The sequence below is a fragment of the Convolutriloba macropyga genome, chromosome 1, assembly GCF_964194025.1.
Source record: "Convolutriloba macropyga chromosome 1, txConMacr16.3, whole genome shotgun sequence".
Classification (NCBI taxonomy): Eukaryota; Metazoa; Xenacoelomorpha; order Acoela; family Convolutidae; genus Convolutriloba; species Convolutriloba macropyga.
The window spans coordinates 81,798,492-81,870,580 of NC_134468.1; the positions used below are offsets into that span (position 1 = coordinate 81,798,492).

The following is a 72,089-nucleotide window of genomic DNA, read 5'->3' on the forward strand; positions in this document are numbered from 1 at the left end:
TTTCATTCGACTGATCAGATTCTGTGATTGATGAGGATGATCTCTTTTGTTTGCCGGGCTGCTTTTGGTGAGTGTCTGGTTGTCTTCATTTAGCTTGTTTGGTGATCGGGGTAGTGTTTGCAGTGCGTTGTCTTTAGCTGAATCTTTTGTTAGGTTTTGCGGCGCGAAGTTAGGTTTGGTCGGCATCGCGGGCGTTCACACATTCAATGCTCTAGGAACGTTGGAATGAGTTGACGATACTCAGCTGGCTTTGTCTCTGGGTTTCTTGTATTTGACCTTCAATCCACCTTCAAGTTTATTCCGTTCATCTTTGGCACGTTTGTCAATCATTTTTTCAGTTGTCTTGCCTGTTAAGGTAGGGGTTGTCTTGTTGCATATCTGGCCAGTGAAATATTGCGATACTCTTTCGTTCCAAAATTAGAAATATCAGAATTGCGGCTCATAACCTCATGGTTCTTAAATTATAGAAGTGTGCTTTTTCGTCTTATTTATTTTTTATCCAGGAGCCAGAACTTCATGGATTTCTTCAAGACTCTTTTTTATCTCTGTTCCTGGATCTTCTTTTTGACCAAATGTAATTCAACAGATTCCTCACTCCAGGCAATGAAGGAGCTTTTAACGCTCGCGATTCAACTTGCCAATCCTCATCCATTCTCTTGTTGGCTTTTCGCGTTTCTCTGATTCTGTTTTGTTCCACTTCCACGTAACTTTGTTCTTTTTCTTCCCGTTTTGTCTTCAGGAATCTGCTTGTCCAATGTGACTGTTTTAAGATCTATATTTCTGTCAAAAAGTTTGTAGGATAATTTTTTTCGGGTCAGGTTCATTATTTTTATTACTTTGATGTGTGTGTTGGGTTTTCTGCCAAAATGAGCTTCAAACGGAGATATATTAATCGTCTTTTAACAACATATTTTTAAATGACAATGATGAAATGTTATTGTGCTGCTTCTTAAATACAAGCTAAACAGCGTTTAATAGTTTGCGTTAGACGTACTACCAGTCCAATCGCTCTGTGACTGTGCATTTGTGCCTCTTTACTTCAATTTGATGTTTTTCAAAATGTTTTTATTTGGTGATCGATCTGAAATCCCGCTAGATCTATTCTTATTGAACGCCATGCACGGCATATATTTTTTGAAAAAGCTGATGTACTTCTTTCCGTTAGCATTATTAAGTACTTCTGTCGTACGGTACTTAGAGAAGCAATCAATACATGCAAGAAAACATACTTCTTGAGTCTTTTCGTTGTACAGTGGCCCTCTGAAGTCTATTTGATTTTCTTCATTAGTTACTTTAAAGAATTTTAAAGTTGCCCATTTTGACAAAGGTCTTATAGGTATTAAATTTTTATCTATTATTGTGCAAGGGTTGCACTTTGCGATTTTGAGGAACGGCCACTGCGGACTATATCAAGGCGCATGTACTACCACCAAGCATATCACTGCCCCAGCTTCCAGGATGAGTGACGTGAACTGCTTCTACGTAAGCTTCTTTTTATCGATTTCGATATGGCAATCCAATCGTCTACGCAGACACCCCCTGAATTTAGATGCAAGTCCCTCCGTAATTTATGAATGTATGGTGATAACGGACTCCATCGCTCTTTTTTTGGGGTGAGGATACAATCCCTAATCTCTTTCAACACTGCAACTGTGGTTGTGAGGCTTGCCAGGAATTTTTCGTATAACAATTCGGACAAAGCGAAACTAAGCGCGTCGTCATACAAATTGGGGGTTAATGGTGTGGCATTTGCACTGCTAGTGTTGGTTTCTGGTGTTGGTTGCGAACTGCGGTTTGAAAAAACTGCTTCGTCTGAGAAGCACACTTTGCTTCGAGTATTGACTCCGATAGTGTCTAGAGTTCAGTTATCCAGGTTTGAATTTGTTATAACAGAGATTAAGCAATTGTCTATATTTAGAGTATAGGAGGAAGTATATTCAACTGATTTTGAGGAGCAAATATGGCAAATTAGATTTTCTAATTAGTGAACGCTGCTTATTTTGAGAATGAAATGAATCCAAGTCATGGCTATGGGCCTTACTTTGTGGTAATAATATTTGCGGCTTCGTTTCGTGCGTGAAATCCGTCATTAATTGAACTATTCAAGTTCGCGTCACTTTTAGGCTGATTTAGCTGTGCGAAATCCATGTAAATCTTTGCGTTTAGTAGAAAGCGTTTCTAGCCGCATTTTTTGCATTCAATATAGATAAAAAACTGTTCATCATAGTTTGAAATCTTAGCAGCATCCTGTTGTGGTTCACGAGAAATGTAATCTACAAACCCCATTTTTGAGGCCGGTAGATTGTCTATTGTGAAGTCCAAAGGTAACAGTCTATCACTCCAGTGTGCCAATCTGCTATTATGAAGCATATTTGATCGGTGTTCAAGCAAAATTGATAATTGTACTCTATGGTCTGTGATAAATGGAAATAGTCTGCCATAAAAGAAGTTTTTTTTAGTGTTCAACTGCTGAAACGACTCCTAATAAATCCTGCTTGTTAGTTCTATAGCGCTCCTCTAATTTTTTAAGAAATCGCGATGCAATTGCTATAGTTTGCCAACCTTCACGTGTTTGCTGCTCTAATGCTGCTCCTAGACCTTGATTTGATGCATCGCCTTTGATACAATTTTCTAGACCCCGATTGAAATGTCTCCTATTAGGGGCGTTTGATACTCTAGTTTTTCTAGTTTTCTAATTTCTATAAAATGTTCTTCCTAATTTTCAGTCACTTCAATTTGGACTTTTTTCTTTTAAAAAGGTCTTAGTGGGCGACATACTTGTGATAGTGTTGGTACCAATTTTCCAAGCTGCGGACTGATTCAAGAAAGGAGCTTAATTTTTTTTCAAATTTCCAGGTGATTTCTTTACTTGAATTGTTTCTACGTTATTGTAGAGAGGTATCATTCCCATTGAAGTGATTTTGTAGCCAAACTACTTAGTTTCGTGTTTGGCAAATTGACATTCTCCCAAGTTAGGTCGCAGATTTTCTTCATCAAGTTTTTGGAGAAATTTTTTGATTTTCGATTAATTTGATATGACCGTCATATGTTCTTTTACAGACTAAGAGAGTGTCGTCGAGGAAGCAGAAGGTGTTATCTTGTGCGTCTATTGTGTCAATTCCGTTTTAAAGTGGTATATGTCTTTCATATCACCGCCTACAATACTAAAGTTAAAATTGCGGGTCGTATCCGGGTTGAGATTTAGTTAGCTGTGGGCGTATTGCAGATCTATTAATGTAAAATAAGCCATGTCGTTTGGAGTAAGTAAGTAATTGGGAAAACATTTCTAGTAGTGAGTCAATATTAGGAATTTTTTATATCTATTTTTTGGTATTGAATTATTCAGAATTTTTTAATCAAGGGCCAGTTTTTTTGATTGATCCTTCTTAACGGTAATGGCAATTGGAGATACGAAGTTTTGGTCTAAATAGCATTAAAAGTTTTCATTATGACCCCTTTTTACAATTTTTCCAGTTAAATTTTGACTTTTGGTTTTAGATGAATTGGAAACTGTCGTCCTATTTGACGGTCGGCTCTATTTTTTTTGTGGAATTTTGATTTGACAACATAATTTTCTAATGCAGCTCGTTAGTCTCGGAAAATCTTTGACTTTTTAATTGGATATTGATTGTTGACACAATTGACTTTGTTTGTGGTTAGTGGTTGTTGGGAGATACAAACTCTATTTTGTCAAAAAAATCTCTAATAAAAAATGAACGTTGACCATTTGCTACTACAACACATTTGACTTCTTTGACAGTCCAGTCGTTATACTTGACCAGAGTTCACAATCATCTGAGCGTTTCGACATTCATTTGAAAAAATTCGTAACTCAACAATCTTTTTCTCGGACCATTTTGCCGTTATGTAATCGTACATGATTTGTTTTGCTACTATCAATTTTATAATGAAACAAGCGCTGCCGAATGTAAGAGTAGCGAACAATCAGTGTTTCCTATGATCGAAATTAAATCCATAGGTGCTTTTCAACTTTTCTCACTTGTTCATTGTTGGCGTATTTTGAAGAGCTTTAAAACGTTTTCAACATACCTTTGCAAAATGATTCTCAATCTCAAAATTGTAGCATTTCTTACTTATTGCAGGGAAATTTTTTTATGTGTAGAATTCCAATTTTGACAAAAGATATGGCAATAATTGTTACCTCTGTCGTTATTGAAAATTTTTCCCCCACATTATTGGATTTTTCTTCCACGTTGATTTTGGTAAGGGTTTGCCAAGCTAAATTACTGTTGTTGTTGAACTGTGTTCACGCTCTGAAAAATGTTTGCAGCAATTTGTTGTGTGTTCATGTGACCATCTCCAGGTTGACTGCAATGCTCAGAGCCCTTTAGGGTGCTACAGTGTATCTTAGTAGTTCTGGATTCGCTGTCATTTACTGCCAAACATCGGTGCAAGTATTTAAAATTAAAAAGTCAGTGATTTCAGGCTATGCTATACTGTAGTTCCCTTATAACGAGCACGACATTTTTCATCAACTAATGAAAAGAAGAATTATCAACGTTAAAGCAACGAAAAAAGTTATACACAAAAGGAAACAGAAAGACACGAGGCACCTGAAGTAGTACCTTGAAATACATCAGGAGGAATAACTAGAACTGCATATTTGGAAGAACAGAACGAACCCCTTCTGCCTGCTGAATGGAGGAAAAGATACACCAAAACGTGATAAAAGGCAATTAACAGCACAAGAAAAGGAGATCTTCGGAGAGGTGAACCTGTTACAGGCAGACGTTGCTCTTCCCGGGTCAAAAAAAGTCTTAAAAAATGTAAAATAAGCGGTGAAAAAGGTATTTTTTTCACCTCAAAATATCTGTACAAAATTTTGAGGTGAAATGCGGTCAATGCGGTGAAAGTAGGTAAGCTCACCGCGAGATTAAGAAGTGAACTTACAAAAATTCACTACATTTCATCGCTTACTACAGTTGCCATCCTTGCACGGATTCGAACCTCTCAGCGCCTGTATGTCAGCAACTTCTTCTTTGCACTGCACCACTTCTCACTAAAATCTAGCATACTTGTTTCAAATAAAATCCACTCTACTTTTTTGTAAAACATGCATGTATGATTAATCGTGGGTATTTTTCCATGCATTTTAATAAATGTATCTTAGCTTCTTTGAACAAAAGACAATTCGAAGCGTTTTCTAAGCGGTGAAAATTATGGTAGTTCATCATTAAATAAACGGTGATTTTAGGTACTTTCACCGCATTCACCGCATATCTTACATAAATCGGACACTTTTTCAAATCGGTCAATTTATTTAATTTCACCGCTAAGTTCAGCGGTGAAATTATGTAATTTCACCGCTACCAGGCGATGAAGGTTTTTTCACCGCACTCACCGCCTGATTTAATTAATTTCAGCGAATTCACCGCTTATCTTACAAAGTTTTCCGCATTCACCGCTTATCTTACATATTTTTGCGTTGAACCGCGATGACACCTCGACCCGGGTTGTTAGTTCTTATAAACCGATCCACGATGTTTTTCTCAGATTTTGAGGTGATGCAACTGGTTTGGCTACACCGAATTCCCTTCAATTATGATTGCTAGAAGAGTTTGTTTGACCACTGAAAAAATTGCAAAGGTTCGAGAACGGGAAAAACAAACGAAATATGTTTAGGTAACGATCTTCTTTAAGTCCTTGTCAATTGTGTGTTCCGCAAAGGAACTTTTCTCCTGATAAATGATGCCTAATTTTCCGATGAGGCCTCCAAAGTACTAGTTAGGACAAACACAGGACGCATTGACAAACCTACCAGTGAATACTGCAAAAGCAGTATTATCTTGATCAAAGGTCAAACCAAGTTAGTCATTGTGGGTATTCTTTAACACTCGCAAGTAAATTCAGAGACATCTAACCAAACAAAAAAGTTTTAATGAGAAATTGATCGGGAAAAAGTTATCAGGGAGAAAAGGCAAAGCTTAATATGGCAAAGTTTTTGCTTTGAAAACTTCGGAGCCGGTATCAACACTTCCACATTAGAAATTGTTGAGAAATTATAGATTTTGAGATTTGATAGCCAGAAAGTTCGAGAAAAAAATTTGAGGTGAAAGGATACCTATAGACCCAGTGAAGGCAATAAGTACAACACTCACAAAGAATGTCGTGATTTTGAGGAAATTTTTGTACCTAGACGACTCCTCGAGAAGTATGAAGCTCGTGAAGAAAGATTTTCAAGTAAAGTATAAAAAGTTATGTAATAGATGACTGATAAAATTTATGATCTGGTTTGGTTCTGCAGACTTAAGCTGACAATATGCTCTGCAACGTGGAAATAACACCCGATACAATATTGAAGGAGAGAATCATTTGCATCAGAAAAGACAAAAAAAGGCGGCCCAAAATTGGAGACTCATGCGTTTTTTATCTGTATTATTCCATAATCTGAATTTGAGGCTGATGGAAAAAAACAAATTTTTCCTGCTACAAAAGTTTTGCAACCTGAAAACTCAAATTGTGTTTTACTGCTTTACTGTGAAAAAAAAGGAGGCAGGAAGTTTTCAAAATGGCAAAGTTGAATTCATTATCAAAACAGAAAGTGTAGAAAGCTATGTTGCAAAAAATTAAAAGAAATTGGAGGACAACTTTACAAAAAAACTAAATTACTAAAAAGACGCGTTTGTCAACTTTATTTTTTAATTGATAAAAAAACGAAAGTTTCTAAAACTGATGGATTTCAAATTACTGTTTTATTATAAAAATTTGAGTTAGATAAAGTAGCTAGCAAAAGAAGACGCTTCTGAAGATGCTGTCAAAAGCAAAAACATTTCAGAAGAAGAATTTTGACTTATTTTTAACTGGTGATGTCAAATATGCTGTTGTTCTTACTTATGTGGATTGATTCTTTTCGACAAAAAAACTCCATTATTGTTTTTAACTTTTGCTGCTCTTTTTTTTTAGAACAAGATTGTTTTTGATCTCCATCTTTGCATGCTTTTCAACTACATTTAAGCTACCCTATTAAAATCCGAGAAAAACTCATCGCAATTTTTTTTGTTGGTAATGTGTCTGCCATTGTACATATTCACGTTATACACTTGTTTGCAAAAACTGTCCTACTCACACAGGAACCTATGAAGTGGCATTTTCACGAATCCACGAGAGAAAAAGACAGAAAAATTTATCTTTGTATTCGGATAGTTGACGCTAAGTATACAATAAGTGGTAGTTATTGATGCAAACAAATAATTTGTTTTTTTGAACTTCAACCGGAATAAGTTATATGAAGCGGAAATCATGCCATATGGTAGCTTGTTGAAAAAAAAACTTCACGATCTCGGCTATCATATATTTTCAATAAACTTTTAAATACCTTTATTTTTCTCGCAGGAGTCATTGTTATCAGTTCGATTTCAACGATACAATATTAAAGAATGAAATAAAAGAGGATAAAACAGAGGAAATATTTCCCACAAAATAATGTGTTGTACGTGTGTTAATGTTATCAAAAAAATAATAAAAATTAAGGCATATTCACATTGTACATAATTGAAATGCACCTTAATCATTAGGCAGGAAACTATTTTGTTGGTAAAAGGTTGTAATAAATTTATTAAATAGAAATCTTTTCCCGTTTACAAACTGTTTGAATTTAGATTTGTGCGCTAGAGGTTGATCAAAATTTTATATTACACTCTAAAGACTTAAAAACTCTAGTGTAGGCAGTTGACGACTAATGGTGGATTTTGTTGAAGCCAATTTTCTCATCTTTGCAATAACATGTGCAACCCACAAGCTCAGCAGAAAGCATTAAAAATACCAACGGTCTTTCCCAGGACTTAGCCTAAACCCATCAAACGAGAATCCGAACAAACTTCTGCATAACCTTCCAAGTGTAATGGAGACTTTACAAAAAAACTAAATTACTAAAAAGACGCGTTTGTCAACTTTATTTTTTAATTGACAAAAAAACGAAAGTTTCTAAAACTGATGGATTTCAAATTTAAAAAATTACTGTTTTATTATAACAATTTGAGTTAGATAAAGTAGCTAGCAAAAGAAGACGCTTCTGAAGATACTGTCAAAAGCAAAAACCTTTCAGAAGAAGAATTTTGACTTATTTTTAACTGGTGATGTCAAATATGCTGTTGTTCTTACTTATGTGGATTGATTCTTTTCGACAAAAAACTCCATTATTGTTTTTAACTTTTGCTGCTCTTTTTTTTGAGAACAAGATTGTTTTTGATCTCCATCTTTGCATGCTTTTCAACTACATTTAAGCTACCCTATTAAAATCCGAGAAAAACTCATCGCAATTTTTTTTGTTGGTAATGTGTCTGCCATTGTACATATTCACGTTATACACTTGTTTGCAAAAACTGTCCTACTCACACAGGAACCTATGAAGAGGCATTTTCACGAATCCACGAGAGAAAAAGACAGAAAATTTATCTTCGTATTCGGATAGTTGACGCTAAGTATACAATAAGTGGTAGTTATTGATGCAAACAAATAATTTGTTTTTTTGAACTTCAACCGGAATAAGTTATATGAAGCGGAAATCATGCCATATGGTAGCTTGTTGAAAAAAAAACTTCACGATCTCGGCTATCATATATTTTCAATAAACTTTTAAATACATTTATTTTTCTCGCAGGAGTCATTGTTATCAGTTCGATTTCAACGATACAATATTAAAGAATGAAATAAAAGAGGATAAAACAGAGGAAATATTTCCCACAAAATAGTGTGTTGTACGTGTGTTAATGTTATCAAAAAAATAATAAAAATTAAGGCATATTCACATTGTACATAATTGAAATGCACCTTAATCATTAAGCAGGAAACTATTTTGTTGGTAAAAGGTTGTAATAAAGTTATTAAATAGAAATCTATTCCCGTTTACAAACTGTTTGAATTTAGATTTGTGCGCTAGAGGTTGATCAAAATTTTATATTACACTCTAAAGACTTAAAAACTCTAGTGTAGGCAGTTGACGACTAATCGTGGATTTTGTTGAAGCCAATTTTCTCAATTTTGCAATAACATGTGCAACCCACAAGCTCAGCAGAAAGCACGTCTTTCCCAGGACTTAGCCTAAACCCATCAAACGAGAATCTGAACAAACTTCTGCATAACCTTCCAAGTGTAATGGAAACTTTACAAAAAAACTAAATTACTAAAAAGACGCGTTTGTCAACTTTATTTTTTAATTGACAAAAAAAACGAAAGTTTCTAAAACTGATGGATTTCAAATTTAAAAAATTACTGTTTTATTATAAAAATTTGTGTTAGATAAAGTAGCTAGCAAAAGAAGACGCTTCTGAAGATGCTGTCAAAAGCAAAAACCTTTCAGAAGAAGAATTTTGACTTTTATTTAACTGGTGATGTCAAATATGCTGTTGTTCTTACTTATGTGGATTGATTCTTTTCGACAAAAAAACTCCATTATTGTTTTTAAATTTGCTGCTCTTTTTTTTGAGAACAAGATTGTTTTTGATCTCCATCTTTGCATGCTTTTCAACTACATTTAAGCTACCCTATTAAAATCCGATAAAAACTCATCGCAATTTTTTTGTTGGTAATGTGTCTGCCATTGTACATATTCACGTTATACACTTGTTTGCAAAAACTGTCCTACTCACACAGGAACCTATGAAGAGGCATTTTCACGAATCCACGAGAGAAAAAGACAGAAAAATTTATCTTTGTATTCGGATAGTTGAAGCTAAGTATACAATAAGTGGTAGTTATTGATGCAAACAAATAATTTGTTTTTTTGAACTTCAACCGGAATAAGATATATGAAGCGGAAATCATGCCATATGGTAGCTTGTTGAAAAAAAAACTTCACGATCTCGGCTATCATATATTTTCAATAAACTTTTAAATACATTTATTTTTCTCGCAGGAGTCATTGTTATCAGTTCGATTTCAACGATACAATATTAAAGAATGAAATAGAAGAGGATAAAACAGAGGAAATATTTTCCACAAAATAATGTGTTGTACGTGTGTTAATGTTATCAAAAAAATAATAAAAATTAATGCATATTCACATTGTACATAATTGAAATGCACCTTAATCATTAGGCAGGAAACTATTTTGTTGGTAAAAAGTTGTAATAAACTTATTAAATAGAAATCTATTCCCGTTTACAAACTGTTTGAATTTAGATTTGTGCGCTAGAGGTTGATCAAAATTTTATATTACACTCTAAAGACTTAAAAACTCTAGTGTAGGCAGTTGACGACTAATGGTGGATTTTGTTGAAGCCAATTTTCTCAATTTTGCAATAACATGTGCAACCCACAAGCTCAGCAGAAAGCATTAAAAATACCAAACGTCTTTCCCAGGACTTAGCCTAAACCCATCAAACGAGAATCGAACAAACTTCTGCATAACCTTCCAAGTGTATTGGAAACTGTTACTGACAAAAAGAAGAACAGGCCGACGGGGCGTTTTTAGCAGTTGTCTCTAGCAATATTTAGAAACAGTCCTCCGAACTTTTTTTGAGGTCAACGCATCTGTGTAGACTTAGTTGAGGCAATACGGACTACACTCGCAAAAAATGTTCAAATTTTAAGAAAATTTTTATACCTAAAAAACTCATCGTTGGTTATGAAGGTTGCAAAAAAAGATTTTCACGAAAATTTTGAAAACTTATTTAATAGATGCTTGACAAAAGTTATGATCTGGTTTGGTGCTTCAGATTTAAGCTGACGATATAATCTGCAACGTGGAAATGACTCCCAATACAATGCTAAAGGAGACTAAGGGGCGTCATCAGATTGTTGAATTGGAACTTGAAATATCGGACAAAAGCCGGCACCTTATTTTTTCCTAACAAGGGTGAGAATGTGGTCCAGGAAAAAAAACTTAGTTGATGATGTTACAAAAAAAAAACAAACTAGACAAGCGCCATTTTAGTTTTTTGCAGCTGTGCTCCAAATCAACACAAGAAACTTTTTTAAAGGACTCTAAACACCCTGTTCCCATGCATCACCAGTCGGACACAATTTTATGATGATTTTACAATTCAGTCAATAAACTTGGGAAGAAGAACAAATTCCCAGGAAAATTTATGGGAGTGACTGCCAACAAAACTATTGAAGAAAGCTTTTTGGTTTACAAGAAAAAAGCGCTATCGAGTCCATCACAATCAGGCGGCAAAATTTTAAAAATTCATATGTTTTTTTCTTTAGTGTTGCATAACAAGAATTTGGAGCTGATAGGAAAAGTACAAATTTTTTCGCGCTACAGATGATTTGCAACCTGAAAAATTAAACTGTGCTTTTCAGCTATTAAACTAACTTTCAATTAGATTTCATATTCCAACGTTGTTCATGAAATTAGGCGTAATGAATGTGAATCCCATTATGTTGGGCAGACGTGCATACATGTAACCATTAAAATAAAAAGAAAAGCTTGACCTACCCCTCGGTTGCCACAGAAGTAATAGTTGCGGTTTTTGAAAACCTTCCAAAGAAAAACAGTTGATCATTTCTGCAATGAAGCTAATTTATAGACGTTTGAAGCGCTCCACATGATGTAAAGGAGGTAGGAAATTATGTTAATGGAAGTATAAAAAGGAAATATAAAGTCAAAATGAAGTGCGATAGAAGTAACAATAAAGTTTTAGTTTAGCATATGCTAACTTTTTTTGAAGCTTTCAATTTGGCAGATTTGAATTCTTTATCGAATTAGGAAATGTAGTTACCTATTTTGCAAAAAAAGCAAATTATTAAAATTGGTGGAGAACTTTACAAAAAAACCAAAATACTAAAAATACGTGTTTTGTAACTTTGTTTGAATTGACAAAAAACAAAAATTCTCAAAACTGATGGATTTCAATTTCAAAAAAAACTATGGTAATCTAAAAAAATAATTTAGATTGAAAGTAAAACCTGAAGAAGCTAGCAAATCCAAATACTTTTCAGATGAGAAATTTTGTTTTATTTTTAATCGGTGATGTTAAATATGCCATTGTTGTTACTTATGTGAATTGAAACTTTTCGACAATAAAACTTCATCTTTGTTTTAAGGTTTTTCTTTTACTTTTTGAGGATAGAATTGTTTCTGATCACAGTCTTTTCATGCTTTTCAGCTACATTCAAAAGGATTTATCAAAATCCGTGAATTTCTCATCGCAATTTTCTTAGTCATTACTCTGTCTGCAGTTGTACATATTTTTTTATAAACTTGTTTTGCGAATACTGTTGTTCTCACAAAACAAGCCAAGTACTAGGCAAATTCGCCACTAACATATTCACGGAACCATCAGGGAGAATACACAATGTTATTGTCATTTGGTAGCTGATGCTAAATATACATTAAGTTTAAATTATTTGAGCTAACCAAAAATTGGTTTATTTAATGCTTAACTGGAATAGGTTATGTAAAACGGAAATCACGCCATGTTGTAGCTTGCTGAACGGAAACTGCCCATTCTCGGCTATCATATTTTTTTCAATAAACCTTTTAGTTCATGTAATTTTCTCACAGTAAAAATTGTTGTCAGTTCGACTTCATCGATGGAAGACTAAAGAAAGAATAGAAGAATATGAAACAGAAGAATATTTCCCCACAAAAAGTTCAGTTTTTAAAAGTGCTAATCCTAACAAAACTGTAATAAGGAAATAAGGCATATTCACATTGTACATAAATAAAATGCAACTTAATTGTTAGACAAGAAACTATTTGTTGCCAAATTGTTCTGATAAACATATAAAATTCTTTCCCGTTTACAAACTGTTGGAATTCAGATATTTGCAGTAGATGCTGACCAAAATATTATGTTACACTCTGAAGTCCTGCCAAATAGTGTGGGCAGTTGACGAATGATAGTAGATTTTATTGGCGCCCATTTTCTCACTTTTGCAATAACATGAGCAACCCCAAACTCAGCAGAAAGTTTCAACATCACCAAACGTCTTTCCCAGAACTTAGCCTAAACCCATCAAATAAGAATCCCAACAAATTTCTGAACAACCTTCCTAGTGTAATGGAAACTCTTAAACTCTTACCGATAAAAAACGGACAGGCTGACGGGGCGTCTTTAGCAGTTGTCTTTACCAAAATATTGTGTTACACTCTGAAGCCCTGCCAACTAGTGCAGGCAGTTGACGAATAATAGTAGATTTTATTGGCGCCATTTTTCTCACTTTTGAAATAACATGAGCAACCCCAAATTCAGCAGAAAGTTTCAACATCACCAAACGTCTTTCCCAGGACTTAGCCTAAGCCCATCAAACAAGAATCCCAACAAATTTCTGCAGAACTTTCCTAGTGTAATGGAAACTGTTACTGACAAAAAACGGACAAGCCGGCGGGGCGTCTTCAGCAGTTGTCTGGAACAATAATTGAAAACTGTCCTCTGAAACAATTTTTGAGGTCAACGCATCTGTATAGACCCAGTCGACGCAAATTCTGCGACACCTTCTGCAATACAGCTTTATTTTTAAAAAATATTACCGAGGCACGACGTTATTAATAACTCCTTAGCCCCTCATCATAGCTACAGATTCAGACCTTCCAAAACCGAGGAAGAAAAAATGGCTGCCGCAGTAAATTGTCAAGTATTTATTCGGAACCAAGAATATAATTAAAAACTGAAAAGGGCCCGTTTCTTCACTATTCGAAACAACTGCAATCGTCAAGTAAACGAAAAGAAACATGTATTATTAGAGCGTTCGGAAAAGTACATCCATCAGCAAAGCCTGAGCTAAACTCAACAAGAACGTTTTCCGGAAACAACATAATATAAAACAACATTTCAAACGGAAAACGTCTACACGAAGACGTAAACCCAAACTAGCCAAAAAGTGGTAATGTACATCGTTTAGTTTTGAGAATTCAGTGTCATGAAACAATTCGAGATACCAATGGCGCGATATTGAATGGCGACAAGGGACTTCTGTTCCATTGAACCAGATGCGCGGATATATTTTGATAGCAAAAAAAATACAAAACCGAAGGACAGGGTAATGGAAAGTTACAGGTGCAGTGACCACTACTGTACGCAATGCCTGAAGATGTCAGCAGTACTTCATGACTATAAGTCTCAGCCCTTTGTCTGATGGTACTGCTTAAGCTTTAGAGTACATGTGAAAACTGCAAATAACAAGAAACAAAAAGACCAAGCCAACGATCAAGAGAATTTCTGAATTACGGAACGATTTACATAAAACAAGGAACGCAGTGAAGTCTCTTATGAAACATTTTTATTGCGCAATGGATGCACCAAAGCCAACAAACAAACATCACAATCCGAAAGATAAAGAGTGCTCCTCCTCCGGACGGATGAAAACATAAACGAAAATTAGAAGGTGATATTTATCGAGGCACTCCATGAAAAAGAAGAGAGGAAGAAGAATAAGTACGTTGCAAGATTCAAAAATTTTGTGTACAAAGCAGACAAAAAAATATGAACATCCAGAGAGGAGCGGGAAAGCGAGATAAATTGGATAACAACCAAATTTCTAGAATATATCGAGCTGCCGAAGGAAGGGTGTGATATCCCTGACTGTAGAGATACAATTCGTGTCACAAATCCAATTAGAGTTAGGTGAATGGATTCGAGGTGCGAATCCAACCTTTACTGAATTATTGGATTACCACTTTTAGACTTAGCTACAATCGTGTTGCGATTGCAGCTACAATCGTGTTGCGATTACAAAATTAGTGAGTGGAATTCCTCCTCAAATCCAATAGGATCTCGACTAGTGCAAAACAGACTAGATTGAATGCAACTGAATTCAGAAACAAGATTCAAGAGAATGAATAAATAATCAAAAGTGGGGGATGTGAACAATCTGAAATATTGACTTTTTAGTCGGCGGTAAATTACTTGTATGTGAACGATGACTTTAGTCTGACAAGGACAAGAATAAAATAATTTAGTACAACTTAATGAACATGAACTAAAATAAGGTACAACCGTACCACATATCCTGGGCTGAGCAAAATTTTAAACTGCAACAGTGAAAAATTTATGATAATATTAACATATGTACTGGTTATTATAAATAATAAAGATTGTGAGCAACAACAGACGAGTAGCTGAGAAGTTGTGGAAAGGTGGCTCGAATGTGGAAGTAAATTAAATCAATGAAAACTGTCAACATTTAAAGTAAAATGTATGCACGCAATATAAATTAAGGCATAATCGCGATGCAAATCCTGCAAAAGTATAACACAGGAGATATGGTTACATGAGCAACATCAAATTTAACGAAAAAATACCCAACACCAACACAAATTTAAGGTACACACTAAACATGAAATGAATGGAAAAGTGATAAAATTCCATATTTAACTGAACAATTACAGAATTTAAATTTTTAACAATTGAACAATTAATGATGACAGTTTAAGCAGTTTTGATTCAAATTTGGTTTTCGGCGTCAAAGAAGCTCATACTTATTTCCCGTGCATAATCGTCATAGTCATAATCCACAGGTGACCATGTTCCCACTGGAGGGGGCGCAGGAGGGCTCACCACTCGCAGTTCGTAATTCGTATCAGGAACGGGAGGCTGTGCTGCTTCTTCCTGAATGATAGTCTCTATCACAGGATTTGCGGGTCTTTGTTTTTTAGAGACAGGAGCAGCCGAATCGTCACTCAAAGAACACACCGAACTTTCAAATCCGTAGTAGTCAGGCGCGCGGCGATTACGTTTAGTGTGGGAAGTCGATGGAGAGGCAACCGATGATGTTGCAGAGGAGGCAGCAACAGATGAAGCATTGGAGGTGTTCAGCGTGGCAGATGTAGTACGAGAACGTTTACCTCCTGCTTGGGGTTTTCGGGGTTTTCGAGACGCCATGGCTTTAGAAAAGTTGCTGTTCGCAGTTGAAACTCCCGATGCTGCATCAGACTGGTTGGGGCGATGACGGATTTTAATTTCTCCGCGGAATTTTTTCTTCAATTCTTTATAATGTTGCGCAATCTTCTCCTCGGTCGTTTTTTCATACGGCAGAGGTCGACGTTTAGCGTATTCCCATAGATCTGTATTGCGTTCGGCACGGGTGCCGAACTTAGCAATATCGCTATTTCGGACACTGACCTCAGGTACTCCTGGTTCCTTAATGACTGTAGTAGTATTAGATGTACGGACAACTGTACTACCGGGGGCCAGGGTTTCCCAGAGTCCGCGAAGGTCTCGTTTCGAACGCTTCGTTACTTTCCGAGCCAACTTAAGGTCCAGTGACTGCTCTGTCCGTGGGATCGGATTATTCAATTTTGGGAGCAGAATGAAACGGGAGATAGACTTGTTGTGATCACCATTGTAGCGGCGACCTGCGTCTACCTGAGCTCTCTGCATGGCCTCGTCGATCAAGATATCACTGCGATCCCCCGTCACCCATCCATTTTCGTCCAAGTAGTCTTCAACTGGGACGGTATCAGTGTCTAAATAGTGGTGAAGAATGTTTTCATATGATAAGTTAGATGATTTAGGTGTTGTACTTATATTACTCAGTGGTGTATTTGGCTTTCTTCCAAAATGTGCTTGGAAAGGTGTTACGTTTGTTGTCTTTTGTTTACATATACGTAATTGATATACAATTGACTTTATTGCTTCTTTAATTGTGAATGTATTATTTTTATTGTCTAATTTCATACAGCCTAAGCGCCTTTTAATAGTTTGTATCAAACGCTCCACTAATCCTAAAGCTCTATGATCGTTTGCTGGGGCAGTGAGAATGTTAATACTATGTTGTTTACAAAAGTTTATAACCTATTAGGCAACGTGCTTGATCTAATCTAATGTTTCGAGGGACACCCTGAATTTGAATGTAGTCGTCTAGAAATTTAGGAACATTGGGTCCATTAGCTTTATCAAATACTTCTACAGAGGGATATTTAGAAAAACGATCAATACATGCAAGAAAATGAATATCTTGATCTTTTTCATTGGTGATTGGACCTCCAAAGTCAATTTATATTTCTTCATTCGGCTCTGTACATGGCAATAAAGGTTTCCATTTAGACGCCGGAATAACAGGCTTAAGATTCTTGCCAATATCAGTACAAGGCTTGCACTGAGCCGCTTTGTTCAAAATTTCTCGGTGCATATACGGCCAGAACGCGTATTGCCCGAGCATTATCATGCCCCAACTTCCCGGATGTGTTAAGTGGAGGCTTTCAAAGACCGCGTACTGAATCGAATGTGGAATCGCTACGCGTTCGTCCACACAAACACATCCCGAGCGGACATGTAAATCCCTCCAGTACGAGAAGAGTTAAGGATTCACTTCCTTACACCTTTGGGGGTCATTTTGAAGGATGCAGTCACGTACTTCCTTCAGAACTGCATCTTTTTTGGTGAGAACTGCCAAGAATCCCTTTGTGAAGAGTTGTGTTAAGTTGTTCTCAAAGACCTCTTCTTTTGACAGTTCCAAGTTTGGTGATGTTTGACCTTCATTCAATGAGCGGGTGGTATTCACTCCTGAATTGGGGGTAGACTGGAACGTGACCCGGCTGTGTGTAGGGGGAGTTTGCGGATTAGATGCAGAGCTGCTCATTGTGTGATTATGAATTGAATGGATTTGTGATGTGTATGATGGGAAATTAAGATGAGGCTGGATTTGAACTGGCTTTGTACTACTAGTAGAGAGAGATTGGAATTGTGCTTCGTTTGCAGAGTTTTCAAGAAGCAACTGAGTTGTATTACGATTAATGGCAGAAAGCAATTTAGAATAGTTTGTTAAGCGAGGATGCGAGGCACGTGTGGAATTTGTGTGAGTAACGCTGTTAAAGTCCTGTGATTGACAGGTTTGTGGTGTGGTATTTACATAAATTGCAGCAATAGCGTCACGAATGCGGGTAATTGTTGCTACCGCAAATTCCTTGTCATATTTGTTTGTAACTTTTGCTTTTGATTTGGTTGACGAGAAATATAATCTACCAGCCCCATTTTTGCACCGGGTATATGTTCAATATTATTTGATGTGTAGGTGTTAATTCATTATGAAATGTTGACTTTACTGAATGTTTTAAAGATTTACCGACACGGGTGATGAGATCTGGAAAATCAAAAGGGATTTGCCTCTTGATTGGACATTGATTCTGATCAATATTTGCAACTTGTTTCAATTGAATAACAGAAAAGCCTAGCTTTGGAAAGAGATCTCGTCCAATGATGGGTCTGTGACCGTCTTCCACGACAGTTACATCAACGCCCGTGGCTATCCAGTCATTACACTTTATTGATGTATTGATTACACCGACAATCTTGATTATATCATTAGAAAAAGTTTTCAGATCATGTATTTCGGGTGACTGTACCCAATAACTTTCTCTGCATTCGGACACCACTGTGTCCGCCAGACTTTTGTTGACAATAGTGCATACGCTTCCCGAATCCACCAATGCTTTTGTGCATGTATTTCCAACACAAATGAATAAATTTACGGGTTCTACCTCACGAGTGTCGGTTTTGATGGAAATTGCAGCTACACAGTTATCGTTATAATCATCGAAATCGGAGTCGTAGTTGGCATCGTAAATGCTTTTCTGCTGTAGAAGCTTGCTGATATTTTTAACTTGTTCCGCCGCCGTTGTTGAAGTACCTACTCTAGCCGCCTCAGAAACCGAGTCATCTACATAGTTTACTCTAGGTTTTGGTTTACTAGCTTGTTTTGATTTGCGACAAACTTTTGCAAAGTGATTAGCGATTCCACAATTTTTACAAGATTTTCCACGAGCACGACAGTTTTGTCTATGAGAAGGAGTCCAGCCATAGCCACAATTTGGGCAAATCGTAGGTTTGACAAACTGGTTTGTCGGTGCTCGGGTTCTATTCCAAGATCCTTGAACACTATTTATCGATTGACTTGAAATTTCATTTGTGGTGTTGGGAATTGGAGTTCCAGAAATTCTCAATTGGTTTTGTATTCCCATTTCAATGTTCATTGAAACCTCGAGAACTTTTTTAGCCGTCCGTGTTTCTTTGAGTAGCTCCCTTTGGATTTCACCATCTTGCATATTAGCAATGAAGACATCCCGAATTATCGACTCCTCGTGACTTCCTAGATCACAGTTTAGAGACAACTCTCAAAGACACCCGTAGAACTTTTCCACAGGTTCTCCTTTCATTTGTTTTCGAGTGAGAAATGTGTATCGATCAAATGTGATATTTCTTTGCTTAGTGAAAACCCTATCAAGGCAATTCCAAAGAACTTTTGTTGTCACTCTATCGATCTGGATGCTCGGTTCTTGCGAACCAAATATTTGTCTCCCTTCCATTCACGAGCTGAGGTATTTTAGAGACTGCTTTGCTATCACAGTACTTCCAAGGTTTTTCTCCATACAGTATGCCAACAAGTTCTATTCTTTGACATCTATTGAGCCACGAATTTTTGAGCTGTTCGTTTCTGGTACGTCGATCTCGTTCTTTTTGAACTGTGCTATTTTCGACATCATCCTCGTAAATAGGTTCTGGAGGTAGAGTGACCTTGTCCGGAGGGTCGTCAAGGAGAGTGTCAATTGAAATTCCTTCTTTAGCCATGATAGCCAATTTTAGCATGATCTGCCATCTATCCCATCGCAATGGAGGTTCAAGTGTTGGTTTATCCCAAAAAGGCTCGATTCCCAAGAGTGCACGTTCTTTAGTTGCTGACTGCGCCATGTGATATCCCTGACTGTAGAGATACAATTCGTGCCACAAATCCAATTAGAGTTAGGTGAATGGATTCGAGGTGCGAATGCAACCTTTACTGAATTATTGGATTACCACTTTTAGACTTAGCTACAATCGTGTTGCGATTGCAGACAAAATTAGTGAGAGTGGAATTCCTCCTCAAATCCAATAGGATCTCGACTAGTGCAAAACAGACTAGATTGAATGCAACTGAATTCAGAAACAAGATTCAAGAGAATGAATAAATAATCAAAAGTGGGGGATGTGAACAATATGAAATATTGACTTTTTAGTCGGCGGTAAATTACTTGTATGTGAACGATGACTTTAGTCTGACAAGGACAAGAATAAAATAATTTAGTACAACTTAATGAACATGAACTAAAATAAGATACAACCGTACCACAAAGGGTAAACAAAGAGAATCCACCCCCACGTCTAATTCAACTCTACAGTCAACATAACTCTGATTTAGTACTTAAAAATGTCAATAAACTGAAAGAGCGCAGCTGCTAATTTGATATGAATGAAGTTCTAAGCCTAAAAAACGTGAGGAGGTACGAAATCTTATTCAACAGCAAAAACTGCTCAATGCCAAAGAGAAAAGTAACGTCGGTAACCTCATTCGAGGAAAACAGAGTAAAATCAAGAAGTCAAACTGCGCCAATATCAACCTCTGGCTCAGTAACACGTACACAAGGAACGTTGGAAAAAATCACGAACTGAATTGGAGAATCAAATTTTTTAGTGAAAACCTATCTGGCACCCAAGAAAAGGGTCTACAAATTAATAACAAAGTAATGAGCACAGGTGGCCCCCGACAAGAAATGTATTTCTAGATAATGAACAGTATCGTTTACCATGCAGTAGATAAAAACTTACAAAATTAATGCAAGCAACAAAATGATCAAAATTTGTTCTATATACAGAAGTCCGAACTCGTCCAAAGTGAACAATGATAGCCTTAACGATCTAATCAAATCCGTTAGCACAGAACAAAATTTAGTGTTATGTGGGAATTTCAACATGCCGAAAATCCATTGGAGAAATATGAGCCGCAAGGGATTAAAGGAATGCAAAAAAACATCTTCCACGAGGTCATACGAGATTGTTCATTTTAACAGCAAATCACATGGCCTACAAGAACCTCTAAAACTGACACACCATCCCTGCTTGAATTAATTTTTGTCAGCGAAGATGTCATAGGGGAGTGGATTGGAAACTGGTAACCCCTTGGGAAAAAAATATCACTGCCTGATAAAAATGTAGTTCACGGAAGATCTATCTTGCCCCAATAGAGAAAACTTCAATTATGACAAGGCGGAGATTATTCAATTGCTGAATGAGCCCAACAGTCAATGGGATAAGGTCAATATACATGACCCAGATCTACTCTGGAGGGACATAAAGCAGACGATTGGCTCGACATTAGTAAATTGCTTTCAAATAGTGAAACAAAAAGGAGGAGCCAAGTCCAGACATTTGCTACAAAACATAAATTAGAGCTTTTTCAACAGAAAAATGAAAACAACAGCATATGAGAAAAAGAAACGATATGACTCGCATCGAAATTGTAAAGCTACTAATTAAAGTAAGATCCTAATTCCGGAAAAAACTATGTTAAAACAAAAAGAAACAAGTATATCTGGTTGGGATTTTTTAAAGAATTATCCAAATTAGAGAAAAACAAGTAATCAGGATATGACAGCATCAACCCAGATTATTCGTAAATGTAGGAAAATTGGACTGAATTTTGAAACATCTTGTTTCAACTCTCATGGGCAAACCGAAAATTACCCGGGGATTGCTGAACGGCAAAAGTTTCTGCTATTCATAAGCAAGCCAGTGAGTCTGACATCTATCTGCTGCAAAATTATGCAAAAGGTAATCAGATGTAAAATATTGCAACAACTAGAGGGCAAAATCATCCTGAGTGATAATCAATAAACTTTGACCTGGTAGGTTAACGATGCATCAGCTGTTGAAAAAGCTATTGAATGGATACAAGCGGTGAAAGCTGGAAAAAATGTTGATGTTAACCGTTGGATTTTTAAGAAGGCTTTCGATAGCGTCCCCCTTAAAAAGTTGCTCTCGGTACTGAAAATCTGCCGAATTGACAAAAAGTGCCTCTCATTGGTACATGATTTCCTCGCTCGCCACCTCCCAAAGTTAGCAATCAATTGCTCAGTATCGGCATGGCAACCACACATAAGGGGAATTTGTCAAGGATGATGCTTGGACCAACTTTTATTGTTTCCATAAACTCAATGCCAGAAACCGTTTAATCACAGATATATGTTTGCGGACAATGCGAAAAATTTCAGAGCCATCAGATCAGATTTTCTCAGCTGAACAATTTACGAAAACAATTAGATATAAACAATTTACGAAAATGATCTGATCAATACCTTCTAAAATTTAATGAAGGCCAATGCGTGACAATGACGATCAGTAACAAAATCAAACCAGTGAGTAGAGAGTATTCCCTGAAAGGGGAAGCTACGATGGAAATAGTAGGCAATGAAACATATCTTGGCATTATGATCGCAGAACATTTCAGTTTGACCATCACATATGCACTAAACTGAATAAAAAAAATTCTCTGCTCGCGATCATTAAAAATGTTTTGTAAAAATTCGCGGAAGAAATATCAAACCACCCCTTTATGGCATTGGTGTGCCCCCACCTAGAGTATTGCAACCAGATTTCCAACCCATAATGAAATTTGTCACTATAAAACTTAAAATGAAAGAAAACGTTGAAAAAAGGAGCACCAAATAGTACCCACAATCCGCCACCTTCGATATGAAACACGACTACAGCAACTAAAAAACATAGCAGGACAAGTCCTGACGTACAATTCAAAGAATTTTCATTGACTAAACAGAAAACTAGACCTAGAACGGACTATGAATGGATTGGAAAAACCATTTAGAAAAAAAACGATCCAAAAAATCGAAAAAACAGTAAAAAAAAACAAAATGAAATTGCCGCATGTGAACAAAAAACCACAAGCGAGAAAGCGAATTTTTGTTCAAACACCGTTTTCTCACTCTACTTTAAAATTAGAGCGAAAAAAATTCACGCCGCAAAACCACTCGCTTTTTCGCTCCATTTCCTGTTTTGGCGTGACCAAAATCACTACTCCAATTTGACTTTAAAAATCATGAAAATTTGTGAACAGATCTTAAAAAAAAGACAGCGCCCCAATACAATTCAAATTCTTTGAATTGTAATAACTTCATCGCAAAACAGGAGAAAGAGGAGCCTTGATATAGATTTATAAGATCGTCTGCCAAATCTACGACCAATGGGCAGCACTGGACATATTCCAACTCATCGAGAGGGAAGAGCGAAAATCAACTGACTTTTATTTCACCCAAAGGGCAGACTGAAAATCAGATTGAACTATTTGTTGCAAGGGTTCATAAAGAGTGGAACAATCTTCGATGTGGTGATCAGCAAGCCATTAAAAGTGATCAGAGTGCGTTCCGATATACACTGAAAACTGAGACACTACGAGACCAAAAAATCGTAAACGGAAAGGAAAGTGCTATTAGCTTGTCAAAAAACTATCGCCTACGGCCTGTATCCCTGACTTAACCTTACCCTGGAGAACATAACAGCCAATGGCTAGGCAAATCGGGGCATAATAACCAGAAGTTTAGATGACAAGTACAAATTTTCTGGCAACAAATAAACTAAAACTACAAGCATATGGATAAGTAAACTTGTAACGAACATTAAATCAAATCATTCAAGCTAAAATATGAACCTCAATCAATTTTTTTAAAGAGTCACACTATACATTTTTTCTCCGATTGTATTCTTCCTAAAATCAAAATTAACTTTTAATAGCTTCTACGTTACTATTCAAATGAATTTTTTCATGTTGTGAGGAAAAGAAATTGTTCAACGTTTTTTCAGAAATATTTTCATTTCTTGCCAACGAAGCCATTGTGGTAAATTATTTCATTTTTGCATTGCCAAGCAATGGACATCAATGCAAAGTTGGTTCTGACATTCAGTCCTCTTTTGAATTGTTTTGTTTGAGTGTTTTGATAAAGACTCAAATACACCTGAAAAATATTCAGATTTTTTTGATCTGAAAATTTCATAATCAAATTTGATAAGCGACGTTTTTGCAATTATTAGCTCAACTGGTTAGATTTTTGAGGTTCAACGTGCTCTATAATTTTACAATAGGCAAAATGCAAATCAGTTTAAAAAATTTGTCTGCGGTCGGGAAGAAAAGGAAACAGCAATTCTTTTGCTTAACGTGAAAAACCGTACATCTTAAGAAAAATGCTATGGAAATTGGATTAAAAGGTTTTTACAAGATCTAGAAAATTATCAACAGCTCCTTTTTTGATCTTAATTAGATGAAACTAATTCATGTAGCTGTAAAACTGCATGGGTTGCTGCCTTTTTTCTGAAATGTATAATTCTATCCATATCAATGAGGTACGTCATCTGCGTCAGAAGGAGGCTCTAGAAGTTACAGAAATTGTCCGATTGATTGCACTATCCAATTGTTAACTTTTTTTATAAAAAGCTTTTACAAAAGCTAGTTTTACTGTAGGTGTGAAAACATTCTCCTTAATTCAGTCACTCAAGCCCCACTGAAGATGTACGTCTATAGCTATTTCCATGACTTTATAGGCCGATCTAAAACTTCACCATATTCTGCTGCTTTTTCTTGATCAAGTGAGTCAATGACTGAGTACAGTTACTTTCCAGTCACAGCTCTGATTGTGAGTTCAGGTATAGGAAGCTTATCAGTGTAATTGCAAACAAATCTGAAACTTTGAAAACCCAAAGATCAGAAAAGTATCTATACAGACAATTGACAATATTTTCGTATCCGTTGAAATTTGGAAATTATCTTATCTGATTTCATCTATTTTGACACTTCTTTCATTCGGACTTACCTGCTGTTTAATGTGTTTCAATTGTTTTTTACTTGTTGTAAGGTTTTTTTGAAATTTGTTTGAAGAGCTCACTTAATCTTCTATTAACTAAGTTTCTCACGCGCTTAAGTTCTTTGTACGTCTCAATGCCAGAAATTTTTTCCCTTTGCTGAAAAAAAAATTTTTCAAAAAATTTCTTTTGGCAATGAAACAATTCAACTCTTGTAATAACCAGGGGATATAATTCATAAATTTTTTCTCACTTAATTTTACTATTTGGTGCGTTTTTTCAATAATTTTTTCGAAAGTATGGTTGAATGAATCAAACATATTGTTGACATCATCAAACTGGTACTTTCCCACCATTACGGCAAGATCTTTCTTATAATTAGAACATGAGAAAAGTTAAAATTTCTTGTCGTTGTCATGTTAAAAAAATATTAACAAAAAAAAGGAAGAAATTTGCATAAGAAATATTAACTTTCGTTTCCAGCAGTAGCATTAGTTAACGTTTAAATTCTGTATGCTTGTGTACCAATTGCACAAACATGATAGTCTCCAAAACAATATGTCGAATTGTTTGTCAATTCATCTGAAATTCACTCTTGTCAGCCATTCATTGATGTTCTTCGTTCAATAAATGTCATAGTTGAAATTTTTGCGGATCAAATCTGGAAAATACACTGCTCTTGTTCAAAAATCGTTCTCCTGTGTTCGTTCTAGGAGTCTTCTCGTACTGAAGACCGTGTTTATTCTACTTCTTCAGTTCAATTCATTTGGTGACGTAATCCTCCCATTTCATGTTGTATCGTCCTTGTATTATATCCATTAACCTCAACAGAACTCACAATACAACGTCAGAGCAGGAGTTTAGATTCTCTTTATTCATTCTTTGTACTCCACTCGCGTTGTCTCTATGACCCAGGAAGCCGTTTTCTACTGCACAGCTTCAGTCGTTCTGAGGCCTGCTTTGCTTGCCTTCATCAAAGATGGTCTATAGGAAAATGCTGTTACAACGTAGCTTTGGTAGACTTTTTTCCTTGAGATCCAAAACAAGACTATGGATATATTGAAATTGATGCTCCAGAAAATCTTTATTGCTTTTTCGACTCTCTTCTCTGCTTGAGTTGCCAGGAAGATCCGAAGATATCCCAAACTCGAGGTCCTTCTTGGGTTCTGGTTTCTCTAAGAATCTCCATCCAAGCTGGACGTTTGCTTCCCCTTGATGCTCAGCAGTTTGCTTTTTTGCCAGATGCAGCTTCAGTACGATTTTGGAACACCATTGACAGATTCTGCCTGCATCTACCTGAAAGAGTCATAGTCTTGATGCGAACTATTTTATAATTGTCAAAGCAACATTAACAGCTGTTCATTATTGTTTCGTGGAGATTGTTGACAGACAGACTGACGAAATGACACTTCCAGGAGGAACTTCACTCAGTACCTGTAGCGCCGTAGACTCCGTGGAAACTGTTTTGATTTTTTGATAGCGTTCTGTGACGTAGCTCTCTAACAGAGTTAGTGCTCCACCAGCTCTGCTCATTGCATGAAGTTCCTCAATGAGCTTTTCAAGGCATAGTTTGAAAAAATCTTCCTCACTTTGTAACCTAAGTACAATGTTGCCGGAGGTGTCCGAATAACTTTTTCGTACAATTCACTGATGTACAGAAAGATTTGTGTGTTCGAGGACTTAAATTTCGTGAACCCATGTTGTTTTGGTGCTATAAATTTAAATAAAACTTTTTTTCATCATGGAATATGTTAGAGTTTGAAGTACTTTTGAGATACAGTTCCCAATGTTTAAGGCTTGTAGGCCAGTGTTTATATCCTTTCTTTAGAAACAGATTTTGTCAACTCTCACCATTTTCTTTTCAACAATTTTCTTCGGATAGTCGGATTTTGTAAAAAAAAATCTCTGGAAAAAAGTTTTGAAAAGACTAGCTGTTTCCTCATCTGTTTCCGCTTTCCTGTCTTCAAGGTACTTTTCAAACATAAGCTGATTTCTTTGGGTGTTTGTTTTTGTACGCTCTTGGGTTATTTTTGTATCTCAGAGAACTTTTTTGCTCCGAAAATTTTTTTCTCGAACTCATCGCGGTCTCTTTGAAGTTCCGGGTCTAGGTTGCGGCTGATTTCTTTTAGTTTATCCGTTTTGGAGTGTGACGGTTTACTGCTGCTATGTCGTCAAAAGGTATTCATCCGTTTGATCAGGTTTAAAGTCTCACTTCTGAACCAAGGAGCCAGGGAACTCCTGTGAATGGTTTTCATTGGAACCTTTCTCTAGAAAATTTGATATAACCATTCATACCACAGCTCAACCATCAGTTGAAAATGCTGCAGCAGTATGATTGAAAAGCATTTCCATGTCCATTTCCTATGTTTTTTGCCAAGTCTTGCCAATCCGCTTCGTTATATTAGAAAAATGAGGTGTCCTGGTTGGTGCTTTTTCGAGTATTCCACCACGTGCTACTCGTTAAATTCATCTGGTATGGAAAGTGTTGGGATGAGAAGAGCTGCTTCATTCAATTGTGCACGGTGCTATTCGCAATTGGATCTGTGCTTTCGTGCAGTATGACCACCAGTTTTCTCCTGCCTGTATTTAGCTGTTCAAATCCGGCGTTGAAGAAGTATTATACAATAACTCTTTCGTAAAGCTCGAAAGATTACACTTCCTCAAGGAGTGGACTCGAAATTCATATCTGCAATTATTATGACGATATCACGGCATAGCTCTTGTTTCAAATGTACGATTTCCTCAAGAAGAGATTTTATCGAATCTAAACTCATTCGATATGGACCGATTTTTGAAGCGTTCCATACGCATACGATGCAAAACTTTTAATCTCATGATTCGACTACGATTGCTACTGTGTCAGCGTAGCTAATAGAAAATGTCACCCTTGCATGTACAATTGATGCGTTAACGGCTATTAATACTTTTCCCTGCTTCGACCTCCAGTTTATTGTGTACTTGTTATTCCAGCCTATGAGAAATCTATTTAAAAAGAGTGCGTAGTCAGGAACTTATGGAGGAGACAGGTATGAGTGATGCAGAGGATGTCGTAGAAATCACAGTTATTTTTTGCAATTGAACAGATCGCTTGTTCTGTTGCAGTTGTTGGCGAGTCATGCACTAGACTTGACCGTTTCCACTATGACACACTTTCTACCATCTTTTTGGACTAAAATTTAATCTTTCAACCAAGTTCTTCATCTATCAGCTCCTTTGAATTCCTTAGCACCAGAATAAGTTTTTGAAGCTCGTCCTTGTTCAGTTCTCTGTCGAAGTAGTACTTTTTGTCATAGTTTTCAACTTTGTCGCTGAAATTAGTATTAGTATGAGCTGTCGATGATAGTTTGGCACATGTAGCAGAATGGTCCCGTTCTTGTCTTTTTGGTAGATGCTAATACGGCTGACGTCAGTGATTTAACAACCGATGATCATGAACGTCAGCAAGTTGTTGATTGCACTCATGTTGTGCTCATTTCCCTCTCTTTCTCCATGTCTCTCTCTCGCTTTGGTTCTTTGCTGTGCTCTCTGCAACTCCACAATATCGGATTCCGTCAACTTTTTCGGTTCCTATTTGCGAATTTCGATGTCTTCAGGTATCTGAGGAGGGGGTGGTAATCCGCTCTTCCTTTCTGTAACTTCTTTGATTTCAGGAAAAATCTTCTTCATTTCAATGAAATTGATGAAATGTTGCAGAGCAATAGTGCGTTTCGTCCAGTTTCCTTGACATCATCAAGGCCTACTTTGCTGAGTTTGGTACAATTCTCATTGAGATGCATCCAAAATCCACAAGTAAAACCACGCAAACCCTTTTCGTCTGCAGTTATATTGAATTCACACGCTTTGCAGAAGTTCTTGGCTTCTGTTTTTGCCTTGACTCTGTCATTGCGCCAACCGTTTTTAAGGATAGCATTTTGTACAATTGACTAAACATTCAGAAACAAGGTGGCAAACGAACAGCTCACACCTGGTGTGCTACCCTAATAAGAAAAGTCTATCAGTTACCTCAAATAACGGCTTCCCATTGTTCTGCCTCGTACTGATGTTTCTTCTTGAGAGCCTGTTTTAACAATTGTTCGGGACGCTTCTTCTGAATATATTTTCTCAAAATCTGCGCCGTGCTTCAGAACAACGTACAGCGTTCTCAATCCGAGGTTATGTTTCCGATTATGTTGATTGTTTTCGTTCACTAAGGCTGGGGTCTTGGCGTTCTTTCGAGAAATGATATCTCGAACAATGTTGTCTTTGGGGAATTTGTTTTTGACAGGGTCCAAGCAAATGTTCGGGTTGCTTGCTTTTGACAGTATACGATGACTTTTTTCGACTCAGGAGGGGTTTGAGACGCTTTACAACCCCTCTACGTTTTTGAAGGGCTGTTAGTAGTTGTTCCGGTGGGGCGAGAGGGAATTGTTGAGAACGTCGTACCAAGTCACAAATTTCTCGTCCTTATATTTTGCGGGGTTGAGGTAAAAGAAGGGCGACTTCCTCGGGCTCGGTTTCTGGGTCCAGGTATCCGAGTTGTGTCGATCGTAAGCCTTGCCCTCTTTTTGGGTTTGAGTCTTCAAGGATCCAAATAATAAACTGGCTCCAACTATGATCATTTATAAAGAGCCACCACGGCCGCCTCATATAAAATTAGAAAAAACGCTATTTTTGAGCTTCTCTCTTTTTATTAAGACTCTCACAATTCTTTGAGAGGTTTGATTCGAAGATAACAAAAAACAACTCGAGAAAAAAAGGTTGTGACATTTTAGGCAATTATCTAATCTTTCGGAATAATGATAATAATAATAATAATAATAATAATAATAATAACAACAACAATAATAATAATAGTAATAATAATAATAATAATAATAATAATAATAATAATAATAATAATAATAATAATAATAATAATACTAATAATAATAATAATAATAATAATAATAATATTAATAATAATAATAATATTAATAATAATAATAATAAAAATAATAATAATAACAATAATAATAATATTAATAATAATAATAATAATAATAATAATAATAATAATAATAATAATAATAATAATAATAATAATAATAATAATAATAATAATAATAATAATAATAATAATAAAAATAATAATAATAATAATAATAATAATAATAATAATAATAATAATAATAATAATAATAATGAGAATAATAACAGAATTTAGAGTCAGCGCCCAGGGAAAGGAATGGTCCCGGAGTTTCAGTTTTGTCAAAGAGTTTATTTCAGTTTAATAAGGTTTCTGCAAAGTGCACATAGACAACACAATCTCCTATTTTCAGGATCGTAAGCTTTAGTGAAGAAACTTGTGTAGACTTCTGTTATCTTCCTTTTTCTGCTTGCGGCTGGTATATAGTCGACACTTTGACCAACTTTCCGACCAATGAGCTTCGCAAGTTAGAGTCCTCTAGTTCAGAAATCGCTCTCCTGTTTCTGTCTCGAGAGATTTTTGGTCTTGAAACGTCTTGTATCTCGCGTTCTTGTGTTCTGGTCATGTTGTTCGGTGACCTGTATGAAATTTTGCCATTCAATGTCGTATCTGCCACTGACAATGTCCAGGAATAACAATAGCACGTGGAGCTCTTGATAGAGCGATAGAGAAAGGATATCTAGTCTGCGCAGTCTGTCTTTGTATGTCAGTTGTCCGGTGGATAAGATCCATTTCGTAGCTTTCATCTGGATTGCTTCAACTTTTTTCAGATCCTGTTTGTTTGGTTTCCAGAGAACACCCGTATGAGATAATTGGTACGATATAACTCAGATATAGATTTTTCTTGGCTTGCCAGGCTGTTCCTCTTAAAACGTTCCTTTTGATGTAAAAGAAACCAATTTGTCAAATTAAAATTACTTCCAATACTTAAAACAAACGTTTTCGAACTTTACGTTCATCGTCAGGTTAAAACTGTTTTACAAATTGTTAAAAGATAAAATGAATATGTATTTACATTTGTCTGAGATGACAATTAAAACAATTCTAGGAAACATTCTAAAAAATTCAATCGAAAATTTTTCCTTATATACAATATTTAGCCTATTTACAACACATATTTACATCTGTTATCAATTTACTTAAAAACATTCCTATTCCGGATTTTTCGATTTTGTCCATGTTCTTGTATTTTTAGGGTTATTCCGAATTTGCCCTAACCATAAGTATCCCTCTTGTGGAGGTTTTGCAAATTTCGTTTTGTCATGCACAAAATGTTTTTTGCCCTATGCATTCTCATTTAGTCAAAATTATGATTTGAACTAATATTTTAGCGTGAGTTCCCTCCCCCTATATTCGTCGCGTGTGTTTAGTGCCGGCTTCAGCTTGCTGATATATATAGCTTCGATGATCATTAGTTTTTCTACTGACCGACAGGCGTCCAGAATTCTCCATTCAATGTCATTCGTGGCGCCACGACATTCAACTAGATGTTGACCCACCTGTGAATCCTTCTTTTGATGTTCTGTTATCCTTGTGGTAACATGCCGGCTTGTTTGCCCAACATAGATGGATCCGCATCCATTACATTTAATTTCATATACCACGTGGGATTTCAGATCTCTATCAAAGGATGATTTCAGGGTGGGGAGGCACGATCTTAATTTTCGCGTTGTAAAAACTACTTGCAATTCGCATAGTTTCTTCAATTTGCTTGCGAAGTTTTGAGTGAGGTTGCCTCTGTATTGTAGAAAAATAGTTGGCTTATCATTAGATTTAGTCTTGCTTTTTTGATGCTCTTTTGGTGTTGTTCTTAATTTGTCTTTACCGCCACTTATTATTTTTTCTAGAGTCTGATTCACAATTTTTGAAGACCATTCCTCTGGATATTGATTTTTGGTCCAGCAAGATTTGTTCTTTTCAAGAGCCTGATCGAAGGCCAACCAATTAGAGGTTGCATTAAAAACCCTGTGAACCGTCCCTTGAATCACATTTTTCTTATGTTGAAGCGGTGCACAGCTGCGAAAATTCAGTATTATTCCAGTGTCAGTTGGTTTTTGATACCAATGACAGGTGATATTATTTTTGCTGCTCACATTTACGTTAATGTCAAGAAAAGCCAAACCCCCATCCATGTTCACTTTTTCTAAGGTAAATTGCAGGTTGTTGTGTAATGAATTTGCAAATTTTAAATACTCATCCGGGTCACCACGAACCGTGCAGATAATATCATCCACATACCTTTTAAACAATTTCATCTCCTTATCGTGTCCCACTGTCTGTTGGTTGCTGCAATAAGTACAAATCCAAACCACATCCTGCATGTTGGCGTATTCCTCATACGATATTTTTTGGCATCTTGCATGAAACCAGTTTTTGCATGACTCACATTCCACTCCTTTTCCTCGGTAGGTCACTCTCCGGTTACAGTCTTTGCAATTCCCGTTTTGGTCGCATCTGGAAAAGTTTTTACTGAGCTCTGGTTTTTGAAGTGATGCCTCAAACGATTTCATCCACACATTTGCTAGTATTACAGCCAGTGATGCACCCATAGCCAGTCCCTCTGATTGTACATACCAGATCCCATTACATTTGAAATGAACATTCGTCACCGCAAGCTTTAGCAAACTTTTCATGGCGGACCTTGGGATATCTGGAGCTAGGTTGCTTGAATAGAGATCTCTTAGAGCAATTTCTATAGCCTCCCCAACTGGAACGTTGGTGTACAAACTTTTTACGTCAAGAGATACTATCTGCTCGTCATCTTCAAGAGTGAGAGACTCTAAGGCTTTTCTAGCATCTTGCGTGTTTCTCACCCTCAGTGTTATTCTCGCGTAACTCACGTACAAGTTTGTCTACATCTGCGAGAAAGTGCATCTCATTAAACTTGTCTCTCACTGGGTGTTTAGGTCCCAACGATAGGATGTCAAGTACAAACTTTGGAAGTTCCGGGCCATCCATTATCACAACATTACTGTGGGAGCCATTCCGCAGTGGTCTATCCTGTCTCTCTGACAGTTTATCAAGTTTTCCATTAAGTCTGTTCTGAACCATTGCGGAGTGACCCCTCATTTCACGTTTAATGCAGCTAAAAACGGATGGCATCAGTTCTGGTCTCACCTTCTCCCTAAAACTACTCCTATCTGTCTCAAGTTTTTCCCTGAACACTTTACGGCCTTTCTCCGCACGGTTTATTTCTTGTTTTAGGAGCTTTAATTGAAAACTGTGCACCGCTTGTTCAGAAAAAATTTCATTTTCAAGTAATCAAGATGAAGGAGATTTCTGGAATTTCTGTTGAAGCAGAATCCGGGAACTGATGTTCCTTTCCCTAAAAACTGTTTCTTGCTTGAATATGGGAGACTATTTACGGCGTGATGAAGCGAACTTGCAGCCAAAATAATTGCAGCTAGTGACCTTATTTTAGGAGCGCGAAACCTCAAAAAATCCGGAATTATATCATTGTCCTATTCCGGATTTTTCGATTTTGTCCATGTTCTTGTATTTTTAGGGTTATTCCGAATTTGCCCTAACCATAAGTATCCCTCTTGTGGAGGTTTTGCAAATTTCGTTTTGTCATGCACAAAATGTTTTTTGCCCTATGCATTCTCATTTAGTCAAAATTATGATTTGAACTAATATTTTAGCGTGATTATGATTTGAACTAATATTTTAGCGTGATGAAGAAGAAAGCTTTCCTTTTGATGATGAAGAAAGCTTTCAGCGCCTTTTCGCAGCGGTGGTTGGCGTTTGCTGTCCAGGTGAGATCCTTGAGCATCATGATTCCAAGCTCCTTCTCTTTTTCTGACTTTCCAAGCTCCCATCCATTTAATGTAACCTTCGTTTCTCCTTTTATACAGAAGAGTTTGCATTTGCTGACGTTTAGTTTCATAAATTTTCAGTGCACCATTTCCAGACTTTAGCAGCATCAATTTGCATGGTGATGTTTTTTGTGCCAACGATTTTATAATCGTCGGCATATCCATAGCAATCGGACATAACGCATTGAGATCAATTGGTGTAAATGTTTTATCAGTGCATCTAGGAGGTGGACCGTCGATTAAAAATAGGGAAATACCCCCCTCACAGGTCGACTTTATAAGTCTTTTCACTAAGTTGACCTATCAACTCTCGAGGTTGAAAATTTTGCATGTAACAGATTTTAAGTGAAACAAGTCACCGCGGTCAACATAAAACTGGGCAGGTTGTATTTGGATTTTTTTTTTAATTTAGGCGAGTCATTTCGTCTGAATTAAGATCTACAAAACTTCTGATGATTATGCGTCGATTGATCTAAAATGAAAACAAATATGAGCAACCAATATTATGTTGGCTTAAATTGACTTCAAAAACATGTAGTTTACCAAGTAAAAAGTTGTTTTCTGCGTTACTATTGTTAACAAGTATAGCATTATCAATGATAGCTTACAGTTAGCGCAAAAGTATGTCGACCTAAAGCTGTTTTCTCGACCTAAAGTTTTTCTCATCATTGTATTTCACAAGCTTGAAGCATAATAAACTCATAGGCATCTGAATTATGCGTCAATTGACGGAAAAGTTCCTACGTGTATTTCAAGTTTGAAATACTCGATATCATTGTGTGTAATGTTTTCGTTTTATGTATAGATTTGAAAAATACGAAATGTATTATGAAAACGTAGTTCTGGGAGAGCCCCGGTCCAGCCAATATTCACCCATTGTATGGAAGGGACATTTCTTAATTTAGTTTTTTATTGTATTTCATAATAGCACAGTGTTTTTTAGATAGATGAAAATGTTATTGTAACCACATGGGAACGCGGAAAAAGTCAAGGTTTGCTATCGGAAAGTTTATTTTTATTCAAAAGTAGTCAGTCTGTCATGTTATCAAAATTGATTTCAGAGCGTCTTCTAGTTCGAGCGAAAGATCCCCGCGCTCGGAAAAGAAAGCAGACAAGAAGCAGTCAAGCTCATCCAGAAAACGACCCAATATTGAGGATGGCAAAAAACTCATCGAATCTAAGAAAAAACGAAAAGATCACGCTTCAAAGAGCAGGTTTGTCGTATTGTTAATTCTAATTTCTCTTGTTTCGCAATAAACAAAATGTTCCTTTTAGATCGAGATCTCCCTCTGAAAAACGAGCGCGGAAAGTTGAAGAGCCAAAGACAAAAGGACAGAGAAATAATCAACCTCTAAGTGCATCGAGACCTGAAAAGAATTCGCCTCAGCAGCCCCTCCGAAAGAATAAAGACACCGTGAATAGCAAGTAAGATTTGGCATTCAACACATGGCTTGTTGCAGTTCTGATAAGTACTAAATAATTGTAATGTATATTTTTTTAATTTAAGAGTTTGATTGAATGAGGTGTAAGTGTAAACGGTGTTATAATGTCGCCTTCTCTGTTTAATATAGGAGCGCAGGAGATGGGAAGACACGTAAGCGTTGTTTTGTTTCTTAATTCTAAAATAAATGGTCGTAATTAAATCACGTGACCGTTCCAGGTACTCATGAAGAATCCAGTGGGACACCGTTGGAGAAAATGAACTTTGGGAAGAACAGTTTCCAGCAGGTCTACGATTGTAATTTGCACATCCGTGTCTGTTTGAATGCTGATAAGATCAAAAAACTGCAGTGGCCAAAAGCTAATACACTGTAAGTTTCATTTTCTGTTGTAATTAACTTGTACTTACTTAGTTGAATACAGTGGGAGATAAATTCAAATTAACCGAATGGTTTTAAGATATTTCATTTTTTGGTTATCATGTCTACGCCTGTATCGCAAATCTGCTGTATTGTGTAGTGGCAATGATAAAAAATGAAAATATATGAAAATATGTTGACAAGCTTGCATTTCTTGCATAGAACTGTTATGGAGGGTAACAACAAAAACAAATTTTTGGTCGATAAGCAAAATTACGAAACTTGAGAAAATATCACGTCAGTCTGAAAAAAAATGAATTCGAAAAACCGCGCGTATTATTCTGCTCTTCAAGGGCTTTCAAATGATACATACCACATAGTTCGTTCCCCGATGATGCTTCTGGGGATTAAATTAGAAAATCTATTGATCGTTATGGATGTAAATAAATAGATCAATGTTGCGTGTTGAATACGTACAGAAGTTGGTTACAGGAAATTTTTAATTGCTCTTGAAAGAAGTTCATAGCAATTATTGTAAATGTATGTGTCTTTTTTATGCAAATTTTTCGCTTGACAATTTTGCGCTTTTCTTTTAGAACATTCTTTGACTTCTCAAGTGACTTTTCCACGCTTTCGCTCTTCATTTTTGAGTGATCTCTATTGCTCCGAAGTAAAGCGTGTTGCTAATATAAAATCGGTTGCAGAAGAGCATTGGTAAATGATTTGTAGCGCAGTGGTTAGTGCGTGTGGCAGTGGTTCGAATCCCGGCGGGGGAAAGGTTTTTTGCACTTATAAAGAAAAATTGATCTAGGCTACAGCCCCTGAATTAAATTGCCTCGCCTGTCGTTCAAGAGCAATTCTTCCGATATTTGTCGGTTTATATTTAATTTTTCAAGCACGGATAGCATACAGAATTAGAATCCAAGCGTTTAGCATTTATATGATGCAAGTAAGAATACAATGAACGCTAGAATAGACCATTAAAACTTCGCGTTTTAGCAACCGGAATAGACTAGTTAGAGTTGCCGCATTTTTCCTCGCCTTTCGTGACTCTTCTCTGACAAGAGCACATGTCATGATTGTCGGAGAGTGTTATTGAGTGTTAAGAGAAATGCTGAAAACTGTATAGTTTTCCTTGTTAGAACGATTTTTATTACTTTAATTGTGGCAGTTGGTCTAGAAAATGCGCTAACTATCGGTCTTGGATAGCCTAATTGTTCCTCATGACGAGCCAACGCTGGTCGGTTTGTACTGCTGTTACACACATAACCATCAAACATGACTTGTGTGTCGGGTAAGGAGCGGCTGAAAAGATGCTTTTCCACTGGGGACGTTGTCGACCGGTCAATTGTGGCTTCGAAATGATGCCAACCATTTCAGCCATCCAGATGAATCACCATCTTATCTTGTTGCGTGCAATTTTGTTACCGGTTTTTGAAAGCATTTTGACATTGGCATCAGATTTTTGAAGTTGTAACAAGGTGGCCGCCGTATTGGCCGACAGGGCGTTTAGCCGACAACCACAAAATGAGAAATTTAACCGACAATTTAAGTAAAATGAGCAATAAAACTTATTCAGAAGCTGTGATTGGCCAATTTAGACCACTATTTCGTAAGCGGACAAATATACCGCAGTTTTTCCATCGACTAGTGTAACGAAGGTCTATCCGTGGTCGGACCGTATTTTACCGCATCTGGCCATGCCTCGAGGGCCATGGCCATGCCTCAGCAGCCCGTGGGACTTGATATGAATCTATCACAACCGAACTACTGATTTATGGACCAATTATGGACTTTTATTACCAATTATGAAAAAATTGTCGGCTAAATTTCTCATTTTTTCCTTGTCGGCTAAACGCCCTGTCGGCCAATTTTCCTAGCACCTTGTAACAAAAATGTTACGCCGTGGTTAACGCTGTTGACGCAGACAGGTTTGTTTATTTGCGGGTTTGGAAACAAACTGAAAAATTGGTGTTCGGCTGATAATACGAGTGATCGTTGTTAGCAAGTTGTAATTGTTACTTCCGATAAGTGTCTGCAGACATGGTTTTCTGACGGAGCACTTGGAAAACTGGGTTCCAACTTGTCGGCGGGAAATTTGAAATAGGTCAGTTGAATGATCGCTCATAACGGGTGCTGAGAAGAATTTGATGAGACAAATCCCGCTAAATTTTTTCCATTGCTCTCAGATATCTTTTTTGGTTGGTTTGTTGGTGCGCTGCTGTATTTCGCCGAGTTAAGTTTCTTTTATGTGCATCAGATGAGCTGGAAGTTCAACTGGAAGTTTGCACAAATCTTTTCAGCTTCCGATTAAAGAGATTTTTCAAGAAGCTATGCAACTCTGTTATTCAGGTTTTCCAGTAGATGTTTTATTTCCTTGATAGTTCCCTAAAGAGTCTTTCTTCTCAAGAATCAAATCTTGGCGCAACAGTTTTGTTGCTGGATTTGATCTGGCTTCCACTAACTTTAGAGTTTGAGGTGTTCCAGCAGGATCAACAAAGGCTTGCTACGTTTTTCTTGGGTTGCACTCAATGTCTGTTTCAAAGTTAAGGAATTAAGCTGCTTGAAATGTTGACTTTACGGTGCATGAGTATGCCATTCCGGGAAACTAGTTTTCGGTAGAAAACTTCTAAGGCGAAATGTTACAAACTGTTGACAGGCAAACACAACCTACCAAAAGAACTATGCTTTAATAAGCCATACCTAATTTTATCAAAACTTACTGAAATCGTACGGAACCTTAACCAAACGTTACTAAATTCTACCGAATTAAAACGGATACCACTACCTACCAAAACCAATAAACCCAATATAAACTTTTGAGTTTTTAAAACTATGAGAAACTCGTTTTCCGAAAGCAAAAACGTCTTTGAATTGTTGAAATAATAAAATCAGAGGTCGAAAGGAAAGGGAGATCTTAAGCCATTAAAGTTTGAATTGTGAGGGTATTTTTAAGCCGGTCCCGAAAAGCATCTCTTAAGCACCAGAAAAGGAAACACTGGGGAAAACTACTGGCGTATCCGCAGTTTCAAAGGAAGTAATAATAATGTAATTGAAGAAGTCCCTTATGATATCTTTATAGTGGGTTAGGTTATTGTGAGTTGACTCGGTTTGGGTGTGGTTGCGATCTGTCTTGAGTCTAAAATTTCCTTCTCTACTCTTATCACTTAAAAAATTGTCGGGAAAGTAATTCTAGCTGTCCATTTTCTCGCAATGGGCTTCAGAATGTTACGCTTCTTTCAAAATGGTTTCGATTGTTTTGAATATGGAATACTATAGTTAGTGATGTGTTAATGAGTTTTCGAGTGCCAACTTGTTTGAAATGGGCCGATTTTGACAATTTCAACTGTAACTGCGATTTTTCATGTCGGTATCTCAACGGGAAAAATCCGGAATATAAACCACAGGAGTTGCATAATAGAAGATCATCGATGACAAGAGTTTTAAGTCGTGATTCAAATATTCAACTGGTTTTTTGTTCTGTTATTTTCTCTTAATAGTGCGCTTAGTCTTTCCCTTCGTCGAGAGAACTAATTTGAGGTCAATGGGTTGCATCTGTATTGCAACTAAAAAAATACGAAGTTTCAATACAAGTATTCCAGTGCTCTCTCCATCATTTTTAACGATTGGAATTTTGATTTTTGATTGATGTCTTGAAGACAAATTTGGGTCTTTTCTACGGAAAATAATCAAAAGTGAACCGAATATAGTTCTATTACTCAATTTGAAGTTATTCAAGTGGTTAAAAATGTACTTTAAAGCCAATTTCTGAGCCTGTAGATGATTTTCACTTCACTGCTTGATGTTTGTTTTTTGTTTACTTTCTGGACGAGCTATTAATGAACCGCTTGCTCAGAGTTTGAGGATTTTGTTGTTTATACTCAAATTTTCAGCAGTTGATTTTCACGAATGCCGTAAAAAGTAACTTAACAGTATAGAGGACTATTGCTGCTCCTAGATCATGCCAAAGAGACACAAGTCTCGTCAGTTGGGCGGTTGCGGGTGTATATTAGAATAAACCTAACGCATGCTTCATAAAAATGGGGTTTTCGAAAGTATGTATTAAGTTGACATTTATGGTGACGTTTTTCAGCCTTTTGTGGATCATTTTTGTGATGATTGCAGGTGTTAGATTGTTTTCGGTAGTAAAATTCCTCTAATGATTTTTTAATGCTGGTGGTTTAGAAAGTTCCGGGCTCGAAAATTCAGAGGTCGGCACTGTGGAAAGTTTCTAAAACCAATGAGTGAAACCTGATTTGATGATAATTTCGCGTCAGTATGAACATTACTTACACTTTAAGCTATAAGCCGATGGGATTCTTTTCTTTTTTCGGGTTTTCAGTGGGATATTATATCCGGTTTGGACTAAAACAGGCAATATTGGATTTGTTTTGTTATGAAGATGCCTTGTTTATTTTTTAGAAAACAGAAGAAGTTATCGGACGAAAATTTGACTGCGGGACTTCACATAGACTGGCTGAAGAAACGGGAACACAAAACATGTAAGTTTTGGAGTAGTCGTCGTCATACTTTGATAGTTGTAACTGAGGTCTTATCTATTTGCAGTCGTTAATGAGTCCCAGTAACATCGACCGTTGTTCATGATAATGGAAAACTTTTTTAGGATCTATTCTGTTTCGACCCCCCCCCCCCCCCCGCCTGGGGGTCATAAAAAATTCACGCTTACTAAGCTGGGGGGGGGGGGGGGGCAGAATACATCCCTTTTTTAGATGTTGATAGAGGATTAACGTAATAGAAGCAATCATGTGATTCTAATGGTAAAGCTTAATTGCCGCCCGTCGAATAGTTGTACACCAAAGACCAAGAGCATAAAATTGGATATGGTCATAGGTTGCCGAGTCATTTTAAAAAATTATATGACTAGTCCAAAAGAGCTGAAAGCCGGTCGTAATACCCAAATGATGACTATGATTTTTAGGGGTATGGCTTGTATGCTTTATGATCCTGATATTCTCTATTGTCATTTTAAGTTAACTTTTTCAGCAAGAACCTCTTAAATACATGACTCTGTTTCAGTTAGACCTCTATTTGACCGCAGTGATTTGAAGAACAGAGACACTCGGGTTAGTTGTTTTTTTTCGTAAACTTCAACCATAGCTAAGATAGAAAAGAACACTAAATACGTCGAAATTAAGTCATGAAACAAACAGTTTCAGGCAGTGTATGAACTTTACATTTTAATCAGTATTACACAACGTAGTTGTTAGGTTTGGATCAAAATCGAAAACCATCATATGGTAGTTCATATCGTATTGACGTCCTAAGAGTGTACTATTTGGGTTTTAAATGATCCTGTTCTCTTCACAGATTGACTACTCATAACTCTAAACAGATTGGAGTTGAATGAGATGAAAATTAACGCAAACATCATGAATAATCTAAAAATAGACATGGACTTTATTCGTTTAAGAATCTTCTGATGTTTTGGAATTTAAAATTTTATTCTGAGTCGATTGATTTTATTCTGTTTTTTTTTTCAGGACAGAGAAACGCAGCGTGAAGAAAGACCGACTTCCGAAAAATTGAATGGTAAATCTCATTTTTATGCATATTTGTAAATAAATTCCAAACAAGAGGTACCGCATTCATTTTTTTAAAGTTTCGAGTATCTACTTCAATTGATGCGAAGAAATTATTTATAAAGCGCAGCGAAATAAAGGGTGAAAACTGATTTTTGCACATTACTTGGAGTTTTTTTGTCCTTAAGATGTTTCTGATTTCAATCACCTCATTTTGAAATCATTTTACTCGTTGTAGGAAAAATATTATGTTTCAGCAGAAAAAGACAGAAGTGACAGTGGTGGAAAGAAACAGGTTGTCAGAGTGAATCCTAAGTCCTTTAAGAAGTTCTTCGACGGTGGTGGTCGAGACTCGAATGAGAACTCTAGTAACAAGCCATCTGCCAAGGATCGTCTGGGCAATCAGAGTCGCAGTAAGCCACCCGAGGTTTGTATTTTACCGCTTGAACATTTTTAGTTACTCGAAATGGCTTTTTCAATCTTTCATACAAAATTATTTAATAGCGTGTCTTTTTATGCAATTTTTTTCGCTCTAATTTTAAAGGAGTGTGAGAAAACGGTGTTTGAACAAAAATTCGGTTTCTCGCTAGTGGTTTTCTTGTTCACATGCGGAAGTTTCACTTTGATGTTTAATAGCCGCCCTCGTCTTCTCAGCTGGCTATTATAGCGCTCCTATTTTTTTTACTTCGTCGAACTTTTTTTCGCTTTGACATTTTGCCGCTTTTTCGACATTTTGCGTGAAATCTTTTTGACTTCCGTAGGCTAGTTTCTCTCTTCTCTCATTCTGCTTAAAGTGCATTTGAAGATCAGTTGCTCAGCAAAGCAATTCAAAATGAACAGAGTCAGTATAAAAAATTGAAGTCAGAAATAGAAACGGGATAAACCCATAAAGCCCAATTTTAGATGCCCGCTATTTGAACTTGGATCCTATTAGTCTTAGTTACCATCTCTTATGCTTATTGGTATTGATAGTGGCCCCTGTAGCCTCTCTCTATGAAACAGAAGTATGTTCAACTGCGAAATGCCATCAAAATAAATCGGACTTAAAAAATGTTTTTCTACAAAAATCTTTTTTTTTCAATATCTTCTATTCTTTCAATCCCATTCATGATTATTGGAATCAACGGCGGCTATTTTCCGACAACCTGCCGGGTATGTTTACTGTTTTTTTTTCAATTTTTTGGATCAGATTCTTTTCTAAATGGTTTCCCCAATCCATTCATAGTTAATTCAAGGCTCAGTCTTGTTTGAAGAGAATTTCCAATTCTCGCTAGTGGGGTTTTTTGCTCACATATTGACGTTGACTTTTCTATCTTGTTGTTTTTCTATCTTGTTGTTTTTTATCTGATTTTTTTAGAAATGGCTTTCCCAATTCATTCATAGTCCTCTCTAGGTCTAGTTTTTTGTTAAGTCAATGAAAATTCTTTGAATTGTACGTAAGGACTTGCCCTGCTATGTTTTTACAATTCAAAGAATTTGAATTGTATTGGAGCGCTGTCTTTGTTTAAGATGTGTTCACACATTTTCGTGATTTTTGATGTAAAATTGGAGTAGTGATTCTTGCCGAAACAGGAAATTCAGCAAAAAAAGCGAGTGATTTTGCGCTGTGTAATTTGTTCGCTCTATTTTTTAACTAGAGTGAGAAAACAGTGTTTGAACAAAAGTTCGCTTTCTCGCTAGTGGTTTTTTGTTCACATGCGGCAATTTCACTTTGGTTTTTACTGTTTTTTCGATTTTGGATTGTATTTTTTTCTAAATAGTTTTTCCAATCCTTTCATATTGGTCATTCTAGGCCTAATTTTTTGTTAGAATTTAATTTACATTTCTTGCTAGTGGTTTTTTGTTCTCGCTAGCGGTATTTTGACTTTGATGTTCTGTTTTTTTTGTTTTTTTTATCTGATTTTTTTAGAAATGGTTTTCCCAATTCACTCATAGTCCGTTCTAGATCTATTTTTTTTGTTTAGTCAATGAAATTCCTTGAATTGTTGTTCAGAACTTGTCCTGCTATGCTTTTTTATTTCGTCAAGTTTGTTACGACCATATGACGTCACAACCTGTTCAATTGTGCTTTTTGTTCATTCATTCATTTCATTCAGCAATTTCAACTGGAGTGCGTGCGTGACATCATTTCCTTTCTCATAGTGGAACAAGTTTTTTGTTCATTCGCGTGTTTAAATTTTTGGTCGCACGTGACTTACCTCACTCTCAAAAAAAGACTTTCTGACTCTCTTCGATTTTTCTGATTTTAAATTCAACGAGATAAGGTCAATTGAATGTGTGTCACTCTAGATGAAGGTTATTTGAGAGCAGCTAATAGAGGCAGCAATAATTTATACAGATTCTTAATCAAAACATAGCATCTCATCCTTTAATGACAAGTGTATTTTTTGGTCTGTCTTTTTTTTTTACTGTTTATTCGGAAAGCAGATCGGCGAAGCTATCGCAGCTAATTTCTGGCAATCTGCCGGCTATGTTCCTGATATATTTTGATTAGAGAATTTTAGTATTAAGTTTCTTTTCAACCACCCTCCGGTGAAGGAAGTCTTTCTCCGACATCTTTTTTGGTGTTATGCACGGTTTGGTACAGTGTGGGAGGGATAGTGTCAGAATGACACGGTTATTTTAACCAGTTCATTGCAAAATATTGAAATGAAATTTATCACTTTGCTTTAACTGTCAGCTTAACCTGTCTTGTTTCAACCCCTCTGTTTCAAATATTTAAAAATATTTCCATTTATTAATAGCCGCCCTCATCTTCTCAGCCGGCTATTATAGCGCTCCTATTTTTTCTTTTTTTTACTTCATCGAATAAAAAAATGTTTCGCTTTACCTCATTTTGCCGCCTTTTCAACATTTTGCGTGAAATCTTTTTGACTTCTCTAGGCTAGTTTCTCTCTTCTCTCATTCTGCTAAAAGTGATTTTGAACATCAGTTGCTCAGCAAAGCAATTCAAAATGAACAGAGTCAGTATAAAAAAATTGAAGTCAGAAGTAGAAACGGGATAAACCCATAAAGCCCAATTTTAGATGCCCGCTAATTGAACGTCGTTCCTATAAGTCTTAGTTACCATCTCTAATGCTTATTGGTATTGATAGTAGCCCCTGTAGCCTCTCTCTAAAACAGAAGTACAACCACGAAATGCCATCAAAATAAATCGGACTTAAAAAAAGGTTTTTGCGCAAAAATCTTTTTTTTTCAATATCTTCTGTTATTTCAATCCCAATCATGCTTATTGGAATCAACGGCGGCTATTTTCCGGCAATCTGCCGGGTATGTTTAATAATTTCTTTTAAATAGGATTTTGCTGACCTTGTGTAATGCGAATTCGGTAATTTTGCTCATCAAGCTATCCCTTAATCAAATAACAAGTTAAACCATTCACACAAGATTGTCCAGATTTTCAAATGACATATTTGCAATGCAAGATAATACACTGCCAGATTTCAAACTTGCAAGATCGTGTTTCAAGCATCCTTTCATAACCCTTGTTAAAGTCGCTTTGAAATTCTGGATTGCATCTCGAACTATTTCGCAGTTCTCGATTCATGCCAGATTTTATCGTAGACTTCATCAGAGTAGACTATACGCGTAGCCTATACAACTATAGCAAAGCGATAGCTGAGGCTATAATGGCCTTCTCTTGTTTTTTTACAATTCAGAGAGTTTGAATTGTATTGGGGCGCTGTATTTTTTAAAGATCGGTTCGAACATTTTTAAGATTTTGGATGCCAAATTCGAGTGATGATTTTGGTCACGCCGCAACAGGAAGTGGAGCGAAAAAGCGAGTTGTTTTGCGGCGTGGATTTTTTTGAAGTAGAAAATGGGGTTTGAACATAAATTCACTTCCTCGCTAGTGGTTTTCTGTTCACATGCGGAATTTTGACATTTATATTTACTGTTTTTTCTATTTTTTGGATGTTCTTGTTTAAATGGTTTTCCTAGACCAATTATTGTCCATTCTAGGTCTAGTTCTTATTTGTCGTTGAAAATTCTTTGGATTGTATGCCAGGAAATGTCCTGTTATGTTTTTTCAATATCTGTTCACAAATTATCATGATTTTTCAAGTCAAATTGGAGTGATGATTTTCGTCACGCTAAAACAGGAAGTGGAGCAAAACAGCGAGTTGTTTTGTGGCATGAAATTTAAAGTAGAGTGATGGAGTGTTGTTTGACACGAAAATTCGCTGATGTCAAATGAGTGCGTTACTCTAACTGAGGGGTACTTAAGGCAGCTAATAGAATCAATAACGTGTTGAATATTTTAAAATACAACAGCTCAGCTTTTAAAAAAAATTTTTGGGTCTGTTTCTTCTACCTTTTTGAGACTGCAGATCTACGAAGCGGGGGGAGATATTTTCTGGCAATCTTGCAGCTATGTTTTTGGGCACTGTAATTGGTGAGACTAAGTCATAAATTAAGAAAATTTGACTCAAAAAATCTTGCTGAATAACAAGAACACTTCAAAAATTTGTTTTCTTTTTTATGTCACGCAAGTTTTGTCCTGTAGTAAGAATTTTTTCAATTCATTTGTCTTGACCATTTCGTACTTTGACAGATTTTAGTCAGACTAAGCAAGACTTTTTCTATTTAGTATTTACGCGACAAATCAAAGAATGAAATTAAATTTTTAATGTACTGAAAATCTGAAGTTTTTGTTTTTTCATTACCTCGCGCAAGTCGACTGCGTAATTTCATAATTCAATCAATTTTGAGTCAACTGGAGCAAGTAAGTTTCGAAGTCAACCAAGCATAAGTTGAGAAAATGGCGGCGATGTTGGCAAAAAATAATATTCTTTATTTGATTCTCAAATAATTTTTTTCTTGTTTCAAATTCCATTTATTTGAACAATTCGGCTAACCAGAGTCGTAATGAGCCGCTAATAACCGCTACTTAACTAGTGTACCTAACTGTGGTCACTGTCTTGAGCAATTGAGATAAAACATCTTAAACTTTGTTTTTATTATCTGATACATATAAAGGTCTCCTAGAAAGTTCATTGTTCATTAAATTCTCCTGCCTGTTGAAATGAAACCACCAGAACAGCGTAAACATCAAAGCCAGTTTAAGTCTGGAGCAATGATTCTGAGAAAGAAAAGCCTTTTTGTTCTTTCCTCAACTCAAGTGGTTGCCTTTCTTGTCATGTGTTTGGATGTACCTTTAAACAGGAATTCCATTGATTTATGCCAAAATGACACCTAGAATGATGGAGGGTTACAATGACGAAGGGTTTAATGTCTAGCATAAAATTGCACAAACAAAATTTCAAGAAAGATTTTGATTTCTGCTTTTCCGAATACTTGTAATTGGAGTTCATTTATTTCTTGCAAGAATATACTGCTAATATCTCCACTATTTAAATAATTCTGTTTACTGAGATTGTACGTGATTCTAAAGGTATGCGAAGCAGCAGTATCAATCAACAATATGGCTTTGGAAAACAAATCACCACATTGTTTTCTGTTCATTTCGTCTCAAATCTCTTATGTTTTGTCATTTCTGTGACCTTTCATTTAATTCAACTTTCAAATGAAATGTCTGAAATTGGTATGAGGTTTAGCGTAGGTGCACTTGGAATTGAATATAAAAAATATTTTAAATAACATCTTTCTAAAACTTTTTAAATTTCCATTTGTTTGCTCTAAAACTTCTTAAATTTCCATTTGTTTGCCTGTCGAATCAAATACTTTATGAATGAAAGACCCTAATTTTCACGCAAACGTTTTTGACCAAGAGGCCATTGAAATCACCAAGGGGACCGAGGGACAGTGCTATTCAGTTTTCTGGTTCTCTCTTTCTCGAGAATAATTGTCTTCTGTAGTTTTCTACTACATTATAGTAGCACTCTCATTTGGATACGGCTTCTGGCGAATCAAATCTGAGAAACTTATTATAGGGCGACATTTAAAAAAATCATTTAAGATTTTCAGGCGAAGAAAAATGTTTTGTCTTTTTCTTTAATTATTTGTAGTCTGTTCAAGTCGGTTCCCTTGTGAAATTTTTTTGTTTTGGTTTGATCCAAAATCTTTTGAACTACAAAAAGCAGAGAATGTTTGCAAACATTTTATTTTTTTTTTCAATTTTGTCTTTTGAATTCTTACGTTTTATAACGAAATCTTGGTTTTGTTTTGAAGCAAATTTGTAAATTCGAATATAATTATAGATTTATAGCTAAAGCAATTTTTCCAGCAATTATAATTGTAAAATTTATTTATTAAGGTAATATCGTCCTCACCCTCCAAACAACCCCCGCATCACTTCGAAAACAAAATTCTCCTTTTCTTTTCAATTTATAAAATCAGCTCTCATTTCCCAGCCTGCAGTAAAATTAATTTTTTAGCCTCTAAGGGCTAAAAAATTACGTCGCTCTTTTTCTACGATGTGTAAACAAAAAGTGTTGGAACAATAAAAATTTCAAGAAAAATATCTGTTTTTGGGCACACATCTTAGTAGAATCTATTTTCTAACAAGAAACGTCTCGTGGTTAAGGAAACTGAAATTACAAAACGCGTAATTTTCGCTGATGTGGAAATAATGCTGGTAATGATTTTGTTCGGCCGGCTCTTTCTTCGGCAATTTTTTATCCACCAAAATCAAGTATTTTATTGCAAAGCATTATTTCAGCTCTGTAGAATTTATTCTAGGATTTAATTTAAAGCAATAATTGATTTCCGACGAGATTGTTGTAAAAATTGGCCTGGCCTTGAAGGTAAAATTTTACTTTTTAAATAAAGTATTGTTTTCCTAGGAAGAACTGGAGAAGACGGAGCCTATCAATGCATCAGCTGAAATTACACCCAATTTGGACCCAAAATTTGTGCCATCGGGAGGGAGATATTTTCTAGTGAGTTATCTCTCGATTAGATGCAAAATTTTTTCGTGTTGACTAATAGCAACGAAACGTTCAGTGTCTGATCCAAACGATTTACTAGTGCTCTACTAGCGCCCAAGAAAATTATTAGACTTATATAATATGCTATGTCTATTATAGACTTTTATAAAATTTCGGTGGAACGCGTAAAAGCAAGAAATGCTGAAATGGAAGATATCATGAATTGAATTTATGAATTGAATTAATGCATTATTGAATTTATTTATCAGTTATCAACTGATTAGTTTAAATACGTGGCAGTCATTTTTTATTTGAATGCGGTGCTCAAATCTTTTCACCATGGGGTTTTTGTTTTAGCACGATGACCGAGAAAATTTTGATTACTTCGGTCGGAGACGGAGTTTTATTTCACCGAGAAACGACAGAAGAGGTTTCGTTCCTCGAAATGGAAACAATGCCGGCTTCAGACAGGGACAAAACCCACGATTCAATAGGTGGGCGTGAAATTTTTGCTTTTTGTTGCGACCCCCACTTTAGCGGGGAGGGAGGAACTATATACTCATAATTCTAGAATGTTCTTTCGCTCGCCTGAGTGATTGTCGACTTTTCGACAAGCCAAGCAGGAGAAACTGGTAAAGGAGGAGAGCATGAAGTCAATGTGTACCTCTCTTAGAGTAGTAGTAAGTGTACGGTTCAACAAAGATGCTGAAGAACGGTTGAGGTGGTAGAAAATAATGGTGGAGTAAAATTATAGGAGGTTCCGCTGCTTCTATCTAGAGGTAACGCTTACGCTCACAAAATATTATCGACCCTAAATTGACAGGAAAAGCAGCCCGGATGTTTGGAAGCATGACAAGTTTGGGAAGGAATCGAACGATGAAGAGGAGGAGGGAGAGAACGGAGTGGAGGCGGAGGAGCAATTTTCACACGATCCTCAGCCGCCTGATCCCATGGAACGAAAGTTTGACAGCAGACGCCTTGAGGGTGGTCGTCCGCAGAGATCCCAGGGGCAGTACAGGAGTAGAGATGGTAAAATATCCTGTCGTATGTGTAATAATTTTTTACAAACCTTTCAGTAAAACGAAAAATGGGAGACGTCTTGATAAGATTGTTATTAATAGCCGCCCTCATCTTCTCAGCCGGCTATTATAGCGCTCCTATTTTTTTTTTACAATTCAAAGAATTTGAATTGTATTGGGGCGCTGTCTTTTTTTTAAGATCTGTTCACACATTTTCATGATTTTTGAAGTCAAATTGGAGTAGTGATTTTGGTCACGCCGAAACAGGAAATGGAGCGAAAAGCGAGTGATTTTGCGGCGTGAATTTTTTTCGCTCTAATTTTAAAGTAGAGTGAGAAAACGGTGTTTGAACAAAAATTCGGTTTCTCGCTAGTGGTTTTTTGTTCACATGCGGCAATTTCATTCTGATTTTTACTGTTTTTTTTTTCAATTTTTTGGATCGGATTTTTTCTAAATGGTTTTCCCAATTCATTCACAGCTCATTTTAGGCCTAGTTTTTTGTTTGAATTAAATTTTCATTTCTCGCTAGTGGTTTTTTTGTTCACATGCGGCATTTTGACATTGATTTTCTGTTTTTTTCTTATTTTTTTGATCTTATTTTTTTAAAAACGGTTTTCCCAAGTCACTCATAGTCCATTCTAGGTCTAGTTTTTCTGTTTAGTCAATGAAAATTCTTTGAATTGTACGTCAGGACTTGTCCTGCTATGTTTTTTTACTTCGTCGAATAAAAAAATGTTTCGATTTACCTCATTTTGCCGCTTTTTCAACATTTTGCGTGAAATCTTTTTGACTTCTCTAGGCTAGTTTCTCTCTTCTCTCATTCTGCTAAAAGTGATTTTGAACATCAGTTGCTCAGCAAAGCAATTCAAAATGAACAGAGTCAGTATAAAAAATTGAAGTCAGAAATAGAAACGGGATAAACCCATAAAACCCAATTTTAGATGCCCGCTATTTGAACGTCGTTCCTATAAGTCTTAGTTACCATCTCTTATGCTTATTGGTATTGATAGTAGCCCCTGTAGCCTCTCTCTAAGAAACAGAAGTATGTTCAACTACGAAATGCCATCAAAATAAATCGGACTTGAAAAAATGTTTTTGTACAAAAATCTTTTTTTTTCAGTATCGTCTGTTATTTCAATCCCAATCATGCTTATTGGAATCAACGGCGGCTATTTTCCGGCAATCTGCCGGGTATGTTTAGATTCTTGGTTAGAAAATGTCGAGGCTAGAAAGGGCACGAAACTGTATGGTTGGTGTATGTCTCATGAAATAGGTATTTTATCAAGCTGTAATCGAGATATGTCAATATTTGTCATCAAAATTGCGTTTAATAAGAGCTTGTCAAATCATCCCATGTTTTGACAAGAAAATCTAGACGTTATGTCTGGGCAAGAAATGCCAATGTAAAATTTCATGTCACTGAGCAATCCCGTCAGATCCCGAAAGTCTCGTGAATTCTATGGTCCTGATTTTACTCCAGAATTACTGATTTTTTAACTTCTCAATTTTATCATAGTTCACAGTTTAGTTTGATCTCCACCGACATCTGAGTTTTAGTCACAGTGAGTTGGCGGTAGAGACAGTAGTCCAGATTTTTATGAAAATCTGTGGCTTTAGTTAACCTCTCATTCTGTTCCTTATTTCAGACTCTCGAAGAGATGAGGTGTCTCAAAACCAGGAATCATACTCTGGACAATTTCCATTCTACGCTCAAGTGCAAGATGAAGACACTGAAAAACGACCAACCCGGCAGCAACATAGCAGGAGTCCACCACTCAGACCTCGAGAAGGACGTCGAGAACTGCCAGCATCGTACCAGAAAAGCAAAAGGAGTCCTAGTCCTCCTAGACGCCAAGCATTTCGAAGAAGCAGATCACGCAGTTTTGGTAGGCGCCGAGGTTCTTGGCGCGGTAGACCTTCAGGTGGTAGGAGGTACTCGCCTGGCAGCAAGAACAATCGGAGGCTTCCGTCCCCAAGACGTAGAAGAAGCAAATCATCCAATAAATCACGTTCTACCAGTGCTGAAGATCGAGTGGAGAAGCGTAACTTGAGCCCCGTTGTAAGAAAGCCCAAATCTCCATCGCCGGATCGAAAGTCGAAGTCCCCGAATCGAAAACCGAAATCGTCTGAGACGAAGACGCTGGAAAGGAAGAATTCACCGGGTAAAAATCACAAGTCACCGGAACGTAAACAGAAGTCCCCTGAAAGAAAGCAAAAATCACCAGAACAGAAAGTTGAGTTGCCGAGTCGTAAATCTAAGTCGAAAAGTCCTGTACGGAAACGAGAGGCAAGGCGGAGAAGTTCCTCTAGCAGCAGCAGCTCAAGTAGTTCAAGCTCCGGATCGAGTAATCATAATCGACCCAGTTCAAGTCCGAACAAGCCGCCAGTGGCACAGAAAGAAAAGCCAGTTGAGGCTGAAAAAAGTAAAATCGAAAGCAATGTATCCAAAGTCGAGGAGCCGAATGTGAAACCTAAAGCAAAAGTAACAACTTACGTGAATGAAGATGATTTAATTGAACAAAGCAAAGCAACGTTGGCTGCTGTTGACCAGAGTGGTACAAGCAAAGCATTGGGCAATTTAGACATTGATCTTTTGAACAAACTAACTCAGAACGCATAAATCAGAAGTATTTTACAACAGGATTAAAATATCTGAAAAACAGTGTTTAATCAGCTAAATATTATTTTAAAGATTGCATTGATGTTGTTTTTCATTTGTTTCAAATTAATAATTCTGCCTGCCATTGGAAGTTGAAAAAATTCATCCAAAATTTTTTGATTTTCATAGTTTTTAATTGCTCTCAAACGAAGTTTGTAGCAATTTTATTAGTCCTGTCGGTCTTTTTTATGCGATTTTTCGCTTGACCGATTTTTAGTCCTCAAAAACGGGATAAACAGGGAGCGCCCAGCGAGCATTAAGTGCTCTTAGAGCCTTTCAGCTCAAACTGTTTTGGAGACTTATACTTATGGTGTAAATGGCGTTTCTTAGAGGTTGAAGACAACCCCACAGTTGACCCCCCCCCCTATTACGCCAACCCCTCACCGCGCTGTTCCCCGTGCACCCCACTGTTGCCCGCCTCCCCTCCCTCATCAGCCCACCGATGCATCACCCTTACTACGTTTGAACATTCGATCGTTAAAAACACCCAATTTTACAAAATAATTTTCAACTTTTTTCAAAATTTGTCACTTTTTGAGTTCTGTCATACAAGAAACCTCCTGTAGGGTTTTATAATAGGTTACGGCATAGTTTCTAGTGGTAGTGGATTGGTTTCAACATTTTAACATCACGAATTTTAGCATTTTTTTGACAAAACGTGCAAATTTTTTCAATTTTTTGGACATTTATTTTTCCTTATTCACGTCTTTGCAGACAAAGGGGCCAGAAAACGTTCTTAAGGCTTTGATAGTAAGTTACCGAGAAAAAATTTTTTGCCATGGAATAGCTTTCAATTTTTTAATATGACAATTTTGAGCAATTGTTTTGATAAAAATTGCATTTTCCGTTTTAATATTTTTGTCGGGTTTTAAGTAAGTTTTTCCAGCCGCAAGAAACACATTAACCACTGCAAAAATAAAAAAATAATAAATTAATAAAAATGAAAAAATGCAATTGTTTTGCTGACCTTTGACACCAAAAAAGTCTGCTCCATCAGATAGTCGAGATGAAACTGCCTATTGGTATGATATTATCAGACACTGCACTACAAAAAAGCTCATAACGCTCGTCAACTTAAACTAAGTCATTCATGAGATAATTGCCCATAAAATAACTGCTGAGCGCATATATTAGTATTTAGTAAAAAAATTCCCAATTTTTCCGAAGGTTTTTTAATTAGTAATACATGCCTGTCACTTTTGTTCATAAGGGTCAGAACCGAAAAATAGCTCCTTCACCGATTTGCAAAACGCCTGGACACTAACGTCTCATTAATATCTGGCATTATTGAGCAATTCAGATATCCGAAATAATTGTGATACACCGAGGTTTTTTTCTGAAAAATTGATAATTGGGGCCTGGAGACAAAATCTTTTCATAACAGCTGTCATCAAAAATTGCTTGAAACAGGGGGCTTGTCATCATCTGTAATTTGATGATATTGATTGATCATGATTGACAAAAAACGTAAGTTTTTTCCTGACAAAGATGAGATAATTTTTTTTGTCGGGTCCAAGGTTTCGGTGCAAAAAAAATTCCAAAACAAAAGTAAATTGAACAAATTGTTCTTGATAAACTGGTATTATACCAGCGCTCCTGTTGGGTTTGCCTTGAGGTAATAGTAAATTTATTCAAACAACTTTTCAGAGAAAAAAGGAAAAAAAACAAGAATGAGTTTTTCGAAAATTGATTTGCTATCGATTTGAATAAAAAATTGACCACATTTTGTTTTAGAAAATTTGAAAAAAGAAAAAAAAATTGTGTTTTTTATGGTGATCTTTGACCCCAAAAAAGTGGGGCATCCAACAGATAGTCGGGATGAAACTGCCCATTCGATATTATCAGACACTGGACTACAAAAAAGCTCATAACGCTCGTCAACCTAAACAAATTCTCATGAGATAATTGCCCATTAGCTAACAGCTAATAAGCGCTTAATTAGCCTAATTAGTAGTTAGCAAAAAAATTCCATTTTTCCGAAAGATTTTTGATTAGTCATACATGCTTGCCACTTTTATTCATCAGACTCAGGGCCGAAAAATGGCTCCTCCACGGTTTTCAAAAGACCTAGACATTAACATGTCATTAACACCTGTCATTAATTAGCAATTGAGTTACCCGAAATAAAATTGATACACCAAGTTTTTCTTTCTGAAAAACCGATTGTTTGGGCCCTTGAGAAAAAATCATTTCATAGCAGCTGTCATCAAAAATTTCTTGCAACAGGGTTTTGTCAATATTTGTAATTTGATGACATTGGTTGGTCGTGATTGACAGAAAACCTAACTTTTTCCTTCCAAAAATGAGATTTTTTGTTGGATCCTACGTTTTAGTGCATAAAGTCTTTCTAAAACAAAATTCAGTTGAACGAATTGTTATTTGTATAATGGTACTATACCAGCGCTCCTGTTGGGTTTATTTTCATTAGTAAAACTAGTCAAACAACCTTTGTTCAGAGAAAAAGGGAAAAAAACAAGAATGAAACTTTTCAAAAATTGAGATTTGTTTTCGTTTTAAAGACTAAATTAATTTTTGCGACGTGTAGGTAAAAACTCAAAACCTGTAGGTACGTAATTGCCAAGTTATCTTTGTGGGCTATCGAATTGATTAAAACATTAACCACATTTTGTTAGAAAACTTGAAAAAAATTTTGCTTTTTTATGGTTAACTTTGACGCGCAAAAAGTGGGCAATCCAGCAGATAGTCGGGTTGAAACTGCCTATTGGGTTAATATTATCGGACACTGCACTACAAAAAACTCATAGCGCGCGTCAACTTAAATTATACCACTCATGAGGTAATTACCAATTCATTAACAGCTAATTAGCGCCTAATTAGTATAAAAATTTCCCAATTTTTCCGAAGATTTTTAAAATAATTCATGCTTGTCACTTTTGTTCATAAGGGTCAGGTCCAAAAAATGGCTCCTTCACCGAGTTTCAAAACACCTGAACAATAACGTCTCCTTGATAGCCGGCATTATTTATCAATTGAAATAACCGATGTAACAATAATAATACACCAAGATTTTTCTGAAAAACCATTTTTTCTGGGCCTGGAGACAATATCATTTCATAACAGCTATCATCGAAAATTTCTTGCAACATGGGGTTTTTCATTATCTGTCATTTGGTGACATTGATCATCATTGACAGACAACCTAACTTTCCTTCCAAAGATGAGATTTTTTGTCGGGTCCTATGTTTTAGTGCATAAAGTCTTTCTAAAACAAAATTCAATTGAACGAATTGTTATTGGTATGCTGGTATTATACCAGCGCTCCCGTTGGGTTTGTTTTCAGGTATTAATAAAACTAGTCAAACAATCTTTGTTCAGAGAAAAAGGGAGAAAAAACAAGAATGAAACTTTTCAAAAATTGAGAATTGTTTTCGTTTTAAAGATTAATACAAAATTTTGCGACGTAACCAAAACTCAAAACCTGTACGTAATTGCCAAGTTATCTTTGTGGGCTATTGAATTGAACTAAAGAGCAACCTGATTTTGTTTTAGAAAATTTGAAAAAAAAATTACGTTTTTATGGTGACCTTTGACCCCAAAAAAGTGGGGCATCCAACAGATAGTCGGGATGAAACTGCCATTTTTGACATTTATTTTTCCTTATTCACGTTTTTGCAGACAAAGGGGCCAGAAAACGTTCTTAAGACTTTGATAACAAGTTACCGAAAAATTTTTTTTTGCCATGGAGTAGCTTTCAATTTTTTAATATGAAAATTTTGAGCAGTTGGTTTGATAAAACTTGCATTTTTTCGTTTTTTGAAGATTTTTGTCTGGTTTTAAGTTTTTCCAGCCTCAAGAACCACATTAACCACTGCAAAAATGAAAACTAATAAAATAATAAAAAATGAAAAAAAATGCAATTGTTTTGGTGACCTTTGACCCCAAAAAATTGGGCTCCATAAGATAGTCGAGATGAAACTGCCTATTGGTATGACATTATCAGACACTGCAGTACAAAAAAGCTCATAACGCTCGTCGACTTAAAATAAATCGTTCATGAGGTAATTACCAACTGATTAACAGCTAATGAGCGCCTAATTCGCCTAATTAGAAGTTAGTAAAAGAAATTCCCAATTTTTCCACCATCTACCGTCATCCGCAACCCAAACCTACACCCGCATTGCTGAGTTCACGCTCCATCATAAACCAAAAACTGATCCGCTTATAGAACGAAAACGCAAACCGAGTCAAAACGAAGATCAGAAAGATGAGTTTATTGAAAATTAAGCAAAATTTCTCAAGACACCCGTCTATTGTCAAGGAATTAGCAGCGAAACCTTCTGGACTAGAAGTGGTCGAGAAGATGTTGATAGTGCTAACGCCATTTGCCCCAAACGGTATTTGTTTAGTGCTTGAAAAAGTTGTCAAATTAACTTTGAGTTTTGCCGGTTACCGACCTACAAACGGCTCGTCCAACATTGCGTTGCCTTCGAAATTACACAATTACTGCGTTTTGCTCAATACTCGTATACATGAGGACGCAAATTGCTTCTTTTACTGCTATTTTGCTCAATATCAAATGCATATCAATTTAAGCTTAGATCGACCAGGCAGAGACTACAACAGAGGAAAAATTTTTCCCGAAACTGACTAGCAAGCCAAGCCAACCATTATCAAACAACTGGCCACTTCGATATGCTCGTGGGTTAGAAGATATCTAGCACGTCGAAAATCTCAATAAAAATCGAATCAACATTTTTGGTTATGATGATAGAGACCTATTTTCACTGAGATTAACAAAGTTTGTCTCAAACTTCACAATGGATCTGTTGTTTTTATGCAAATCGATTGTTACCACTTTGTACTGATTACCAACTTGGCTAAAGTAGTCTTACAACTCTAAAATACTAAATACCGCATTGCATTTCATTGCCGGATTTTTTCAGGTTATGTGAAGAAGGACTTGCAAAGATAATCGAAAATATGGAGACCTGCTGCGCAAATGCGTCGGTGGTTGTCCGATTACCAACTTTGATAGAAAACTTATATAAATTCAAAAACAAGACCGCTACCTGGTTTGTTCCATAAATCCTTAACTTTGACTTCACGTCCTTTTTGTGTTCAGTAGCAGGATGCAGATCCTACGGGAAGAGCTCATACACGAGAGTTATTGAGAAACACGAGCCCTGTGGGTTTTCACTTGCTGTAACTGATCACTCCTTTAACAACACTCACGTTCTGTCACGTGCACAGCTCTGAGGATTGCATTACTAAACTTGTACACATTTTGCACAGACTAGCCAGGGATACATACAAACGCAAACAGCTTTTCTTTTCTTCAGAGGAGATCTTAGGCAGTTTCTGAAAAGTGGAGCTTGCAATTGTTGAATATGTAATGAGCCTTTCGACAATAATGATGAACAGTCGTCAACTGATCGGGATCACTCCCATTACAGCGGACAATTTCTTGGCTGGGCCCATTAAAAAGGCAATCGACCACAAAGGAACGTCAGCATTGCCCCCGCGGTGGGTCATAATGTAGAAAAAAAATGATCTTCACAACATTTGTTTAGCCTTGCAATCTTGTCAGCCAACAACTACTGTAAGTGTTCTACCGTCTACTGGTGAAAAAATTTGTTCATGACTTTTGGAGTACTCTTAGAGACCGTAATCCCTAATGAGAGAAAAGTGGTAAAAATTATGAAAATTTCAGGTTTTTTTGATTCATTCAAAATGATGGAATCGTCTCTCAAAAATTGGTCAAAATTTTGCCAATAGATCGTTTTGGGAAACTTGCTTTTGTATTTACTTACTTATCTTCAACAGAACTGGAGCTTCTCAAGCAAAGGATTTTATCCTCATTCATATGTTAGTTGTCGAGAAAATTTTAACAAAATGTCCTTACCACATCTTAATGAATGCTGTGACAATACAAAAAAAGGAAACGCGGTAACAATTACTCAAGAATATTTGGACCACGCAAAGAGGATGTGAAACTCTCTGAATTGTCAAAATTTACAGGACTACCACGATGCATACCTGAAATCCGATTGCGCTCTTCCCGCATGCGTTTGTGGGTTACACTGAGAGCTCATTTTCTCCACCTACAAACTCGATTGGAGCACTTCTACAGGCTGCTAAATATGGCTACGGAATCATCCTTGCGAATATACAAAGCGAACGTAGAATTGCTTCATGGGGAGTTTGTTCAGTTTATGAGATGAGAAATTTTACAAGTCATAATTGTTTACCAGAATGACTCCTCCGAAGCCTTATTATTTGGAACTTATGTGGACGCTAATAACTTATGCGGTGATGTCATGCAGAATGACAAGTTCCCTCAGTTAGATTTTACGGTAAATGCTGATATTACACTGGCTGAGTTACAGAACTATTCTGACAATAACCCTGTGAGTTAATTCTTGGAAGTTGACTTACCTTATCCAGCAAGTCTGCACATTTACGTCCAGAACTTTCTCGCATCATCGAAAATTTTTTATGGGAAACACTGCAAATCAAAAAATCGACGGATGAAATTTGAGCTTACCAGAGACGCAAGACAAACCCTAATCATTGTAAGCATTTTCAGTTTGATAAATTCAAAGTGTTTGGCGAGAACATGGCAGCCGTTTTTTCGCACCCAAGAAAAATCTTTTGGGACACACCGACTATAGCAGGAGCTGCGAAATTTGATCTAGCGAAATACTACAGGTATCAGACTCACTATGGAACAATGCGGTCTTCATTTGACTGTCGATTATTCTATTGTGATACTGCTAGCTTGTTACATCAGAACAAATGTGAAGATCGCTACCATGAACTGAAGGAGAGCAGTGTTTTTCAATCAATTTGCCTTCTAAAACTAACCAAAAGATCAGGAACTCTACAGCGAAGAAAATAAGTGCGTCGTCTTATAATTTGAAAATGAATTTGCTTGAGATTATAAACAAGAGTTTTTATGTCTGAAGCCAAAGCTGTACAGCATTACTTCCACTAATGAGTATTTCCATTTTTCTGATTCAGAAAATACTAACAAAGTACCAACTCACCTAGTAAAACTGTCATGAGTTGATTGAGTTTTTTTTGCTTATATAGGTATCCGAAAAGACTCCGCCAAAGGAAAATCCAGAGCAGCCCAAAATTTGCTCTGACATGCAGAATACAAAAATACACGTCTGACTGGTAGTGAACTGCGAGCTAAAAAAACAAGGATTGTTTCCGAAGTGCATGTCCTGCAAAGTTTCAACAAAAAAATCTGTCTCTAGGCTTTTGATAATAAACGCCACATTTTGAATGGGGAAAAAAACACTACCATTCAGCCAATATAAAATTGATCACTCCCGAGTGGAAGATTTCTCTTGGGATAGCGATGAAGTAGAGTGGGACTACGAAAATGTGGGAATTTCTACTCACCTTCTCCTAGATTCGAGTCCAAAACAGGACTAAGTTGATAGTTTTGTTGTTCCGGATACAACAGCGAGTGAATGCACGGAAGAATGGGAAACATCTGAGCCGGGATTTGCAGTAACAATTAATAATAACGAAGAGGATTTTGATAGTGATGATATTGTAGTTTTTGATGATACCATCTCCACCTCTTCTTCCTAAAACCCATTCATTAATATTGAAGCTAATGAGTGTAGTGAAAGTAGTAGTTATTATGACAAAAACCAGCATTTAAAATTGCCCGCAGAAATCAAACTTATACGTAACTGCCAAAATTGCGCTTTTTGAAGTCCTAACCTTGTAATTTTTGGTTTGTGTTTTTGAGTTTGTCGTACGCTAATGAGATTGCGTACTTAATCTTGAGTCGCGAGTGACGATTATGTTTTATATCCTAACTTGCGCGGCGAGTGCGCTTTACACAATTTCTAAATGAATCCGCTTAGCGAATCGCTTGGTAATTACTTGTCTACTTTACTTGATTAGTAAGACAGTTAATGAAGAATAAGTTAAATTAGGCAACTGTTCGCCAAGCGCAAAACTAAAAGAGCGAGTATTAAGGCAACTGGTATTACAGAAGTCACAACAAGTATGAACGATAATTTCCCGCTACGGGAGACGGGAATAACAGACTAGCATGTGAAATAACATTGACTTATACACATGCCCTTCAGGAATAAGTACACTAAATTAAATTAAGTACATCGTATAATAAATTTACTGCACTAAATTAATTTATGATGTATGACATTTCTCCCGCTTCAATGAAAAATAAATTGCGTAAAATAAAATTTTAATAACAATATGAATAATATTAATACTTATTCACCGGTTAAATAGTATCAACAATATATGTACTGGTTATCATAGCTAGTCATAAATAATAAGGTATCAAGTTTTAATTATTCAAAGTTTTCACAAATCTTCTTCATCAATTATGAGCTCATTTGATGTACTGTGATCCTCTGGTCGTATACGAGGATCTGTTGGTGATACCTGTCCTATGATAGGCGATGGGGAGTCATTTTCTATGGGTTCAACCCGCGAAGCTGTGTCTACAATTGTTTGTACAACTGAAGGTTGTGTCGATTCAATATCTCCTACGCGTCGTTTCTTGCGGGGTGGAGCAAAAATCGGGGGGCACGAATTAGTAGATTCACCAGACGAGTCTTCTTTATCGTATCCATAGTATTTAGGACTTTTTCTAGTCCGTTTTGTTGCTCTGATCGGTATTTGTTGTAATGCTATTGCTGGAGCCGATGTAGATGGCAAGATTAATTCTGCTTGGTTATTTGTAGGAGGGGGTGCGATCAATACTTCTCCAGTTATGATTTGCTGTTCGGGAGCAGCCTCGGGAATTTCGGGTAATACTTGGGGAGCAAAATTTTCCGGAATTTTGGGCATACGTACCCGCATTGCACGAGCAATGTTTGATTTATTTGATGAGACACCGCTTCCAGTTTCTCGCTTGCGATGCTTCATCTTCCGATCTCCCTTTTGTATGCGCGTTGACTCTATTATGTGGCTAAGTATCTTAGCCTCAGTTGTCTTCTCATGCGTGCGGGGTCCTCGACGGTTAATATATTCTGTTAATTTCGTTTTCCGTTCTTCCCGAGTACCAAATTTGGCAATGTCACTATTGCGCACTGTTACTTCCACTTTCCCTGGTTCGCAAATGACAGAAGTATTTTGATCGGTCTTTTGTACCACAGATCCTGGAGCCAACACATCATACAGTCCATCAAGATTTTTCTTGGATCTTTTATGGAGATGTTTCTTCCGAGCAATGTTCAACTGTACGGCGTGTTCTTTTTGAGGTAATGGACGATGCGCTTTTGTGGTGCGAAGGAAACGGGATTCGTTTTCTGTTGCTAGACGTTCACGTGTGGTAGCGTCCTTTGTTGCCTTGCACATGTTGCGCTCGATTTCATCGTCGCTACGTCTGTTACCCCAGTGGTCCTCCGGCAACAATTCATTAGGAGTTACTGTTTCTTCATATAAATAATGATTCAAATTTTTTTCATAACTTAGATCAGATGACTTTGGTTGGGTACATATGTTACTAAGCGGTATATTGGCTTTGCGCCCAAAGTGAGATTCGAATGGCGAAAGCTTAGTTGTTTTATGTTTACATATGCGAAGCTGGTATATAATTGATTTTAATGCTGCTTTAATGGTGAAGGAATTTAATTTTTTGTTTGCTTCTTTTATACATGCTAAGCGCTGTTTAATAGTACCAATAAGTCTTTTAACTAGTCCTATTGCACGATGGTCATTCGCCGGAGCTGGTATTATTGTGATATTATTTTTCATACAAAATTTTTTTACTTGGTTACCTATAAGACAACGAGCTTGGTCTATTCTTAAGGAATGAGGAACTCCATGAATTTGTATATAATTATCTAAAAATTTTATTACATTCGATGCATTTGCATTATCAACTAATTCTGCAGAAGGATATTTTGAAAATCTATCAATACATGTTAAAATGTATATTTCATGTTCTTTTTCGTTATTAATAGGTCCTGCAAAATCTATTTGTATTTCTTGGTTCGGAACTATACATGGTGTATGTGCTTTAAATTGTTTTGTGGGAATAACAGATTTTAAATTTATACCGATAGCAGTGCAAGATTTGCACTCTATTGCTTTGACGAGCAAATCACGATTCATGTATGGCCACCAGCAGTGCTGAGCCATACATATCATCCCCCAGCTACCTAGGTGACTCGCATGCAAATCTTCAATAAGTGCATCTTTGAGCGCGTTCGGTATGGCTACCTTCTCGTCCATACAAACACATCCGCTATTCACAAGAAGGTCCCGCCAATAGCTATGGAGATACGGGTCGAGGGCCTTTAATCGTTCTTCATCTCCCCTGATTATGCAATCCCGAACCTCCTTCAGAACTGCATCCTTGCTTGTTAGGGATGCGATTAGCCCTTTGTTGAACACCTTGCCCACCACTTTCTCAAAGGACACCAATTGAGGGCTATCCGTTAGTGGGGTGCTTAGATTAGAGTGAGATGATGATCTGCGTGGCGTGCTTGTTGTTGCGTTATCCGTAAATGATACGCGGGGTTAAGCTCTTGTTGTTCGGGATGAGATGGATTTTCCCTTTAGAGATGAAGCTTGTTGACTCATTGTTGATGAGAGTTGAGTTTTTTCAATTAAATTGATTGACAAAGAGGAAGACAACTGAATTTCAGGTTGAGTTTGGGCAAAAAGCACTTGTTTGTTGTTTGTTAATTGAGCACGTGAGTTATTTAAAGTATTTGAGTTTAGATTACTAAATAAGGTAGGAATTTGAGACTGATTTTTGAATGACAAGTGAGAATGACTTATTGAAGCAAATTTAGGAGTATTTTTGTAAGCGAGTGACGCTTTTCCTGTTTCTACAAGCATTTGAGACTCAATTTGTAGAGGTTTAATTGTAATTGGTAGAGTGACGCAAGTATAGAATGAATTTGGTATTTAGTAACTTGCTTTGCAAAAGAGGCGTCTGAAGAATGCAATCTAATCTTTTGAGTATTTAATAAAGTATTATGCCTTGCGAGTGTTAATTTGTTAAATGAAAAGCGTACTCGCGATGCGAGATCAGAATTGGTATTAATTAATTTGTAAGTGTTTACTTTTGAAGTAGGATATGTATGTGCGAATACTGATTCATTTTGAGTTGAATGTACTCGCTGATCATGTGTACTAGTACAATTAATACTATTAGTGGGATTAAAAATCGGGTTATACTTTTGATCTGCGAGTGATTTAATATTTTGAATTAAGTGTACGCGCGAGACGGGTTTACTATACTGATTATTGAATGTAAGGGAGGTTACGTTAGAGTTGTATTTTCGCGCCGCGAGAATTGAACTAACATTTCTTAAGCGTACACGCTGAGCGGACTTTATGTCAAAGTTAGAATTTTGTTTTGAGAATAATTTTGAACTATTGTTTCGCGGAGGGAATAATTCGTTAACTTCTGTTTGAGGATTTGGTTTGACATAATCTATATTTAAAACTTGTTCAGTAGTAGTGGTGGAATTTTTATTTTCACCATCGATATCAATATATAATTTATTAAGTGAATGAGCTAAAATGTTGTGTTTTTGTTGAAGTAATTGAGCATCAGAGTTTATGCTTGATAATGTTGCGACTAAAAATTCCTCATCATATTTTGAAACACTTTTTGCTGGTTGATATGGATTTCGAGAGATGTAATCAACTAGTCCCGTCTTCGCGCCGGGCAGATGCTCTATTGAGAATTGATAAGGCAAAAGACGATCAACCCATCGTGATAACCTACTATTGTAGTTTTTATTTGATCGATGTTCTTTTAAAATAGAAAGTAATGCGAGATGATCAGTGATAATAGTAAACTCTTTACCATACAAATAATTTTTAAAATATTCTATGGACCATACCACCCCAAGAAGTTCCAATTCGTTAATACTATAACGTTCTTCACTACTATTTAAAAATCTTGATGCAAAAGAGATCGGTTTCAACCATCAACTATTAGTTGTTCTAGTGCTGCTCCCAATCCGGAGCGAGAAGCATCACATTTGATTCGTGTTTCGATTTGGGGGTTATAGTGAATGTTTTCTGTATGATTTGCTATGCGAGTTTTTGTGGCATTAAAATGTAGAGTATGAGCGTCAGTCCAAATTTATTTAGTTGACTTACGAAGTAGAGGTTTTAAAGGATGGCAGAGTTGAGCTAAATTGGGAATAAATTTACTAATTTAGTGGACTGAACCGAGAAATGAACGTAATTTTTTAAGTGTATTAGGTGGTTGTAATGACATAATAGAGGATGTTTTAGATTCGAGTGGTGATATCCCAGATTGAGTTATATTATATCCTAACCAAGAAATTTTTTGCTTCGCAAAATGGCATTTAGGAAGGTTAATTCGGAGATTATCCGCGTCCAGTTTCTTAAAGCAATCTAGTACAAGTTATAAGTGATCATCTTCAGAACCTTTACTTACAATTAAGATGTCGTCTAGAGAACAAAATGTATTTTTGAGGCCAACCAAAGTGTAATCCATTGCCTTCTGAAACTCGGCAGGCATGTCAGTAAGACCATAAAATCCCGTTGTGAAACGATATGTGCCTGTCATGTCCCCACTTACAATATTGAAATTACAGTGTTTAGCAGTTTCAGGGTGAAGATTTAGTTGGCTGTATGCATATTTATGATCTATAGTAGAGAAGTATATTTTATCCGCTGGTTCTGTTTTGTAGTTTGTTATTATTTGTGATATGGAATCCATAAGTGTTTCAATTTTTGGCATCTGATATTTATTCTTGTGTATTGATTTATAAAGAGTTTTGGAATCCAATGCTAACTTTATTGTTTGATCTCGCTTAACTGTGATTACAATAGGTGAAATAAAATATTGATCAGAGCAGTTATTCAATTTTTCTATATGTCCTTCTTCAAGAAGTTTTTTAATTTCACTATTTTTTCGTTCTTGTAAATTAATGGGTACTCTTCTGCTCTTTTGATGTTTGGGTTGAAAACTTCTATGGAATTTAGATTTAACAATGTGTATTTTTGAGCGACCAATACGTGTAATAAGTTGAGGAAATTGTTTTGCAATACGTGTTTTAAATGGACATTGGGATGTGATAGTGTTGACCATACTACCTTCATATTTTGGGGTTTGAGTTACTGAGATTCCGAGAGCGTCAAACAAGTCTCTACCAACTAGTGGTTTTAGCCCGTCACGGACCACCACAAATTCAGCTTCTTAAAGTCGCCATCCATTGCTCGCAATTGCTGCCTGTATCATACCTGTCACGTTTATGGGTTCGTTTGAAAATATTTTGAGTTCCTGGGGAGGCGCTATCATCAACCATCGAGCAAGGGGAGAATTTTCCACTATTTCCGCAGCAAGAGACTCGGGTAAAATACTGCATACACTGTCTGAATTAATGAGAAGTCCTACTTGGGTATTACCAATTTGCAAGATGGTGTTCTTTGGTTCAATCTGTATTGCGTTACTTGCTATGCTGGCGACCATATTATCATCTGAGATATCGTAATCTGATTCGCATTGTGGGTTATAATTCATATTTTGTATGGCATTTACCGTCTGATCAGTTGAAGTTTCTTCAACAGAGTTAACATTAAATTGGATGGGTTTATTTGATGATGACTTCGGTTTCCTGCACACTCGCGAAAAATGATATTGCAAACCACAGTTATTGCAAGTCTTGCCTCTCGCAATACACTTGACTTTTTGATTTGCTGACCAAGTTAAACCACAGTTTCTGCAGAGTTGATTTGGTGGCCGAGTGAAAATAGATGTAGTCGGCCGTTGACTCGGTGGTCGAGAAGGTCGTTGAGAAATTACTGCCTTAACCTGTGGAGAAGGTTGCGAGTTTGTAATTTGTAGTTGATTTCTTTGACCTAATTCCATATTTATGGCCAAACGTAATGCTTGAGCTGGTTCTAGAGTTTCTCGCAGCAATTTCCTTTGGATTTCCGGATCTAACATATTCGCAATAAATAAATCTCTAATAAGAGTATCTTCTTGACTTCCGAGTTCACAATTTTCAGAAAGTTCTTTCAATTTTCCAAAGAAATGTTCGATAGACTCTCCTCTTGTCTGTTTTGTAGTGAGAAGTACGTACCTATCAAATGTGATATTGCGCTGACGAATAAATGCTGTTTCCATGATTGTCCAAAGTTCTGCTGTTGTTAGAATGTCCATCTTGAGGTGTGGGTTTCTGCTACAAACAATTCGACATCCTTCGGTGCCCAAACTGAGATATAGCATTGACACAGTCTTTCGATCAGCCTGTGCCCACGGTCTATCTCCACACATTACTCCTATCTCCAGTTGTCTTTGACACCGATTCTCTCAGTTCATTTTTGATTGAGCGTTCCTCGCCAATCTTTCCCTCTCCGATTAAGCCGATGATCCTGTTATCGTATCCTCATAGACAGGTTCAAGTAGTAGTTGTACTGTTTCGGGTTTTGGTTCCAACAAAGTGTCTAGTGTAATATTTTCCTTCGCAAGAACAGCTAACTTGGCCTGCATCTGCCACTTTTCCCATTTCAACGGAGGGTCTGCACTTGGTTTATCCCAAAATGGCTCAATGCCGAGTGGGGTCCGCTTCTGAGTTGCTGGCTGCGCCATGTCGTACGCAAATGAGATTGCGTACTTAATCTTGAGTCGCGAGTGACGATTATGTTTTATATCCTAACTTGCGCGGCGAGTGCGCTTTACACAATTTCTAAATGAATCCGCTTAGCGAATCTCTTGGTAATTACTTGTCTACTTTACTTGATTAGTAAGACAGTTAATGAAGAATAGGTTAAATTAGGCAACTGTTCGCGAAGTGCAAAACTAAAAGAGTGAGTATTAGGGCAACTGGTATTACAGAAGTCTCAACAAATATGAACAATAATTTCCCGCTACGGGACATGGGAATAACAGACTAGCATGTGAAATAACATTGACTTATACACATGCGCTTCAGGAATAAGTACACTAAATTAAATTAAGTACATCGTATAATAAATTTACTGCACTAAATTAATTTATGATGTATGACAGAGTGCTATAATACCTTTCGAAAAATTGTCCTTTTGCAGCTCTTATCCGAACAAAATTGAATTTAGAACAAAGTTTCATGCTTCTTTCTTTGACCGAATTTAATTTTGCCATCTAAAAGTGGTAATGAAATTAGTCTTACATAATCACATCTGGAAAAAAAACTGAAATTTAAACCCTTTATGTCTATGATAACCCCCCTATTATCCCATTTTTAACTTTCGTAAGATAACCTCCCTCTCTTGAGACACTATTTACTTACTACTGGTAGTACCCAAAGGACATTGGGTTCTCTTAGTCTTTCAGCTCATTAGTCTCCAAATATGTAATTAACAGAAACTGTTTTGGAGATAAGTACTCATGTCGTGAAGGGCGGTTTTTTAGAGGTTTCTTGGCCAGCCCCTTGAGAGCAATCAGCACGATGTTGGTTGGTTATGTTTTTAAATTTCAAATTGTAGCTAAATTTTGGGGCAACCCACAACGGGCCTTTGATAGTAAACTTTTGTATTTTAGCTGATAGAAAGCGTTGCATACTCAATATTTCCCGAACTGTAAAGATACTGGTATCTCTTAAGTTTAAATGGATAGGTTTTTTTCAAAAAATTAAATATTTTGTTCAACAATCGAGGACTAAAGGAATTCATCAGTGGAACAGTGAGCTAAATTTTCAAAAACAATTAGGTTGACAAGGTTCTTTTGGAAAGAGCAGAGACAACGCTTGAAAAATGCAGAGAGCTTAAAAACGAAGTGTTCTGATAAATTACAAGCTATCTTCGCTGCCCACTAGAAGGAAATATTAGTTTTTTACACAAAACAACCTTTTGATTTCCAACTCGGAAACATAATTTTTTTTCTGTAGTCAACATAGTAAAATCTAAAGATTTGTTGACATAATAATAAAATATCAAGATTTGGGGGCGTAAATATTGTAACTTTTAAACTTTTTTACTGTCTATACCTTTACATGAACTCATCATTTTGTGCTCAAAAGTGCATTCTCATTGATTAATTTGACGAAGAAAAGAACATGGCCCATCGAATGTTGGCTTTCGATATATTTGCAAATACAAAAGATAGATAGTCTGACAACCAAAAGCGCGACATTTGAAAAATTTTCGGTAATTTCTAGGCAGCCTGAGTTCAAATAGCAATTATTGCTTCTGACTTGTTGGTACTGAAAGCAGTTAGTAATTTTTTTTCTTTTGTAAATGAGTTAATTTAGTTCAAATTTCTAATTTGTCTATAATGGCGTGTTTATTTTGTTTTGTGAATTTCTGTGCAATGTTTTCATTTGTAGCTAGCTTTTAAGATTTTTTTGATGATAGTAAACGATCTAATGGCTAGTTTTAGTTTTCGGGTAGTTTTAATTAATGGCTAGTCTTAATTTATAAATAGTGTCTGTTTTGTTTGATTTTAATTATCAAAATCTGTTTGATTGACCGTTTTTGCTCTTCTCTCCTGGAGCATTCATTAGAATTGACTTCTCGAGTGATTTTTTCACGCTTGACGTCTTCAAAATTGCTTTTTTTGGAGATTACATCGGTTCCTAAATCAAAAGTGGTTGTAAGATAGTATCCCGCAATGACAATCTACTCAAAATATTTAATTATAATAGATTTTGTTAACTTTTGCATGATTTTAATTTTTGCAACTTTTAATTTATCATTTATCTGCTAGCTTGGATTGTTCGCCATTTCTCTGTTTTTCTGAGTAATCGAAAAACAATTTTTTATAAGAGATTTTATTTAACAACGAAAACCAGAGAATTCGAATTTTAGCCAATCCAATTGCTCCGTTACAAATCTAGCTCTGTGGCTCTGTGTGCTCTGTGGCACAATTAAATCTGACGAATTTCCTGCTCTGTGACACATTTAAATCTGACGAATATCCTGCTCTGACACATTTTACCGTTTTTTTTTCACTCAACGCAACAAAGGTAATCTTTTATATCTTTAACTATTGTGTTATTTATGTCCACATTGAAAATTCGTGAAATGTTTTTGCCATTCCAGGGTCCAGACGTTCACAGGAAAAGTCAACATTCTTTCATCCCAATCACCATTCCGAAAAGTACATAAATGTAATTAATTAAACAAAAATAAAACCAAATTATAAAAAGCACGGTTTTGTTTTAGAGCAAACGATTTCTCTCAAAAACAACAACAACAACGGGATTACAGAAAACAAAGTTTATCAAATCAAAAAATAGAGCTGTACAATTATTAAACAAACTTTATTATGCAATTAAAAATAATTACATCAACCCCCACTCCGAGTTTTCGATGCTCACAACTACAAATTCTGTGTTTAGCAAATTACTAACTATAAAATAGCACGTGCGCCTGGGGGCGTAAACGATTTACGTCCACAAATCTAGGAGCTGGAAACAAAAAAGATCCAAGCCGTCTCAAAAGTTTTTTATTCATTTTAGTTGATTTTTAGTTGAGAATTGAGTTGAGTTGAGAACTGAGTTGAGTGGTGAGTTGAGTTGAATGTTGTGTTGAAAGTTGAAATGAGTGTTGAGTTGAGTGTTTGATTGAGAGTTTAGTTGAGAGTTGAGTTGAGAGTTGGGTTGGGAGTTTAGTTGAGAGTAGAGTTGGGAGTTGAGTTGAGTCGAGTTAAGAGTTGAGCTGAGTTGAGTGTTGTGTTGAGAGTTGAGTAGAGAGTTGAGTTGGGAGTTGAGTTGAGAGCTGAGATGAGAATCTATACTCATCTTCAGCAACCTAAATGAAGAGAAACAGAATTTTGCACTTCAAGCAGCAAAATTTTTGCCAATTTGGGAAGATTTTATTGTTCATTAGAGATGTCGCAATACACCCGAAGTGTTCCCCAGACAGTTATACAAAAACGAGGAACTGCAGAGTGCACTGCGCAAAACGTTGAGCTCAACTTATCTTCTTCTCTTTTACTTTGATGACTGCAAACCCTCAATATTGAAATTTCTTTCGGATTAAGTTCTGATACCATTAGAGGAGAGGGGCTCATTGAAGGTTTTGATTATTGTTGTTTTTACCCGTCCTTTAGTGTTTGTTTCGACAAAGTTTCTCTCCAGGTTGAGCAGATTAATCGATCACGGAAGGATGGGAAAAAATTCACAGCAAAAGTTGAATCAATTGGTCCAAAGGAAGTTGTTTATGAACATCTGGCAGAACTGTCTGCAGTCTGCCATGATTTGGAAATTGGGGATGAACCAGATATCAATTTTCCGTCAATTGACGACCAAGACAGATCAATACAAAACACCAGCACGAAGAACAGTGAAAATGCTGATACTGGCAATGAGCATGTTTATACTCAGCTTCTGCCACCGCAGCCTGTTCTTCCAGAAGTGGCTTTGAACCAGCAACAGGTAGTAAAAAAACACCACGTTACAATTTTCAGTTCTCATTTCCTTGTTTTTAGCAGACCATAGTAAACGACTTAATTAGCATCTTCAACGAAAACGGAAATCTGAGTTAACGCTTCGTCATTTTGATCCCATAACTGACAATCATCGAAAACCAAAAACAGAAAAACTGGTTGTTTCATCCGACTGACGTAATGATGTCAAACAAGTGGCCAACAGATACCTCAACTATTAGTAGGAACTGAAAGACTTCAACTGCATCTGCTACTTTGAATAACAACCAGGCTACAACGACACCTCTTCCGGTCTGTATGTATATAACATGTATATAGTTAAAAAGGAATAATGACTCAGGTACCCCTCCTTCGGTGCCCAAACTGAGATATAGCATTGACACAGTCTTTCGATCAGCCTGTGCCCACGGTTTATCTCCACACATTACTCCTATCTCCAGTTGTCTTTGACACCGATTCTCTCAGTTCATTTTTGATTGAGCGTTCCTCGCCAATCTTTCCCTCTCCGATTAAGCCGATGATCCTGTTATCGTATCCTCATAGACAGGTTCAAGTAGTAGTTGTACTGTTTCGGGTTTTGGTTCCAACAAAGTGTCTAGTGTAATATTTTCCTTCGCAAGAACAGCTAACTTGGCCTGCATCTGCCACTTTTCCCATTTCAACGGAGGGTCTGCACTTGGTTTATCCCAAAATGGCTCAATGCCGAGTGGGGTCCGCTTCTGAGTTGCTGGCTGCGCCATTTCGTACGCAAATGAGATTGCGTACTTAATCTTGAGTCGCGAGTGACGATTATGTTTTATATCCTAACTTGCGCGGCGAGTGCGCTTTACACAATTTCTAAATGAATCCGCTTAGCGAATCTCTTGGTAATTACTTGTCTACTTTACTTGATTAGTAAGACAGTTAATGAAGAATAGGTTAAATTAGGCAACTGTTCGCGAAGTGCAAAACTAAAAGAGTGAGTATTAGGGCAACTGGTATTACAGAAGTCTCAACAAATATGAACAATAATTTCCCGCTACGGGACATGGGAATAACAGACTAGCATGTGAAATAACATTGACTTATACACATGCGCTTCAGGAATAAGTACTCTAAATTAAATTAAGTACATCGTATAATAAATTTACTGCACTAAATTAATTTATGATGTATGACAGAGTGCTATAATACCTTTCGAAAAATTGTTCTTTTGCAGCTCTTATCCGAACAAAATTGAATTTAGAATAAAGTTTCATGCTTCTTTCTTTGACCGAATTTAATTTTGCCATCTAAAAGTGGTAATGAAATTAGTCTTACATAATCACATCTGGAAAAAAAACTGAAATTTAAACCCTTTATGTCTATGATAACCCCCCTATTATCCCATTTTTAACTTTCGTAAGATAACCTCCCTCTCTTGAGACACTATTTACTTACTACTGGTAGTACCCAAAGGACATTGGGTTCTCTTAGTCTTTCAGCTCATTAGTCTCCAAATATGTAATTAACAGAAACTGTTTTGGAGATAAGTACTCATGTCGTGAAGGGCGGCTTTTAGAGGTTTCTTGGCCAGCCCCTTGAGAGCAATCAGCACGATGTTGGTTGGATATGTTTTTAAATTTCAAATTGTAGCTAAATTTTGGGGCAACCCACAACGGGCCTTTGATAGTAAACTTTTGTATTTTAGCTGATAGAAAGCGTTGCATACTCAATATTTCCCGAACTGTAAAGATACTGGTATCTCTTAAGTTTAAATGGATAGGTTTTTTTCAAAAAATTAAATATTTTGTTCAACAATCGAGGACTAAAAGGAATTCATCAGTGGAACAGTGAGCTAAAATTTCAAAAACAATTAGGTTGACAAGGTTCTTTTGGAAAGAGCAGAGACAACGCTTGAAAAATGCAGAGAGCTTAAAAACGAAGTGTTCTGATAAATTACAAGCTATCTTCGCTGCCCACTAGAAGGAAATATTAGTTTTTTACACAAAACAACCTTTTGATTTCCAACTCGGAAACATAATTTTTTTTTCTGTAGTCAACATAGTAAAATCTAAAGATTTGTTGACATAATAATAAAATATCAAGATTTGGGGGCGTAAATATTGTAACTTTTAAACTTTTTTACTGTCTATACCTTTACATGAACTCATCATTTTGTGCTCAAAAGTGCATTCTCATTGATTAATTTGACGAAGAAAAGAACATGGCCCATCGAATGTTGGCTTTCGATATATTTGCAAATACAAAAGATAGATAGTCTGACAACCAAAAGCGCGACATTTGAAAAATTTTCGGTAATTTCTAGGCAGCCTGAGTTCAAATAGCAATTATTGCTTCTGACTTGTTGGTACTGAAAGCAGTTAGTGATTTTTTTTCTTTTGTAAATGAGTTAATTTAGTTCAAATTTCTAATTTGTCTATAATGGCGTGTTTATTTTGTTTTGTGAATTTCTGTGCAATGTTTTCATTTGTAGCTAGCTTTTAAGATTTTTTTGATGATAGTAAACGATCTAATGGCTAGTTTTAGTTTTCGGGTAGTTTTAATTAATGGCTAGTCTTAATTTATAAATAGTGTCTGTTTTGTTTGATTTTAATTATCAAAATCTGTTTGATTGACCGTTTTTGCTCTTCTCTCCTGGAGCATTCATTAGA

The 72,089-nt window shown here is 36.4% G+C and overlaps 1 protein-coding gene across 3 annotated transcripts; it reads left to right on the plus strand.

The window, feature by feature from the left end:
• Positions 1-10,089: 10,089 nt before the first annotated feature.
• On the plus strand, positions 10,090-51,257 carry LOC142343209 (uncharacterized). Of its 3 annotated transcripts, none has more exons than XM_075394956.1 (14): positions 10,090-10,102; positions 34,225-34,276; positions 34,346-34,498; positions 34,560-34,709; positions 34,856-34,878; positions 34,945-35,095; positions 39,506-39,585; positions 40,121-40,167; positions 40,585-40,633; positions 40,881-41,050; positions 47,370-47,465; positions 47,811-47,947; positions 48,277-48,497; positions 50,119-51,257. In XM_075394956.1, the coding sequence occupies exons 2-14, from the start codon at positions 34,254-34,256 to the stop codon at positions 51,090-51,092; spliced, it is 2,274 nt and encodes a 757-aa protein (XP_075251071.1). In that variant the 5' UTR covers positions 10,090-10,102; positions 34,225-34,253; the 3' UTR covers positions 51,093-51,257. The 3 variants fall into 3 exon arrangements, with proteins under 3 accessions (XP_075251071.1, XP_075251091.1, XP_075251082.1); XM_075394976.1 differs by having other exon boundaries at positions 48,277-48,482; XM_075394967.1 differs by having other exon boundaries at positions 40,884-41,050.
• Positions 51,258-72,089: the final 20,832 nt, after the last annotated feature.

Excerpts from the sequence above, each read along its gene's own strand:
- LOC142343209 (XM_075394956.1), top strand. The coding sequence starts at position 34,254 with ATGGGAACGCGGAAAAAGTCAAG. Across the intron at positions 34,499-34,559 it reads GATCACGCTTCAAAGAGCAG|ATCGAGATCTCCCTCTGAAA; the intron begins GTTTGTCGTATT and ends TGTTCCTTTTAG. Across the intron at positions 47,948-48,276 it reads CAAAACCCACGATTCAATAG|GAAAAGCAGCCCGGATGTTT; the intron begins GTGGGCGTGAAA and ends CTAAATTGACAG.